The following is a 72,089-nucleotide window of genomic DNA, read 5'->3' as shown; positions in this document are numbered from 1 at the left end:
CAAAACTGTGTAAAGCGAGTTGGACCTGTCTGACCGTGTTCTGTTTGTTTACCCTCAGGGCTCCAGTGGCAGCCAAGTGCCTCAAAACAAATATGCAGAGCTGCTGGCCATCATCGAAGAGCTTGGGAAGGAGATCAGGCCCACGTATGCTGGAAGTAAGAGTGCAATGGAGAGACTGAAAAGAGGTAAGTACATTTACTCAAGTGCAGTAGTTAGGTTAAGAACAAGTACATTAAGTTTGTAGCTCATTATTTCCATTGTATTCAACTTTACACTTCTACTTCACTACATCTCAGTACATATTGTACTTTATACTGCATTTGTCTGACAGCTTTAGTTACTTTTCATATGACAGTTTTTCATCCCCTTCCTGTTCATTGAAGACCTCGTATCTCCAGATGTGTTGATGTTGAATGTTTGTGATCAACTGAAGGATGAAGTGTTTCTTCATGTGTTGATACGAGGTTCTCAAAGGACAGAGATGCTACAAACATGTAATGATTTTATGCAGGGTTCTTACGGTCATGGAAAACCTGGAAAAGTCCTTGAATTTAAAAATGGTTATTTCCAGGCCTGGAAAAGTCCTTGAAAAAAATGTAATCCCATGTCAATTTTCATGTAACCACGGAGATTTCACAAAATGTTTGGTCATGGAAATTTGGTTTAAAGTCATGGAAAAGGCATGGAAATCCACTGGTCAAAATGTGTATGAACCCTGTTATAGAATATGATGCATTGATGTAGATATAACAAAGTTAACATGCAACATACACATTAATGCAGCAGGAATATTAATCAAGAAAAGATATTATAGTAAAACACATTTTACTGCTGGTAATACTTACATACTTTTACTTGTTCTGGAGTATTTTCACAGTGTGGTATTAGTATTTTTACTGAAGTAAACAATATACAAAATTGCACTGCATATGCAGATCAATTCAAGTGCACAACATACAGTGTTGTACAGTTTGTTAACCTAAATTGTGTTTGTCTCTCTTCAAAGGTATAATCCACGCCAGAGGGTTGGTGCGTGAATGCCTGGCGGAGACGGAGAGAAACGCGAGGTCCTAGCTACGAACACACATTCCTCCCTGCAAGAAGAACTAACCGCGTGTGTCTCATGAGAAAAAAAAACAAACTTGCATGGCATTTCCTTCAAAAAGAGGAAGTAAATGAACAAAGGATTGGGGAAAAAGCAAGCTCCTAGAGAGAGAGGGAGGGAGGGAGAAAAAAAAGAAAAGAAAAAACACAATTCATGACTCCTGAGGTTTCTGCAGGATTCATTTAAATCATGTTTGGGTTACTGGAATTCATACGAAAGGATATCATGTGTTTTTATGCCCCACTTTTGGGATCTTAGTTTTGACTTCATATTTAAAACATTGATTTATGCATGCGAACGGGCCCGGGGTTAAATCGTAGACAGTGCATGGCTTGTACAGGGGTAGATGGGAACGACTTGTTTTTGATAGTATTTTGGTCTGTTTTTCAGACCCTTATAACACATGACTGAGGGAGGGAGGGGCAGAGATGTGCCAAATGCATCGGTTCATTCGTGTTGAGGGTGGTTTTGGTATAAGAAAAAAGGAAAATGCTGTTACTTGCATCTTTGTATGTATTTATTACTCAGTGTAATAAATTGTATTTTCAACACAGTTGTCATCGTTTGATTCAGTGCATCCAGTTGTATTCTTACCTGTAAGTGAAAATAAGGAACGCTGCAGGATTGTTCTCCTTTCTCTGCAGACGTGGTTCATGTGATACTGAACTCCAAACTGCTCCAGATGTGCGGCCCAGCATCTTGCATGGTGGTGTGTGTGAAATCTCTACAACAATTATGATATTTACATCATGAAACAGAAGGGAAAATGCTGTCTGTGTGTGTGTGTGTGTGTGTGTGTGTGTGTGTGTGTGTGTAAAAATGAAAAAAGCTACCAAGCTGTGAACCATAAACGTCTTTGAGTGCCACTAAACAACAACGACGACGCTGCCAATTACTCAGCAGGGAATTCTATATCCAAAATCTCTCATCCACCGGCTGCAGACGAGGTTCTTCCTTCACACATCAAGTGAAACACCATTTGCTGAAGGCGTGTAAGCACATTTTCAAATCAGATTCATATACTAATCCTTTCAGCTCTAGTTTGTTGCGTGCGTGGTACTTTATGCTAACAAAACGTTGCAGTGTTTGCAAGACAACTCAAGGTGCTTTACATGATGAAGTTTAAAAAAGAGGGCAATTATAATTAAAAAGTGTACATAAAATTCTTTAGTTTTTAAAGTGTTGACAGTCGGTGCAAATAGGAGACAGAAGCTATTATAGCAGCTAAATCACACAAATAAATGAGGTAGGTGAGAGAAAAAAAGTAGAAGACCAAATTATATGAAATAACAAACATTTAAAAAAGAAAACTAGGACTAAAGATAGGACTGTTACTGAATATACACAGTGCAATGATAGTAATGTACTGCAATATAGGCTGTACATTAGATAATGCTAAAAGTGGTTACATCATTGTTATTACATGTTTAACAGAATTAGACGTTGAATGTATAACAATAATTTGTACATTTGCATATAGGAAAATTAGCAATACTACAGTGTAGACAATATTCTAGTAAGTAAGTAAAAGTCCTGCATAAAAAAATAGAAGGTAGAACAATGTGTCTGCAGGTTTTCTTCCGTCTCTGTTTTCGTCCCAACAGATGTGCACGCCTCTTCCTTCGCAACAGCCAATAGAAACACAGCGTGAAAGTGTCGACCAATCACGGCGCTGTATACCTGATCACAGTTTGGACCAATGGCGAAGCTCCGCTGCGGACGTTACAGCGGCCGGAGATCGCTGCAGTGCAGCAGCCAACCAGCAACCAGCTAGACGACCCGTCTACTCACACGGAAATATGGAGGAAACGAAGATACAAGTCAACGGGTACGTTTAACTATCGTTCTGTCCATCCGCGCCGCCTCTTTCTTCCACAAAAAGCATAGTTTACCCCCCCACCCCCCCTGTGTGTGCGCGTTGTGACGTCGCAACCAGTGATGAACCAACTCAGCTAGCTAGCTAGCTAGCTAACCAATTGCTTGTCAGTTGGAGCTGTTTTGTTAGAAAACCTGATTGACAGCCAACTTTAACGGGTCGGTGGCTGCCTGTCTGCCTGTCTGTCTGCCTGCCTGCCTGCCTGCCTGTCTGTCTGCCTGCCTGTCTGTCTTCCTGTCTGCCTGTCTGTCTGACACCGTAGCTGTTGAATGTTGACAGCAGATATTTCCTGTTAGACATGTGGCGTATTCTGGGTGCTTATTCTCAGCTGTAATAGCTGTGTAATAATCTTATTTTGACAGCTTGGATTCAACTTTATTGTCATTGCACATTGAGTTAAGGGTCTGAGACAACACAATATAGTTACGATCTAACCAGACGAGCAAATGTACATAATATTATACAGAATAAAATCGATAATAAATAGATATAGAATAAACAATAAGGGTTGATCTATACAGTATTATCACTGTGTATGAGTAATGTAAAGTATGAAGACAGTGCAGGTATAGTATACAATCTAATGTGTATAGTTTTATTTACAAGTAATGCTTATTATAGATTGTTGATACAGAATAAATAGCTGAAGGTATGATGAATATGGCATATAGACAGCAGTATGGAGTGTAGGAAGTGTAAGTAAGTGTGTGTGCAGTATTTTGGCAGCGTTGGTCAATACGTCCTCATCACATGACTGACTGCCTCTTGTTTCCCCTCTTCTCTTGGTTTCTAGCTGTCAGACTGACCCCCTCTGCATGGGCCCATAAACATGTCCACAGATGACAGTATCTCTGAGGATGTGTCCAGCTCGGGGGCTTTGAGCCATTGCCATGTCAGTCCTGACGGGGATGGGGGTAAGGAGAGTGAGACCTCTTTGGTGTCCTCTGAGGGGACATCAGCCTCGGGGCTGGCGGTCTCGGAGGACAGACACACAGCCTCCCAAACTGCAGGAGACACTGTGGAGAGCAGGCCCACGGACATCACACCAGCATGCAACAGGATCAGGTGCAGTCACTGTAAACACGCAACTGTTTATGGAAAATATAAAGAATGTCGTTGTTTTCTGTGCAGAGATACAATATGAAACTGTGACCGCCAAGCTCCAATATATAAATTGGGTTAAACAGAATTTTAAAGATAGGAATCTATTGCCTGTGAAATACCATTGTTATATATTTAACTTTTAGCGCAGGTTTAGACAGACATCAGTTTTGTGATACTTCTATTTATTTTTTACAATAGATATTAAACATTTATAATCCGATGGTACAGTATGTGAATTAATGTTATGTGATTTTCTTGCAGGAGTCTGTGTCTGAGCACAGACGAAGCATTTGAACAAGGGAAGATCCTCCCGTTCATCAACCCGAGCTCCCTTGAGACCTTCAGAGCTTTGGTGCAGGAGATCCAGAGCAGCGGAGATGCTGACCCTGAGATCTGGAAGGATTGTGAGGTGGGAAAAACACCACAGAGCCTGAATTGTTCTTGTAGAATGAGGAACTGTGAGTGTAAATGCTCGCTGCTGACGTTGGAAGTGCAGTTGGGGTTAGCTGCTGTGGCAGTTGTTCTTGTGCGCCGCAGCTGGCAGCCTCACGAGCTGTCACTTTTATTTGTTGTGTGCAACACACACACACACACACACACACACACACACACACACACACACACACACACACACACACACACAGTACCCTGCTGCAGTTGATCTTTTCAGACGCAGGATGTGATTTGTCGGGAACAGACAACTGTGATGACAACAGAAAACACCAAATACACTTCAGTGCATAGTTCATCAGGCTTGAGGCTTTTTGTTTTTACATACCTGGTCAAAGAACCATCTGATGATGAAAACACTTACGGTAGGTTATTGTATGGAAGATGACTAAAGACTTATTGTTGTTTGTGCCACAATCACAGTGGTGCACAGCCGCTTCGCCTCAGAAATACAAATAATCTTCACATACTCTCTCTCTGAGTGTGTGTATATGCACATAAAGGTAAATTATGTTCATATTCTCTAAATGACATTCACAATTCAGCCCTCCTCTCCCTTGCTCAGGGAGAGAGAGAGCAGCTCTGCACTCTCTATCTAGAGACTGGATGAAGAGCGGGGCCGTCAATAGTGGGAACGCAGTATGAATCAGGAGGACTAAAGGTTATTTTCTGATTTGATAAAGTAGAAAAAAAACGGCGGTTAACGTAATTGGACGGGGTTTAGATCTTTCACGCTAGATCTCCACTGGAGAACGCTGATTTCTTTGCCATGTACAGATCTGTAACTGGGAGGATGTCGGCCACGCACACACACACACACACACACACACACGGTTCTGTATCTGCTGCATCGCGTGTTCATACATGTTGGGCTGATGGTCCGCGTGGACCCACGTGGCGATGGGCAGATGAAGAACTTCACATGGAGACAACGCAGCACATTGTATCACTACAACAGTAAAATATCCCTCCAGACATGTTTACCGCACAAAGAAACTCTGCTTGGAATATTAATTTGTTTTATCTAAAAAATCTTAAGATTGCATCTCTTCCTTCTCTCCCTTGTTGAAAAATAATCTCTGAATATGTAATTACTGTCCATTTTAAAAGCTTCGAGTACGGGACACAAAATCCCTCCATTATTTCTGTGAGTGACTGTGCTGGCTCGTTGGGTGAGCTGTACGGTAGTGCATACTTCAATTTAGGATCGCCAGATGTTGTGTTTCCAGTTGGCCTCTGCAGTATAAAGATGAAAAGACAAAATAAGGAATGTCAGTGACTGACTAAAATTCACCCTGTTTCTGCCCCAGCTGCTTCACTGTGGGTTAACGTCTCGCTGTGAGTAATTGCAGTGCAAGTTTGCTTCTTCTTTTTTCTGCAACAGGGTCGATGGTTGCATCTGTTTCAGCTGGTTGAAAAGCAATACCAAGAGCAAATACTCGCTCAGCAAGAACAATACCAGTGCCAAATACAGGTAAGACTCCATGTAGTTCTGTCTTATCATGACGAGAGAATAAGTGTTTAACCGGTGAAACAATGTTGTGTTTTTCCAGTTGATTCAGGATGAAATTAAAGCCCTGGTTCAGCTCCAGAACCGCCAGTCCAGCATCTATCCACACACAGAGTTCTCTCCAACTTTGGTGACCAAAACTACCCCAAACACAAAGGACTATATTTTCCCGCTCATCTCCAGTGGCTGCAGGGTCCCCATGAATGCGGCCAGTGACAATGACAGCCTGGCAGCTCCGGCCCTCATCCCGTTTAGCTCCCCTTATCCTCCGGCCCAGAGACCAGAGACCAGCGACCACGCGGAGGAGCGGGCGACCACGGTGCTCAGCAGCGGGTACGGGACTCTGTCTGCTTGGGAAACGGGTCTGGAAGTAGCTGGGTCTCCGGGGGAGGATGAGGAAGGTTTTCAAGGCAGGGAGAAGCATCACTGGTCGCCTCACCTCCAGGAAGACACAGAGACAAATGTGATTCGGAGTCAGCAGGATTTCTTGCATGTGAATACTCTTGGAGTGGATGAAATGAACCCATTAGACTACCAGCAGAGAACCTTTGGGTAAGTCAGATTTTTTTTTTTTAAGACACACAAACTAATTAACTCCTTATGCAGCTCTTGTTTTTAAAATAATTGATTTCAGTTTCCCGGCAAAAAGGCCTTCAATTACATTACATTTAATTTACGCTTGCGACTTACAATAAGTGCATTCAACCATAAGGAAAAACTCGGAACAAGAAAAGTACAATTTCTTGAAAGCAAAGGTGATATAAGTAAGTGCTACTGAAGGGCTTTAAATGGTCTTTAAAAGGTTTTTGTTGATTTGTTGTGACATTTAATTTGAGCAGAAAATGTCAGTTTCCAGTACTGTTGTTCCAGGCCTGTATATCGACTTAAATTAATCAATTAAAATTTTAAATTAATTTAATTGGTTAATCAATCCATTTATTCTCTGCTGCACATCCGACTAAAGGTTCTGTTTGATGAGTTATTAAACCTTCAATAACTGTTTTGTTTTTGGGCTACTTTGGGGGCAGCTGAGTTTAAGTTATGAAACATTACTTATTTACACAACTAGCATATACAGAGGAACATTAACAACAACAAGTCCAATATTCTCTCTTTTAGCTCTGTTTTTGTTCCCCACCAACACCCGAGAGAAGTATCTGTCTCTTTAGCTGCTAAATGCTGCGCCATGTCAATAAATTCATGGATTTGGTCGATCACTAGAGGCCTAAACGACCGACTGGTTTTCATTGTTATCTTTCATACTTTGGCAGGTTTGACCACATTCTGTATGGTATTAAAAACGTCTTGGTCTACGTTGGTCTAACCCTGTAAAGAAGAACACTTTGTCTGAGAAATTATATTTCTACTTATTTGTTTTTATTATTTTAGTAGAAGCGATATAAAAGAAGAGATATATAAAAAAGACACACACACAGTGTCGAAGAGATATAAAGTAGAAGAGATATAAAGAAAAATATCCTTTTCTGGCCAAGACAGATGGCAGCACAAAGAAACATAACAATTTTAAAATAAACAGAATTATAAGCTATCGAAAAACAATCTTAGATTTCACAACATCTACAGCCAATAAAAAATCCATCAAATGAGAGCGGTTCCTGAAGATTCCGGTGACTTTGCAACGGAGCCGCATATTAAAACTCCTTTCCCCAGTTTATTACGCACTAAAAAGGGACGGTTAGCAGGAATCAGGTGCGACTCCAACGCCGACGACCTCCCGTACTTACTCACCCTCGCCTGTTCTGTTGGCAGCACCAGCCAGCTTTTGACCTCCTGGGCCCAGAGGCAGAAACTCAGGCCCAAGAAGAGCAAAGCGGGACAAGCTTCATCCCAAATCCCCGAGTACGAGGAGCCGCCGCTCGGCATCGGAGAATCCCACAAGCAAACCCCCGCGGACAGCTTAGACCTCCAAGACCAGGTACAAACCCACCAAGTGGGACCAGGTTGCAGTGTTTAATCACTGAGAAACTTTGTTGTGGTCGTCCCCGATTCTATTCCCGCTCTGCTGAGTCTAATCCACTCTCCTCTATCGGGTTTCAGCAGCGACCGGTCGGGCCGTCCAGCTCGTTCCCCCTGAGGAGGAGCGACAGCCTGATGTCCGAGGCCTCAGGTAACAAACACAGAGCAGCGAGGCTTGAACCGCGAGAAGAAATCCCTTTGTGACTGTGACACATTGAACAATACAGGATGTCACACGCCGCTTTGAAAGATGTTGCAGCTACCACACGTGACAGTAAGGTGGCGCTGTGGCATCACCGAGGGATTTGTTATGAGACACACAACCAAATTAACTTTTTTCATTTCCTGAAACATTTCACACACACGTGTGTGTTAGTTTTTACAAACCTTGACAGCTGAACTGTCACTCCAGGCTGAGAGAGTGACGGTATGTCACGTCTTAAAGTTAATGTATTTCCATATTTATCATTGTCTGATGTACCCTGCTTTATTTCGTGCATTTAAAGGATACGTCTGGTAATGTTTTATATTCTTCTTACACTCAACAAATCCCATGAAAAGACCACAACCACCAATGTATATTAGATCATGTCTAATAATCTCAGCACCATACTGAAATCTTTATATATATATATATCAGTATTTGTCTTCAGGGAAACTCTCATTCCTCCCTCTTCCCCTCCAGCAGTACATGTCCATGTCCATATGTCTCTCACTCAAATAAAAACGGTGTACATTAGAAACTGGGGAGCTTGCATTTCTACTATTGCCAGTAAGAAGAGAGAAGGAGCATGAAACGTTACAAGAATCATACAAAATCTGCTCGCGTTCGTGTTGTAAAATCAATAGAATTAATCCCAAATTTGTAGGTCTACTTCCAAAATTACCCCATAAATAAATCATCAAACGTAGCTGGTATTGGGTTCAGTACATCTTGTATCCTTCCTGTGTTTCAAAACAAAACATGACCCCCGATAAAGAGGGGATTTTAGTCTCGGCTTCCGTGCTGAATGTTTTCTCACGAGATGAGATATATACTTTTCAAGAAGATGAAATGACGTTCTCCTCTCCGTCGTAGGCCTCACCTACTGGCGTCTGAATGAGAGTGAGCTGTATCACCCGCTACCGGACAGCTTCGACAGCGGCGCTTACCATCTTCTGCAAGAGGTGTCCTTGAGTCTTGTGAGTAACGACTAAAGCTTGCAATGGCGACTGCGACTGGTCTGATTGTGGGATGTGTTATGAGTACAAAAACAAACGCCTGTAAGAGGATCCTCTCCTCCTGAATGTCTGATCTCCGTCTCTTGTAGACTCCGTCTCAGGACTCTCGTCTGTCTCTCAGAGAGATCTATCAGAACAAGCAAAGAACAGACTGTAAACGCTCCGACTGGGAAGGCTCTGTTCCCTCCAGTCCTTTGTCTCCACAGGTAGGTTGCACTTTTCATTAGTGATCAGTTTATTCCGTGGCTAAACGTCTAACCCAGTCATTCTCAAAGATGTGTGAAGACAATAATGGAGTGTCTTCAACCTGCATTCTCTCTCCTGACCACCAGGGGGCGACTCCTCTGGTTGGAAAGAAGTCTATATAAAAGACTCTACTTCTCTCTTGATTTATTCCCTCAGTAAACATTGTAAACATGAGTTTATGTCTCAATCTCTAGTTTCAAGTCTTCTTCAATACAGCATGATGTTCATTTAGTAAATGATGGTCATTTAGAGTCAAACAGACAATAAAGCAGGGGATGCTTTAGGGCGGTTTGATAAATGTGATTTATCAAACGTTTATCTCATCTAAAGGACTTGTTTACCCGTTGAAGATAATATAAGGTGATTCAGAAACGGCAGTAAAAATGGTCATGAACGTTCATTTAAATGTGCTCCACGGTAGTTTGTCTCTAACCGTGTTGTTGTTGCTTTGTTAGGTGTCGACTTTGGACCCAGCCGCGAACCAGCGGCAGTCGGATCGAACCTCCGGCTTCACGTCGCCCTCTCGCTTCAGCAGCCCGTCGTTCGCCGCTCAACCGCACCACTACCCCGCAGCGGGGACCCCCGTGACCCCCGACAGCATGGTGGAGGGCAGTCCCAACCCTGGAGGTACGGACTGCCTCTCCGACGCCTCCAGCGCTTCGGCCGCCGGACCGTCTCCTTCTAACGGGCAAAGCTTGTGGGGGAACGCCCCGTTTTCCCTTCAGGGTACGACCCAACCCTGCTCCCACACATCCAGCCAGCATCGCGGAGCCAGCGGCCCCTTAGCCAGCGAGGAGGAGGAGGGCAGTCGCACCCACACCAGCACCCTGAAGCCTCACTCCGCCTCCAGTGCAGCGATGCTTTCTGCAGCCGGTCCACACATGCAGAGAGCCGCGTCACTGGAGGATCCTGTCGTCCTGTCTCTGTGAGTGTGACACACACAGGTTGCTCTATTTTATTGTCAAATGTATTATTGTTGAATCGGATACAATTATATTTAACTCTCTGAAACACGCCGGTGGGATTGAAAAGCATGTTTTCTTTGAACGATCACCAAAACTACACCTTTGATCAGCCAGAAGCTGCAAAATAACAGCAGTATTGTCAAAAAAAGCAGCCAAAAGAAAGCTTAAAATGTGTATATTTCAATAAGAAATCGTATTCTACATGTCTAATTTAAAATCTCATCCCACCTAAAACACAGAGCTTGTAGAGCCTCCATGTAACATTGGAAACATGTTGGATATATAGACTCCATTGTTTAAGAGGAATTCAACTTCTTTTAAAACATTTTTATGGTTTATGTCATTATAACTTGGTTATTCTGCACACTATTGTGTTTTTGAGTTCGCTCTACTTCTAGCCCAGATTGTTCTGTTTCCATAAAGGTGCAGAACTTTTCTATTGCAGTCAAATTCAAGGTCACAGAGCAAAAATAATTGTGGTTCTGAAGGTTAAAACATTTGCAAAAAACTCTGTTTTAAGACCGGATTTAAAGAAAATACTTTGACTGCTTGAGGTTCCTCAGTTGAGCAATCTGGACTGAGGAAGGCCGGATCAGACCCTGAGACCCCGCTCGAGGATCTTCAGCGTCTTTCAGGCTCGTAGGAAGCAGTAACTGAAAGACGGAAAGAAGCAGGATCCTGAAAACAAAGCTTTAGAAAAGAAGTAGTTCACGTCTTTATCACTTTGTGTTGCTGAGTCCCACAGTTTCATTCATCTTCCTCTTCTTTTGTTCTCTCCTCAGACTGAGGCAGAACCTGAGAGAGAAGCACTCTCGACACGTGGCTGATCTGAAGGCGTATTACGAGTCTGAGATTCAAAGCCTGCGAGACAAACTGAACCTCAGAGATCTGCCCCGGGATCTAGAGAAGAGCAACCAGGCCGTCACAGAGAGGTCAGCCTTCATTTCTTCATTCAGAAACTGCACCTAGAAATCGCTCTTCTTTCTCTATTCATATTTATATGATAAACAGAGTTTTTGGAGAAAAGAAACATAGAAAAAAAGGGCTACTTACTATTTCTCTGTCACCGTTACGTTGTGAAATCGACATTTACGTCATGAATGAAGATTGAATAATAAGTTAAAGCCACAAAAAAAGAAACAAACTGAGATATTAACTCGTATTTAAGAATATAATTGATGCAAATGTAAAGTTTAGAGACCCCACGTTCCCCAGCATGACATTATACTTCAGCTATGCGTCGTTTAATTAGTATTATTGTGATTTCTGTTCATGCACAGGTGCAAGCACCTGGAGAAAGCTCTGGCTGAGACCACCGGGCGCATTCAAGAACTCGAGGCAACAAACGGCGTGTTGGAGAGAAAACTGGTAGCATTCCTCAGATTCCTTTTTACATTATTTGTCATATTGTCGCAAATGGCATCCGTTACGTTTCTGTAGATGTCGATGGAGAGATAAACATATTCTGTTATTTTAAATGACCTGTTTTACAGCAAGGAAGTCCAGGAGTCAGAAAGTAAATTAAATTCATAATGGTCCTCAAAATTCTGAGAATAAAATCACAAATTTACAACTTTAATCTCAGAGAATATTAAAGTTTTTTTCTCGTAAATGTACCACTGTAATTCTCTTAATATAACACTGTTAGAACCTGGACATAAACAAAGTCAGAAGAGTTTTCTCTCAATCACTTTTAATACTTCTCTCTTATTTGCCTGACGTTAGGCAGAATGGCCGGACCGATACGCCGTCGCCGGTGCTGCTGTGACATCCTTGCAGCAGCGACTAGAAGAAGGCAAGCGCTCGGGCAAAGAGAAGGACGCCCTGGCAGCACGTCTGAAGACCCACGTTCGGCAGCTGGAGGAGGCGCTGCAGAAAACCTGCAGGGAGGCGGACGAGAGGGAGGCGAGGAGGGACAGCGAGCACAAGATGCTGCAGGAAGTGAGTGAGATGATGCAATATAACCTCTAACCTCTAAAGCAGTGTTTTGCAACCTTTTTTTTTTTGAGCCGTGGCACATTAAAAATCCCAACAACCCAAAAAGTTGCAAAATGTCACATTGTAGCATAATACAGCATATATGGTAGGTTATTATTGCGCTACCTACTGGCATGGAAGAGTATTTCATAACTAGGCCAGCCACTATATTGCAGGCTCAGACGCTCAACAATGGCAAATTATTTGCGCCAACTAAATAATATTTTTTTGCACCGATTACGTGAAATTGGACATTTTCCCACGGCACACTGGTTGAAAATCACTACTCTAAAGTTTTTAGAACTGGAACCTTGCTTTTATCACTATACATTTTTTTTTTTTTATATTCAATGAATAGCTGTGCTGGTGTTTCTTCATCTTGAGGATTTATTTGTTCAAAGAGTTTCTTCCATTAAAGGATGCACCAATCAGATGACTTGTATGAATAGCTGCTGAGAAGACGTGACATAACATAACTTATTTTCTGCTTTTCACAGAGAACATTCATAAAGCCAGATATAGGAGAACGCCTCATGCATCTTGTTGACGACAAACTTTTAACGAGTTTGGTTTCTTACCGACAGTAGAAGTAGAAGAACCAGCACGTATTTTAAATAATCAATATCAGTTTAACTGAACGCTATATTTATAATATTTTCACCTCTTTATCTTGGTGTCTGACCAACTGAAGCCTTTTGTCTATGATCTCCATTGACAAAACCAGTAATTGTAATACAGGAGTCGCTGGTCTCCAGCTGCCTCTATCGGTTTGTTTGTGTTATTGTGTGAATCTGAGCGGACCTTTTTAAAACGCCACAGTCGCACAACAACAACACAAACTAACTAGCGATGGAGGCGGCAGTAGACAAACCGCTCCTGTGTTCTGTGAGGTGAGATTAGTGCTTTTGTGGAAGGAGTCTGGTGGCTTTGAGGAGGGCAAAGAAAAAACACAAGATCGATGCCGGTGTTTTACACGCAGCGAGGAATGTAAGCACTGGTGTCGGACCGGTGCTCCGTATTGGGAGATACTCTGACCAGTAGAGAAAAAGTTGATCGGTGAAATTATTTTCCCCCCATTTTCCATAACTCTCTGTCATCAACTCTGAGGTTCTTTATAATGAGGTCTCTGTTGTTTTGTTTCCTCAGCTGCTCGGACAATATGACTCTCTGGTAAAGGAGCATGAGGGGCTGAAGGTAATGAATCTCTAACTGGAACTGATACATACATAAACTGTATATCTATCTATCTATCTATCTATCTATCTATCTATCTATCTATCTATCTATCTATCTATCTATCTATCTATCTATCTATCTATCTATCTATCTATCTATCTATCTATCTATCTATCTATCTATCTATCTATCTATCTATCTATCTATCTATCTATCTATCTATCTATCTATCTATCTATCTATCTATCTATCTATCTATCTATCTATCTATCTATCTATCTATCTATCTATCTATCTATCTATCTATCTATCTATCTATCTATCTATCTATCTATCTATCTATCTATCTATCTATCTATCTATCTATCTATCTATCTATCTATCTATCTATCTATCTATCTATCTATCTATCTATCTATCTATCTATCTATCTATCTATCTATCTATCTATCTATCTATCTATCTATCTATCTATCTATCTATCTATCTATCTATCTATCTATCTATCTATCTATCTATCTATCTATCTATCTATCTATCTATCTATCTATCTATCTATCTATCTATCTATCTATCTATCTATCTATCTATCTATCTATCTATCTATCTATCTATCTATCTATCTATCTATCTATCTATCTATCTATCTATCTATCTATCTATCTATCTATCTATCTATCTATCTATCTATCTATCTATCTATCTATCTATCTATCTATCTATCTATCTATCTATCTATCTATCTATCTATCTATCTATCTATCTATCTATCTATCTATCTATCTATCTATCTATCTATCTATCTATCTATCTATCTATCTATCTATCTATCTATCTATCTATCTATCTATCTATCTATCTATCTATCTATCTATCTATCTATCTATCTATCTATCTATCTATCTATCTATCTATCTATCTATCTATCTATCTATCTATCTATCTATCTATCTATCTATCTATCTATCTATCTATCTATCTATCTATCTATCTATCTATCTATCTATCTATCTATCTATCTATCTATCTATCTATCTATCTATCTATCTATCTATCTATCTATCTATCTATCTATCTATCTATCTATCTATCTATCTATCTATCTATCTATCTATCTATCTATCTATCTATCTATCTATCTATCTATCTATCTATCTATCTATCTATCATCGTCATTTAAACATGTCTTCATTCCTCCTTTTGTATCCACAGAACAACCTGCTGTCGACAGAGAACAAGCTCTTCGATGCCACCGATCAGATCTCAGAACTGAAGAGGTGAGTGGATTGATTGTAGAGTGTAGCAGATTATTATTATTATTATTATTTCATGCTCAACCCAACTCTCATTTCCAGTTTTTGTTATTCTAGAAAATATCCGATTATGAAAGTGACGCAGTCGGTTTCATGCTATACTTTTTCTGTTATCCGATGACTGCACGTCTATTCAAGAAATAAAAGTGTCTCAATCAAGGATCACAGAATGCATCTGTTAGCGCTTCGTGACCCTCAATAAAATCACTTTTTTATTTTTTATACCCACAGCTATTTGAAGGTCCCTGCCTTAAATAGTTCAACGTCGTGGGAAATACGCTTATTCGCTTTTGTTGCTGAGATTTAAATGAGAGAATTAATTAATTAATGTTCGTTTTTTTTAAACCAGGACATAATGTTTCGTTCTATTTTATTTTTATTTTTAACGGTTATGGTATTTATTTAGGTTCAGTTTTACCACCATAGTTAAACTGCTTATTTACGTTTTAGTTTAAATTTTAGTTTGTGATAATAATAATAAGAAACTATGCCTTCCAGCACCTCAAAAGCTCTCTAACTAACACGTTATGTCTTGTTTGTGTAACAAAAACAAAAGTGTAAAAACAACACGTTGAGGCGTCACAAGGGCGTTTGGTATTGATCTTCTCAGCAAGACAAAAACACAAGTGTATTTCCAGAAATACTTTTAATTTAAACATTGCTACCATTGATCCAGTGACGATGTTTCTAAGTAACATCGAACACACGACGAGAACGTAAAGAGATGTGACTTCACCGCTGTAGCTCCAGGCCCGTCACGTCGTCACGGACCGGCTGCAGCGATTTCTGTAAAAGAGCTGCAGTGAAGGCTGGATGATAACGGGGAGATGGAGAGGATTAATCAATCGGGCCCTAATTATCGTCTCCGCGCTGTCGAAAAGAATAGATAATGGTGTTCGTTGGCTGACGCTGCGCAGCAACTTTCCATTGAGCTTTCAGCTCCGCCTGCAAATTGGCACCAATGGAGACAGCGCCATGGACTCTGCATCGAGCCGATGCCGCGAGGTCACGGACAGATAGCAGACTGCAGCTCGCACAACATCAATACGTGTGTCATAGGAGCGCTTCAGCACTGAAACGCATCACCTGGAGGAAGCACCAAGGGGAAAAAAGACAACGGAGAGGTTCAGTGACCTGTAAGTGGTCCTTTTTTTAAAAAGAGGGAAGAGGAGACGAGGAAAGAAGTCCCTACAACGTACAGGCACACTAGAATGAATAGTAACTTCTTGAATGCATGGAGGATGTGATGTAAATCCTAAGAACAGATGAAAAAGCCTTCGGACAGCACAAGCCGACGTTAGAGCTGCAGAATGAGGAAATACTTTAAGATATGCAGGAACATTTCTGGCTTCGGGGTCGGATGGAGTCACACGCCGGAGTGCAAGAAGCCGTTAAAGATTGTTACCAAACTAAAACAGGAGACAAGAAGTGGAGCCAGATCATGACCGCGGAGATAATTTATAATAAAGCAGAGGAGATAAAGTGTCAGCTGTGGGTTTATATTACTTCTGTCTCCACAGAGCGTCTTTTTCCGAGAGAAACGGTCGAATTGTTTCTACTGAGCGCTCCATCCGAGTGCTTCAAGTCGAACATTTCTGAATTGTTCAGAAAAGCGCTGATGGAAAAAAACAACAACAGAAGAGAGGCTTGTTTTTGTCCGTGTCTGTCTTCCTGGTTTTTAATGTTTCAGACAGACATAACCGAGACCGAGAGAGCGTCCTCTTTGCTCTAAAGCTGTCAGACTGTTCGGTGACAAGCTCGTCAATACAAAGTGTGAAGCGGGCAAACTACTAGGTAGTAGACCAAAAAGATGATAAAAAGCAAAGGAGCGATGCTGGTCTGTGACACAGCGGAGGTGAGAGTCATAGAAACATTACATGAAAGACAAAAGACGCTCTGTGGACACCAACCCTTCCTCAGGATGCATCTTTACCCTTCTACGTCAGACGTAACGCACTTTAAAATATGTGTTACAATGCTCAGTTTTTGTCTTCCGCCTTCAGAGTTGTCTCCAAACTGGAGTCTCAGGTGAAGCAGCTGGAGCACGAGAACCAGGCCAGGGCTCGTTATTCTTCCCACAGCAACACACAACCGTCCGGCGCCGGGTGAGTGACGCTGCTTCTCTCCTCCACTTCACCTCCATGCCACATTACATAACCTGGTTTTACTTGCTTTGTTTTTAGTGTTATTGCTTTTACTGATTCTGTTTTTACACAGTACCTTTTTTAAATCTGTATTATTATTCTTATTTCCGCAAAACCGAAAGGTGGGGACATTTTTCCGTCCACTGACCGGTTTGTGCTGCAGACACAGATGTCTTAAGTTTACGTTTCCTCTTCGCGCGTCCACAGTCTCTTCCACCATCCTGACCTGCTGATGTCGCCCAGCAAATGCACAGCAGAGCCGGACGTCACGCGCAGGAAGTCCTCCTGCGGCCAGCTGAACAGCGGCAGAAAATCCCAATTCCCTCAAACTAACCAATCGAGTATCCACCGGAAGTCAAAGTATTCATTAAACGATCAATCGTCAGGAACTGGAAGCCCTGTGGACTCAGCTGGTGGGATCTGGAGGTATGTTCCTATTGTTGTGGAGGGTTTCAGAAGCAGCTTTGGAAGTGTTTTATAATTGGTAAACAAAACCAATAGTGCAAAGAAATAAATACTGAATGGCTGTGCATGGACCGAATGATTGTGTTCAGTATGTGTTCGTGAAGATGGCTTCGTACTGTGTTCATATTGACGGTGACAGATCATGCGTTCTTGACGTTTTCTCAACCAAATGAAGATCTTCATGGGTTTTAACGGACATCCTGTTCTGCAGGTGTGCGTCTCCCCCGGAGTGTGAACAAGCGCCGCCTCCGCAGCGACACCAGGAGCAGAGCCAGCGGGACGCCGCTCGGAGGGAGGGGTCCTGCTCCCTGACGCCCATGATGAGGGCCCTGATCCAGCTGGAGGAGACCAGAGCCACGGAGAGCCGGGCCCCCTGTAAGAACAGCTCCACCACCCACAGTATGAGTCGCACTCGGGCTACATCCACACTGACCATATCGCTATGTTTACGCCAAGCGGCCTCACTACTCCGGCGCATTAGAACTCCTAAGAAGGAGGCGTTTTACTCTGGACGGGCAGAAACTTAGACCTACGCCCGCGTTCGCCTCCTGATTGGTTCTTAGCGGTCGCGGCTTATTAGTCACGCGAGCCCAAAACAAAAGAAACACCCCGACTCCACTACCAGTTGTTCGTTTCAACATGCAGGGTTCATACGGTCATGGAAAAGTCATAGAATTTTAAAATAATTATTTCCAGGCCTGGAAAAGTCATGTAAACGTGTTATATTCATGTGTTCATGACGTTCATTTACGCTGAGTTTGAAATAATTAATATGCTTTTAAAAGAAAGACGCTCAGAATATAAGCAGGCATACATACAGGCATCTATATAAATGTTTATTCTTTTAATCAAACTATTGTCTCTCTTTCGTTTGTGTCATTTAAGGTTTACTGTATGCTTTGAATCCTCATTGTTAGTTTAAATACTACATTTTCTCACTTTTTCATGTTTACACCGAGATTTCACAAAATGTTTGGTCATGGAAATTTGGTTTAAAGTCATGGAAATCCACTGGTCAGAATGTGTATGAACCCTGAACATGAATAACCAACTACATTATTTAAATAATAAATATTATTGTATTTAGAAAAGGGGAGCCAAAGGTTTAAAGGTCACAACTTCTGAGGCAAATTAAACAAAATAGGACACAATTGGTACGAAGCCGCCGTCGTGACGCGGAGCAGATCGGACCGGCGGCTCCCTGCAGCTCCAGCAGGGAAAGAAGGGAACAATGGCTGCAATCAGTTTAAAAGTATGTGACTGTGATGTGAAGCGACAATCAGGACACTGGTCCAGGTGGTCGATCACGGCAAAGCCTCACGCGTTTCATAGTATGAATCAGGAAAACAAAAAAATAACTCTGGCTGACTGTATTTATTATTATAAACTATCTTTCATCTGAAACGAGCTGATACTTATACAGGATGTTGATATACTTATAAAGTACAAAAGTATCAGAAATGATCCTCACAGATGGAAAAAGTATATTGAACTTCTTGGGTCTGCAACTAAGGAAATTCAATTACTTTCTTAAATATTCAAATGTCAGAATATTTGTATTAAAACAGAAAACGGTGAGTAAGGCTCATTACACTTTCTTGACGCCCAAAGTGATGCGTTTTAAAATGTATTGTTTTGTCTAACTAACAGTCCAAAACATAAAGAAATCAAATGTATTATCACGTAAGACAAAGAAAAACTTTGAGGCTCTGATTATATCTTATTTACATTTTACGGTTTACTTATTTATTATAGCTTTACTGTTTGATAACTTACTTATTATTCTCATACTATCGTCTTTTCTGCTGTAATACTGTAACGTCTCCGCTGTGGGACTAAACGGATAATTCTATCTTTTCTTAGAATAAAAAAAAAAATATTTATTTGATTTCCTGTTGATTGATTACTTGACTGATTGTAATCAGGCCGATCAAACAGCCTGATTGCTAACTTCTACGTGTGATTTTTCTACTCGGCTCACACAACCACTCGGCCGTCTCGCTTGAATCGGACCTCGTCACGTCTGTGTTGCTTTCTCTCCGCAGGGGTCGGCAATCAGAGGACCACAGTCGGGTTTGTGGAGCGGAGACACAAAGAGGGGATTCAGGAGCGAGGCGGGCTTCAGGCGGGCTGGGAGGCGGTCAAACCTGCAGGAGTGGCGGCCAGAGCTGAGCGAGGAGGAAGAGGAGGAAGAGGAGGAGGCACAGCGAAAAGAGCTGCTGCTCTGCTGAGAGCTCAGAGGAGTCTGTCTCCGGAGGGCCACAGGTCCTCGTCTCTGCCGCCTCCAGAACATCGGAGCAGAGCCTCGACTACGCCCAGTACGTCCTCTCAGGGAAACGTCTCCCTGAACCGCGTTTACAAGCGCAAATATACTTCATTCAGACGCTCTCCCTCTTTTGCGGATTGTGAGAGAAAGAGAGAAGGAGAAAACAACACAAAAAATAGTTTTAAAATACAGGCATCTTTATACATTCCTGTGTTTATAAAAAGTAGTTGTATACATTTGCGCGCATTATACGTTGAGCTGATGGAAAAGAGACACAAATAAAACGACAGCCGCAACGCAGCCAGATGAATGAAATGCCTTTATCTGAAGAAAAAGGCTAATTTAAACTGATTATTGATTATTGTCCACAGATCACTTGTGACCGGATGAAACTAATGAAATGAACCGAAATTCATTTTCTGGTTCTGCAGATTTTTTTATTTAATTTTTACATGCTATATCTCACATTTAATTATGTATTAAAATAAAACTCTTGAGCCAAGAATCTCGACCGATGAAATGAATTGCCAGCCCAATAAATTAATTTGAGGTTCACTCAAACTCACTGGAGAGTGTAGTTTTTAATTAATGTTGTGTTGTGTTAAAGTTTTAATTAATGTTGTGCTTTTTTTTCTCCTCTTCCATCCAGCAAAGAGAGGAACTTTACTCATGCCCATGTCTGCGAAGTCCAGCCCCAAACGCTCCCCCACTGAGAACTACTCCACTGCGTTTGGGCACCTGATGCCAAGAGAGGAACACCTGCGCAAAACGTGAGCGACACTACATTTTGGGACTTCGATGAGAAGATCGACACCACTTTCATGTCCGGGAGTTCAGGAGGCGTAAATAATGGTAGCATTAATACTAGTGACGGCGAGATGAAGCTTCCTGAAGCATTGAAGCTTTCCATCCAATTGGTTCGCTAATGGGCCGAAGCTTCATGGAGCTTCATCTGCTCTACTGCGCCACCAAGTGGACACTACATGTAAAACAGGCAGAGTGATCATAACGACACCATGGCTTTGGTGTGTGAAGCTTTAAATTGAATAAATTATGTTTGTGACGCCAATACATCAATTATTAACTTATTAATATTGTGTATATCTTTTTGATATAATGGCGGGGTCAAAATCAAAACAAATTGGGAGGGTTGTGATGTGACTGTGGGTCAGTGGTTAGAATATCCGACTTTCAGTCAGAGGATCGGTGTTTTGAGCCTCAGCTCCGTTAGTCCATGTTGATGTGTCCAATTTTTTAAGTAACAATAAGAACTTTTCCACAGTGCTGGGCTTTTTGAGACTATTTCGCCTGCTTTATAAAACACCCTTTCACAGACACACATGAAGCTGGGTACAGAAATAAAGGGGGGAAATCCATCGAGTTTCGCTGCCCCTTATATTTCAAATCGCACGGCAAACACACAAACCATTTTCTGAATCAGTCACGTGGTACGGCCGGCTCGCGAGGCTTCGAACGTCACCGCATACGTCATCGACACAAGCCTCGATACGCGCTTCACCAAAATCTACCTGGATTACTCGACACGCGCATCGAAGCCTCGACACGAAAAGACACATCACTAATTCATACACATCGGACAGATGACACTCTTGGAACGGAATATGTGCAACACAGTTGTACATTTTGGGTTAATTAAACACTGTCTGCTGCAAGTTATTATATATTTATTATATACTCATGAACAGCTTAGGGCGCCTGTGTGAAGCCTTTTCCCCACTGGACAAACTCAACATCACAATTTGTAACGTCGCCCCGGTATGTTCCAACAGTCACCAGCTCTGGTTTGAGAGTTTGAAAGAGCGACTGCAGTAACAGACGTAAAAAAATAAGTAGCCACCGTGACATTGACACGACACGCCAGGAACAACAGCAGAAAGCATTGCTCTTCTACGACTAGAGTATATCTCCTATTTTTAAATAGGTTTTCTGTGGTTTGAAAACACGCTTATTTAAAGGTAGACAATGGGTATTGGAGCGACAGCAGCTTCCTACACAAGACTTCTATCCACATTAATAACTAAATCTCATTGTGTGGCGTCTACAGGACCGATGGACAAGACGACCAGAGACGCCATTCGTTGCACGGCGGCGGCGGTTCCCGGAAGAGACTCCAGTTTACGTCAGCAGACAGAGAAGACGGTAATTAATATATATATATATATATATATATATATATATATATATATAAAAAATATTTTATATATATAATAAATATTTTATTGATGAGTATGCACAATATGATATACAAGGATCAGAGAACACCTATTTTCATTTTTTGTGTGTTTGTGTTGATCTGTTTACAATAGTGAGGAAGAAAATAACAGGAAAGTAAAGCAAACAAACAAAGTAAAGTAAAAAAAATAAAGAAGAATAATGAATAGATAGATATTTAAAGTAACATGTCTGGTCTTCTCTTGTGGTTTGACCAGATACATTTTTTGTATTTCTGCAACAGACCTGTTTAATTAATACTTGAGAACTCAAGTATCCTGATTATATTGCAGCATCGTGATAATATCGTATTGTGATAATATCGTATTGTGATAATATCGTACCGTGACTCAAGTATCGTGATAACATCATATCGTGACTCAAGTATCGCGATAATATCATATCGTGACTCAAGTATCGCGATAATATCGTATCGTAACTCAAGTATTGTGATAATATCACATTGTGATAATATCGTATCGTGATAATACCGTATCGTGACTCAAGTATCGTGATAATACCGTATCGTGACTCAAGTACCGTGATAATATCATATCGTGACTCAAGTATCGTGATAATATCGTGACTCAAGTATCGTGATAATAGCATATCGTGACTCAAGTATTGTGATAATATCATATCGTGACCCAAGTATCGTGATGATATCATATCGTGACTCAAGTATCGTGATAATATCGTGACTCAAGTATCGTGATAATATTGTATCGTAACTCAAGTATTGTGATAATATCACATTGTGATAATATCGTATCGTGATAATATCGTACCGTGACTCAAGTATCGCGATAATATCACATCGTGACTCAAGTATCGTGATAATACCGTATCGTGACTCAAGTATCGTGATAATATCATATCGTGACTCAAGTATCGTGATAATATCGTATCGTGACTCAAGTATCGCGATAATATCATATCGTGACTCAAGTATCGCGATAATATCATATCGTGACTCAAGTATCGTGATAATATATCGTGACTCAAGTATCGTGATAATATCGTGACTTAAGTATCGTGATAATATCATATCGTGACTCAAGTATCGTGATAATATCGTGACTCAAGTATCGTGATAATATTGTATCGTAACTCAAGTATTGTGATAATATCACATTGTGATAATATCGTATCGTGATAATACCGTATCGTGACTCAAGTATCGTGATAATATCATATCGTGACTCAAGTATCGTGATAATATCATATTGTGACCCAAGTATCGTGATAATATCATATCGTGACCCAAGTATCGTGATAATATCATATCGTGACCCAAGTATCGTGATAATATCATATCGTGACCCAAGTATCGTGATAATATCATATCGTGACTCAAGTATCGTGATAATATCAATATCGTGATTCAAGTATCGTGATAATATCGTATCGTAATTCAAGTATCGTGATAATATCATATCGTGACTCAAGTATCGTGATAATATCGTGACTCAAGTATTGTGATAATATCGTATCGTGACTCAAGTATCGTGATTATATCACATTGTGATAATATCGTATCGTGATAATATCGTATCCCGACTCAAGTATTGTGATAATATCGTATCGTGACTCAAGTAACTATGTCTGCTCTGACATCAGACTCTCTGCCTTCCTCTCCCTCAAGATCTCCAGCAGACCGAGTCGAACCCGCCAGAGGGAAACGGCGTGAAGCCGCGGGAGGGAAACCCCCAGCTGGGCCGGGAGTCCTGCGACGACTCGTCTCCGCTCCTCCCGGACGCCGGACTCCACTCGCTGGCCGAGGCCGAGAAGCTGTTTGACGAGCTGACGCAGGAGAAACTGCAGGTATTTATTTATTTATTTATATTTTAAAATCTGTGTGAGACGGGCTGAGCTCATCACATCACACTCTGCGACGTTTCCTCCCGTCAGCCAGGACATTTTGTATTAACTCAGCAAATTTGCTGAAAAGTACTCTTGTTTAAAGACGACAACTTTATTACATTCGTTTTTGATTCTATGAAAATAGTTTTGATTTACAAGTTGAGATTCGTTTTTCCACCACTAATCTAGTCTAATCTAATTAAATACATTATTTTGAAATACTTGTTTATTCTGTCTGTACATATATAATAGCGCTATTGTGGATTATTTGTACTGTTTTATTACTGTTTACTTATATTTATTACTTGTTTCTTATTTTACTACTATCTCTTGCTGCTATAATCCTGCAATTTCCCCACTGCAGGACTAATAAAGGATTATTTTATTTTAACGCATAATTCCAAATAAAACCTCGCTGGCTGCAACTCGGTGAGCTTCCAAAGTATTAAAATGTCCACTGACGGCCTCATATTCTTTATTATACGGCAACACGCAGATGTTTACTAGTGTCACATTACTAGAGTGAAGCAATTCTCAAGTTTTGTTATTTTTGAGTCTTTTGTGCCAAAGATTTAATTTGATAAATGAATTAGTTAAAAGCCAATACGTAGACAAGATAAGACATGTTTCCTCTTAAAATAACCTTGTTTGTGTTGAATGAGTGCATTTAAGTTTCCGTTAAAACAGTTCACTCATCATTATTGTGGTGATTAATTACAATAATAAATAAGGTGATTCTTAATTACAAAAGTCCTGGTTTTGACATCTTCCCGCTGACTGAAGCTCTGCCTCGTATCTAAACAGTACTCTAGTCAAACAATCTCCCACCCAACCTCTTGTGTAACAAAGACTTCATTGTTTTTATTGCACCGCTAAATTACTTCTATTTTTAGGAAGTCCTGATCAGACAAAGACTCGTCAGAAGAGTCAAAGTGTTTCAGTCACATGCCGGTTGTTGCATCAATATCATTATTTTTCTTAATGAATGATTACCTGTGTGTGTGTGTGTGTCTGTGTCTGTGTGTGCGTGCGCGTGTGCGTGTTCCAGATTGAGGCCGCTCTGAGCCGGATGCCCAGAGCAGGTGGGAGAGTGACTCTGCAGAGCAGGTTAGATGAGGTAAGACTCCAGGTATCGATCATCTTCATATCGTTTTCCCGTGTTTGCTTGTTCTGTAATCGGAGCTGAAGGGTTTGTATTTTAATCAGTGAAGAAATTGTTGTTCCAGCTTCTCAAATTGCTGCTTTTCTTTGTTTTATATCATTGCAAATTCATTAAATTAGTTTATTTTAGTCTTGGTCAGAAAAAAAGAAAGAAAAAGTTCTGGCAAATTATGACATTTTTTCACATTTTTTCCTTTCTTTTATACATTAATCAAGTTTTTAGAACTTTAGAAAATCTTCACATTTGAAACTTTGAGAATGTTTGTTTGACTTTTTATTTTGTATTTCTCTTTTCTTTGTCGCAACAATTGTTGTTATTAGTTCACGCCTCTGCACCCGCTGTGCATCCCTAATGAGTGGATCGATCGCGTTAGCTGGCGGTTGACTCCCCGCTCTCGTTTCCTCCTCAGGTGGCCTTAGAGAACCGTCTGGAGAGACTGAATCGTGAGCTGGGATCCATCCGCATGACCCTGAAGAGATTCCACGTCCTCCGCTCCTCTGCCAACACATAGCAACGTCTGTCTTTCTACATCGCGGCAAGACGATGCTACAACTGAGTGTCTTGGTTTTTATACACTGATCCACCGATTGTCTCCGTGTGCCATGAGTCCATATGTACAGAAACTCCTCCACGATATCTTTTTATACGTATTGCTCTGGGATATTTTTGTATACGCCTGAAAGATATTATAGTATATTTTTTAGTAATGCACAGATTTGTAAGAGGTCGTTTACTTTTTTTAGTCGCAGAAATATTTATATGATATGTTTTACTTGCCATATTCAGGTGTAGATTTTGTTTTTGAAATCTGCTATGTGAATGATCAAAAAGGTTTTCCAGCAGAGACATTCATCCACTTTGGAAAACATCACTGCCATTTTTGTTCTCGTGTTCATGGACATTTTTTACATCAAGTATTTATTTGATGTTTCTGTATGTATTTTACATGTTTATTTATTTTACAAGTATTGGTTTTTGGACCAAATTTATCAAACTTGAAGAAAATATTTAGTTTACTTGAATAAATCGCCTTTTTTTTCTTTGTTGTTTACTTTTCATTACTACCTGCCACTGTCTTTTCTTTGTGTTTCATATACAGCATTGGGCGATCTGGATCAGAGCCACTTGTAATATCCAAACCAGCACACTTTTTTAAAACACACACACACACACACACACACACACACACACACACACACACACACACACACACACACACACACACACACACACTTACACTTACTTTCCTCAGTTGGTTGTATCTCCTCTGGCGATGCTTGTGCATGGAATTTATTGCACTTCTTCCTTTTGCCATGCAGTTTTTTTTCTTTCTACCAGACATGAACTTCACTGGAACTATAATGTTGTTGTTGCACAATAAATTAAACTTTTTAAAAAAAAAGTAATAAGTATTCTTCATCTTTATTATTATGACTGACTTGTTTATTATTCCACTGGTCACTAATAATGAACTAGGGTCAAGTGAGACGCAGGGCTGTGATTTGTCACCGGAAGTGCACGAGTTTCACCGAAGCGGCACGAAATGACGCGATGACGCGCCGGAGCGCGAGCCGGAAACGGTCATATTTTTTCGCGGCATAAAGAAGCTAGAGTTTATTACATTGACGACGGGAGATTAAAATAACAAATAATGTTGAGATAAAGGTGAGAACATTTTATTTATGGTGAGTTATGAGTTCAGTCAGACGAACAGAAACGGCCCAACGGTTAACGTTACTAGCTAACGTTAACAAACCTTTTAAAATGGTTCAATTAAATATCGGAAATATGTCATAAACTGTAATTGATGGGGGGGGGGGGGGGGGGCACTATCTAGCTAACGGCTAGATTAAGGGGCTTAAACCACAACTATAATGTATTAGTTGGTTTAATACTTATATTAATAATGTGAATCTGCAAAATCATAGTAAAGTAGAAAACTGGAAATATTCTAATTGACTTTTGGTACTTTAAATATATTTTTGTACTTTTAATTACACTATTAAAGGCGGGATTTTTACTTGTGACAGATTTTTTTTTCTTCACTGTGGTAATAAAAGAGAATTAAAGTAAAAGAGTATTTTTACAGTATTTTACCGCAGACGCCTGTTCGCTGATAGATGGCGCTGTCTTCCTCCTGTCCGGCAGAGGGATGTCCTGGCTCGTGATGTAACCGGTAACCTGGATATCGGCCACCGGCCACAGCACACCGAAGCTGAATCAACGGGACAGGACAGCCGTGTTTCTTTCTAGGATGATGGAGGGAGGAGCGATGAGCTCCGTGCACAGCAGCGGGAGCGACTAGGCCGACACGCCGGGGAATGAACGCTGCGTGTGGGGGGATTCACCTCTCACTGACGGCAATGTGGCGTTCAGCCTTTATGTGGAGATAAAGACTGCAGATCAACTCAGAGCTGCAGGTGAGTCGCCGATGATATATATATATATATATATATATATATATATATATATATATATATATATATATATATATATATATATATATATCGTAACAACACAAATGATCTCAACAGATTTCTCATTAATTACCGATAATCTAGATTCTACACGATGCAAATGTTCATTAATCCCCACCGTTATTATTTCGTGGCAGTGTTTGAATGAGCTGCAGTGCTCCTGGCATCCATCATTGTAGCGTTTATTTTTTTCACCAGAACAGCTGATCGATATTATCTATATGTCTGATTCTGGTTGTTTAAAGATAATAATTGTGTGTTTGTGTGCTGTGCAGATATTGAGTCTCGTATATCACAATTCATAGGTGGTGTAAACCTCTCAGAATCACAATGACATGTTCTCCCAATGATACAAAATGTGCTATATCTCCATGTTACACACCAAAATATACTGCACAATGTATGCGTGTGCATTAAATGGATGTAATTCAATGTGCATGGCTGGATTAACCTCCTGTGCACTATGTATACACCCTGTCCACCATTAAGTAATAACATAATGTGGAATAATTCACCATAATTCACAACTAGATTTTGACACTGGATTGAAGTAGTATCAAACCACCAACTAGATTAATAACCTACAGCCGTGTACGCGACTGTGAAGCTGCTTTGCGTGAACCAAACACTCTCCGTGCCTTTTCATTTAAAAACAATGAGCCTAATCTATAATCACAAAACCCCAAAAGACATCTTCAGATTTCTGGTTTTGGTCTAATCAACAGTACAACATGTGAATAAATTCAATTGACAAACATAGAGGACAACAAACAGCAACAAATATTCACATTTGAGAAGCTGGAAGCAAGAATAAACAAAGAAAATACCTCATCAAAATAGTTTCAGATTAATTATCTGACGATTGACTAATCAATAATAGTTTCAGCTCTAAAAGTGAGCCCCCCCTGCAACTGTGGGTCTTTTATTATTTATTATGATTACCTGAAGTAATATTGGTTTTGCCCCCCTTTCTCGGTTTTCTCATCTTCTTTTTGTTTAGTTTTTTAAATCGCAACCGTTTCAAGATTTATTTGACTTGTTTACTCTCTGTGGTAAAAGTTGACCCGTCCTTGCTACAAATGTCCTGCACATACTGCTAACAATGCAGGCCTCCACAGAGCTATTCTTAGACACTGAAGGTGAAAACAGTAAAAGAGCTGCTGCTGCATGTGTGAATCGCACCAAGCCCGTAACTTATTCAGACGGATGCTGCAGTGGAGCGAGCCAAAACTTTCTAGGAAGAACAATTTTAAACCTGGAGAGCGTTTTTCAGGCTGGCTAGCGCCAAATCACTCTAAATAATCAGTGTCAGTGGCTGGCTGCGGTAAAGTAAAGCAAAGAAAATTTATTAATCTAACTGTAGGTATCAAAAATATGTGTTGGCAGTTTTTTGGGGGGATTTCTTTCAAGATCAAATACTGCTTTTCAATGTATGAAACAAGACCACATTCATGCTAACAAGCTGATGTTTTGCAGGCGCAATGTTTACAATGTTCACCATCATAGTTTAGTGTATAAGTATGCTAACATTTGCCGATTAGCTGTAAAACCAAGTATGACTAAGGCTGATGGTAGTCCTGATGATGGCATAAACAGAGTTATGGGGGTTCAACGTCTGGGGATTCTGAATGTCTGCACCAAATTCCACGACAGTCCATTTTAATATTTAGATCGTTTCTCACACATGAGGGTTTGCTGTTTTTGTCTTGGTCGTATATATATATATATATATATACATATATATCTTTGATATATTATCTCTTATATCTTTGATATATTAATATATCAAAGATATTAATCAAGCAAAGATATATATATATATATATATATATATATATATATATATATATATATATATATATATATATATATATATATCTTTGCTTGATTAATATCTTTGATTATTTTAAGGTACGATAAGTAATCAGAAAACATCACCTTGAGTTTTGGGATGAGATTGACATTCATAGCCATGTTCTCATACATAAACAATGGATGTGATCTCAGTTTTAAACGTGGTTAATGTTATGTTATGACGAACACAATATCCCGTCACAATATCTACGGCCGCGAGAGATCGCTGCCGAACAACAAACATAAATATTTGTTCTTTAGTCATGCTAGCGGCGGATCTCTAGTGATCACGAGGTCGGTCGATCAAATTTTATAGCAATAGTTGTCAGTCTCGTGATGGTGCTAGATGAAAAGTCCGGGAATCACCAAAGTCCTTATTGTTCGTCCGTTGGGCATCGGGAATGGCTCTACAAAAAATTCACGATAATCCAAACAAAAGTTGTTTAGATATTTCAGTCTGGATGGAAAAGCGGTGGCCGACCTTTTTCCACAGAGCCGAGCCGCTAGCGTGGCAAAACAAGTCTGTGGGTTCTCCAAAGATTTCACCTTAAGTCTGTCGTATTGGCAGCTTGGACCATCAGATCCACTGCGTAATGTACTGGTGCCGTTTCCTCCCATTTCAGGTTCAGTGTGCATGATTTTAATGTGTGTGGTTGGGAGTGAAAGAAGATGGAGCCTCACAGGATCTGATTATCGGGCCAAAATGATTAGGTTTACTTTAATGAATGCTGTTAGGAAGTGGCCACCGCAGAAAGAATGAGTCATGGTATTGATTGCCGGCCCCTCCTTTAGTTGCTCCCTCTCCCTCACCTCCTCTCTATACCCCCCACAACCCCCCCTTCTCGCTCTCTTTTTGCCCATCCAGCCTTCATTTTTCTTTCATCTTAAAATTCATCTTTTTCCATCTCATGAGACATGTCAGATTCTTTTCTGCAAAGATACGTCAGACAGGGTTTTGAGGAGAGGTGGCATGCAGCCAGGGCGAGCGTTGCATACCAATAACGGCATGACTCCCTCGGCGGTACAGTCTGGATAAAAGGGAGGGAGGAGGAGAGGAAGAGGAGGAGGAGGAGGAGGAGGAGGGTGGTGGTGGCGGCGAGCTGAGGAGGAGAGGAGGGGGTCTTGTCACGAGATGCCACGTCATCGCAGTGTGTGGAATCTATTTTTAGCAGCGTAAACAGAGGGATTCCAGCCCACTGATCATGGCTTCACAGCCAGGGCTGAGTGGTGGGAGGCTGGAGACGCTCTGTGGTGTTGCGCTGGGATGTGAATGAACAACGCTTGTATTTAGTCCCCGACTGTCTGCCTTCGCCGCCATGGCCTGCCGGGGAGAAACACTGCGCCACAAATAGACCGACGACCGTCTGTCGCTTTCTCCGCCTCGCTCTGCTTCACATGCGGGCGCATATGCGCTGCGTCTCTCGTATGGAGCATTGATGCGGTCCTACCAAATGGTGGGAAGGAACCATAATCAGTAATGCAAATGAGAACGTGATTTGTAAGGCATTCTGAGGCACACAGAATAAACACGGCAGACGCATGACATCAAATAATCGGTCATATAAATGGTACACCCTACTAGTTATATCTCTGTGTCGAGCTTGATGCGTTCAAGTTGCAAATCTGTATTGCATGTATTCTTTTGCACATTTTTGCATAACATTTGCACACTCCTCAGTCCATATTTTTGCATATTTGATCCTCATCATTTTTTAACACTGTACAGCTCTTTTAATTTTTTTTAAACATGTATTTTACATATTTTTTTATATTGTAAACAGTCTGGAGAATAATTCAAGTAAGTCTTTCAAATAAATCACATCTTGTGATACACATTTATGTCATCTAAAGTGATAACAACAAGCACGTACTTCCTCAGATTAATCAGAAAAATCTGATTATTTTGCACTAAAGCTCTTAATTACATGAGAAAATAATCTGTTATTTTCATACAGTGTCCTTTTTAAAGTCTGAACTGCAAATTCGTTTCAAGTAATTCCTAAAATAATATTTCTCATAATTCTAGTGCAGCAATTTGTTATTTATTGTGTCAAGCTACAGACACTGATTAAAGTAATTAAAACTCCATCAAAGAAGCTAGAAATACTTCAAACTTTAAATGTCAGTGTTCCACTTCTCTGCATTACTGTTTTTTACTGCAGTAAAGTTCTTTGAATATGTCTTCCACGTCATGCAAACACAACGCGCTGTATATAGACTCACATTGTCGGGGCCAGTCAGATGGGGTCCTTGCGATAACGTTTTAAATATAGATCCACACCGACACGATGTCCCCGGTTGCTCCGGTGTGGATCGTTCCGAGAGTCTAAAGCCGCCACGCTTCGGCCACGTTTGCGGCGCTCGTGCGGTGTGCTTGAGCACTCACTCTAATTAACGATCCCTGGGCTTTGTTCGGGTCCAGCGAGGCGTTGTGTCCTCATCAAATATTCAGACGCACACACGTGTTGAGTGGTATGGATGAGGAGGAGCCACCTGCTGACCTGACACCTATAGCGTCACTCTGTTAGTTAAAAGTCATCTCTGTTTCCTCAGAGATCGATTCATCGATCTAGAAAAGGCTTAATTTGTCAGTCCAAAACCTAAATATTCACCTTTAAAATGATGCAAAACAAAGAGAAGCAAGACCTTTCCATTTTTGAGAGGCTGAAAATATCATTTTCTGCAATTTTTGCATCAAGAATTACAACAAAATATTTGATTATTGTTCTGTAGGTCGAATTATCAACCGGTCGACTAATTGTTGCGGCGCTAATAAATAGCATTAAACACAAAGTGCAGCTGAGGCTGATGGGGATGTCATTAGTTTTGCAGGAATTTAGTCGTGAACCATCGGACAAATAAAACATCGGCTGCGATGATGGTGCTCGACGCAAAGTTAAGGCATCCCCAAAGTTACTACAATTGATCCTGTGGTTTCATTTGAAGCTACAAATATCAACTTCAGAGGATAGATAAAGTGAGTAGGATTCATCCTCTGGGTACAACAAATGCCTGTGCCAATTTTGTAGATATTGATATCAGACATTTCGGGCTGCAGCTGTCCTGTAACGTCTGTTTGAGGATTTTTGTGTGCGAGTGATGCAACAGAAACCCACTCTATTATAGTCGTGACGTCACGAATGTGAGTAATCCAGAGCACGCATCTGTAGTCTTAATAGATGCTTAATCTCTGTGACAAATGAAAGTGGACCGAGTGTCACTGCAGCCGGAGAGCGTGTCCCGTGTCCCCCACGTCACACCGGCTGTATATTAGCCGGCCTCGGAGGCCTGGAGCCGGGCCAAACGGTAATGGTATTGGCCCGAAGAGTGGAACTTCCCCTCCTTTTATTATTGGGCCTTCAATCTTCCCAGCTGTCTTCCTCTGCTTTCCTACTGTTTCCTTGTCTATATATCATTACCGGCAACCTCTTCCTCTTCTGTCTCCCTCCACCTGCTGACCCTCTTGTTCCCGTGTGACGGTATGTGTGTGTTTAATGTTCAGGTGTCACATCTCAAATTTAAAAACCCTCACCCAGCCGTCTCATTTCTTCTCTCTGGGCCTTTGTTTATTCCAGCGAACGTGGAGGCGGGATTATAAATGGAGAAGAAATGATGTGCCGGTAAAGTTAATCAAGAGTTGTTGAAAGAGGCGGCAGTCTGTGGTCTCTGATCTCGGCAGCCGGCGGCTTTCCTCTCTTGAAACGCCTCATGGAGGTGATTTGATGGGATAGTTCGCTGTTTTGGAAAATACTCTCATGTGCTTCCTTGCAAAGAGACGGATGAGACGATCAAGAGTCCGTTAAATGCGACGCTGCAGCCGAGACAGTCGGCGAGCTCCTTGGGAAAGGACTTTGTGTTTGAGTAAAACGTGATCCAACAGCAGGTGCTTTACCTCCGTATTGGTTATCATTTAAGGCTCGTTAAGGCTGCATCGCCAAAGGTGACAACGGAGGCATTCATCACCTGCTAATTGGTTTGTGCTTATTTGATTCATTGCACATTCATTTGGAAATAATACACACCACTAAAACCTCAATATCAACTCAAATCAAAAAGGGCCTCATTACCTGTTGCTTGTCAGAATGCACATGTTGCATGTTCCTACATATGAAACTGTTTTATGCAGATGATACGGTCTTGTCTGCATTCGACTCGTCTTCAATTTAATCCGTTTCGAGATCACAATCTGTCTTTGACGTTCGTCAGACAATAAGCTCGAACCGAATGCTTTCAAGACAAAATGAAGGCATTCATTTATTTATCAATAATCCATAATCTCCTGGCCATCCGTACACTTATTAATAAGAGGGCTTAAATTGTCCAATCGTATTAAATACCTTTGGATTTGACTGGAGAGTAGTCGTTTAAACAGTCACACAAACTAAAGGTATTATCTGAATAAAGCATGTTTGTGTCTTAAAACGGGAACATTATTGTAGAGTCTCAAAACAACAACAACAACAACAACAATGCAATATACCGCTGTGTTTTGGAGTTTCATTACAGGAGATGCATATTGTCCTCGTCACTGTGCACTCAATGGAAAAATAGCAACAAGAAGAGAACTTTATTCTTATTCATCAAAGCCTCTTCTCACATTTAAAACCACTGTTCAACAGAGCAGATCACGCAGGATTTTGGACATTGAACGCCTCATCTCATTGGTCGATTTTAAAGCTTCTGACCTCAGATCCAGTGATGTTTTGTCACGTCTGCCTGTGTTATTTGTCGGGCTATGTTTGCATTTCTGTCTCTCTGCTGTACCTGGGTCTGAAAAGAGAGATTAAATAAATATACATGTCGACATAATGTTGCGTTTAACGTTTGTTTCCGCTTCCTTTGAGTGAGCAAAAACATCCTGGAGCAAATTGTGAAATCACAGATTGATATGTGGAATAATAATAATTATTTTAATTTCTTTAAGAAATGCACTTTTATTAAGATGTATAATACATATCAGATGCATAGTGCCAGATGACTTGATCTTTAAAAAAGCCTTCATTAAAAAAAAGGTACAATCTGTCAATAGGTTCCACATAAAGTGGTCAAAATATAAAGCGATATATATGTGGAATTATTTTAAAAACTGTTTAAATCTCTTTAAAAGACTTTAAATCTCAGCTTGAAAAGGAAAAAAAAACTCTTTTTTGAATACCTAAATCAAGCAGCAGGAAACTGTCAAAATAAATTATCCTCGTCCCTGAAATGTGAGTTTTTAAGTGCGGCGGGCACCATTACAGATGCACGGAGTAACCGGAGGCCCAGATGAACGGAGTGAGAGGCGATTAGCCGACCCCCCCCCACCGCCTCCCCTCAGACGCTGATGCATCGCCGCCATTTACCCCAACGCAGGAAAAGCAGAGCAATTCGCGAAGCATCACAACTAACCCCTGCTAGCAGCCCCACCACCATCACGCTGCTCTCGCCCTCCCCTCCACCTCCACCGCCGCCCTGAGCTAAAAATAGCTCGTCCTCTCGCATCACCCAGCCATCGCGTCACGGCCGCGTTCACTCTCATCTGCTGCCGACGCCTCTTTTTTTTTTTTTATGTTGTGATGCTTTGACGGCGTCAGATGAGCACATTAAGCTGTGGGTGAACATGTTTGGCAGCCGTTCGGGAAAAGAGATTTCTAAGCGAGGTGGTGGTTTTCCTCATGTGTGGTTCATTTTATTCCACTCCTGTTGCAGTTTCTGTGTATCTCAAACTGGATTGAGGAAGGAAATTGTTTCGAAACATGACTACTGTTATTTATAGAACGTGAGTGTAACGTTTTTCACAACACACTCTGTTTCATGGAGCCAAGTGTTAGTTGTTAAGCTCTGAATTTGTGTTGCTGTGCGTGTGCCTCGTTAAATTTACATCAGCAGGATATCGTTGAGTCTCATTTCGACTGTTTCTCATTCACAGGAAGGAGGAGTGGAAGGAAACCGTCGCTGGAGATGGACTGCAGGTCAGTGACAACATCTCATATCGGCCGTTCTGATAAACAAAACAAATTCCGTCAGCTTATCAGTGGTGGAGGAAGTATTCAGATACCGAAAGACAAGTAGCAGTGGTTCTCCAAAGGGTCACAAGGTGGTCAAAATGTTCTAGTCTGGTGCCTTTTTACATTTAAAGATTTAATGACGAAGGAAAGAAACTCTGCTCCACAAATTTGCATACTTATTTTGGTATTTTTCTCAATTTTGAAGCCTTTTAGGGCCTTAAACAGTGAAAGTGTACAGGGCCCAACCTAGACACTGCTTTTTTTTAAATGAGTCACAAGTCAAAAAGATTTAAAACTGCTTTAATCTTAAACAATATGTTATATTGTATAAGCTTACCATTAGATCTTTTTGTATGAAATGGCTTAAGATGGACAAACTCGAGTGCTTGAAAATGATACTGAAGCACATAAATGCACTTAAACTTTCCACCGCTGCACAATTAGATAATTTCTGAACTATATAACCTCACCACTCGGTGTGACAATAAAATAGAAAACTGTAGAAATCCGCTGGGAATACAAACAAAACGCATGCAGCAGCCAGCGTGACGTCCCGTCAGTAACATCACAGGAGTCGACGATATGAACAGGATGAGTAACAGGAGAGTGTCTGGTGTGGAAAGATGCGTTTGACAAGATCACAAATTAACAGCTGTAATAGTAGCAGATGTGCAGAGGTTGATTCTGTTAAGGTGTGTTCTGCTGATGCTCAGATAAAGTGTGTGTGTGTGTGTTGGGGCGGAGTACCCATCAACGAGTCACTTCATTCTGAGGATGTACGTCCCTGCAGCCCGCAGATTAAAAACCAGCGGCCGACACCGAGGAGGAGGAGGATGCTGCTGCACAAAGCTCTTCCTCGTTCTCGGCCTCGCTGCGACGGAACATTTTAAATCTCGGTGCAAGTTCGTCTTTTCCCGATCCGTTGTCGTCTTCGGGTTCATCCTCTTGACGCGGACTCGCAGAGTCTCCCGCCGGAGAATGCGTTTGAATCGTCCTTAAAGGTGAAGCGGCAGCGATCTCCATCCCCCACAGAACGCACGTCTGGCTGCAGGTGGGATCTTTTTAAAGCTCAAACCCACTGAGACCCGTCGGCTGGATGTAATTAAGGAGACGTTTATAAAGCAGACTTGTGAGTCACAGAGTTTATCCTACGCTCGCAGCGCTCACTCGGTGCACATCGGGTCTCATTCAAAGAAAATAGTTCCAGATTCTGACTCTCGTGTACGTTTACAGCTACAGAGCGAAGCAGCTGATTAAAAAAAAAAAAGGTTTTTCTTTAATTGTTTGACATTTTAAAGGAATGCTCTTGTTCACTTTCTTGACGAGAGTTCGATGAGATTGAATACCACTCTCCTATCTGTCCGTTAAAGGCACTATGTGAGCTCGGAGGTCATGCACACCATTGTTTTTGTCACGAGAACTTTCACACAGAACTTAATACTACGACAAATCCTACTAAAAAAGCGAGGAACAAGGGTTATGTTTCCGAGCTTTCGCACCAGGAATAACGTTATTTGGAGTTGAGACAACAACATGGAGGCTCAATAGTCCGGACCAAGACGGCAAACTTTATCCCTTCGTTTAACCTCAACAGAGGCAGCTCAGACCAGTGACCTTCCATACCTTTCACACCTTTCACAATAAAAGCGACGTATACAATTATATGCAAGTATCTTGCTTTGTTTGTGTCGTATATTTGTCACGGCGACAACAAAGCGAATAAGCATATGCAAAGTAAAATACATTTTAACGTGACTAGATGCCATGTTTAGCCTGTGCAGTTGTCTTGATGCCGAATCTTAAACATTGCATTGAAGTCATTTAAGTGTAGATCGTGCAGAGGTGACGACAGTATGCAAAGCACTGAGCGGAAGGTCAAAAGAAAAGAGCCGTGTTCGCACCACACGGCCGGCTCGTTCAAATTCCACGGTCGACGACGCAGGTGAGAAAAAGCAGGAAAGACAGCGTGGTCACGACGCCATGCAAATAGATGCATAACCAATCGGAGCAGCTGAAGGGATCCATGCGCACGTTCTCCACTGCAGCTCACTTTCAAACACGACGTCTTTTAGTATCACTTTTAAAAATAATCGCGACTGAGATAAGTTATTGTTGCACCGAGTTAAATAAAGTAGTTTGAAGTATTCTTGATCGTCGCTTCCTCTAGAAAAATCCGACTGAGACAGTTTGTCGTAAAATCAATTAGTTTACATAGTTTTTAATGCAAAAAAAAATTACAATATTTCTCTAATTCAAGGTTCCTAAATGTAATAATTTGCTCTAGAATATACATATATATATATATATATATATATATATATATATATATATTTATATTTCACATATATATATTTATATCACAAGTAAGATCAATCAAGTAAATAATGGGTAGATAAATAGATGCAGACAACAACCAAACATTTTTTTTTATAGCTGATTCAGACAGAAACATTCTCTATATAATGTGCATAAACTTTTTAGGTTTGTAGATGATCTATGATATAAGTTAAAATCTATTAATAACATATTTATATTAATGGTAAATGCTGCTCTGTGTATGTGAAATTTGTCTCTTAAGAGAATAACATTTACAAGAATACTCTTAATTTAATGTTGCTCTTATTCTCTTCCTCCTTATTGAAAACAAATCCCTGTATATTTGTCCAAACCTAACTTGATGAGGGGAAAAGCTTCCGTGGAGAAGCGATTCTGGCCTCAGCGGTGGAGAATGATGAACACCGAAAAAAGGCAATCAATCCGATGGGCTGTGCCGCCGACTCGCTGCATCACAATAAACTCCACCAATGGGGCTTCAGCCTCATGCGTCTCCATGGTAACAGAGCTTCCTAAGTCCTGAGGAGGTGGAGACAGAGAGGAGGAGGGGGATAAACAGTACAGAGGTGGACGGGGGAAGAAGAAGAAGAGGAAGAAGAAGAGGAGGAGGAGGAAATGAGAATCGATACCTTCTCTTATTTCACAGTAAGGGTTAAAAAAAAGCGATCAAAAGGGGGGGGGGCAGCCGGCGGTGCATTGGCTGACGACTGACGGCAGAGGAAGGAGCGGCGTGCAGGGATGGGGTGGAAGGATGCCGGGGCTGCTGGTCTCTGGGACCAGGATCTGCAATAGCCCCTAAAGCCTCTGCTCTGTGGATCCGTTGGGCGGCAGCGCTTTAGGTGTTTCCTTCCGCGAGGTAAACTGCTTTCTTTCACCTGCACGTTTATAAAAAAACCAGCAGCAGTTTTGCTGTTATGGAAACACAGGTAAATTAGAGGATGGCAACATGGACGCCTGCCTGTTGTGGACTGTGGCTCACACACGAATCCAGACTGGTGTGGACGGGGAGAAGAGGAGGTGGAGGCTCTGCAGGTGGCTGCAGTCTGTACGGCTTTGTGCGTTTTCCTGCAAAGGGGGGAAAGATATATACGTGAATGAGACAAGCGGTGGATTTAATGTGTGGCATTTATTTGTAAGGATTAGAGTGATGAAATGTGTTGTTGCAGCGAAGCAACACATGTGCAACGGTCATGTTGGGCGGTTGTGATGGGCTGCACGTTCTCCGGGTAGTGGATGCTGACGGGAGGAAGCCAAATCAATCAGGAGGCACAGAGGAGGCGAGGAACTAACGTCTGAATCGGATCATCTTCTGCGTTGATCGTTGATTGTAAATATGTTTTGGGTGATGAGTGCGGTTCGACCACAGCTGCTGCTGATCACCACCGTCACGTCATCCAGCCAATTAGAATGAGAGATTTGAAGAATGCAACCAGAACGCATGCACGGTACAGCACTTGACTTTTGGGGATTTCACAAAAACCTGGAGGAATTGCTCTCGGTGTGTTTGTCGTTCTCAACCCGTCCGCGTCTTCTGATTCCTTTTCTTCAGATGTGAAGAATGCTGTGGTGTGTTTTAAAGTCTGTGTGTGTGTGTGTGTGTGTTATTATTAAAAGCAGAAACGACTCATGTAGCTCTACGAACCGCTGACGAGTCGAATCGTAAGAACTCTGCGATGCATCCACGTCTCGCTCCTCAATATGCTCAAACGTCAAATTAATGAGCGACAGTTACAGATGTTTCATAAACTGTGTATATCTTCTCTGTCCTCGTGATATTGATAACTCATTGGGAATGCGTTTCTGTTCTGAGGAACTTTATAGTAGCTGTGATTTTCATAATGAAACATGACCAACACATTCAACGTGTTTCCATGCATCGTTTTGTTTTAATGCTCTCATCTAATGCTATTTGTTTTACTTTTCTTCGTGGTAATATTATTATATGTTTTTTTTTTAAGTGCAAATGAGATTTATGCCTGTTGATTTCTCACAAAAAACAAGCTCTAACTTTGTACTCGTTTAAGACCAAAAACTGAGATAAAACAGACACAAAAGCGACCCCATATGAATAATTATGTTGCTCCGTACCTGCTGAATTTGTAAGTAGGCAACTGTGCCCATAATAATTCAAAAAGTGACAATAAGTCAGTGTTAAGTTTACAGCTTGTTTCCACTGACCCCATGTGGTCAAAAACAATCTGTTATTGGGGAAAGGAGTCGACCTGCCTCCTCAAATAGTCCTGTACACTATGACATGTGGTGGTTTTGATCGTGGTCCATGACTACTACTCATTATATGAATCATTTCTGTCATATGCATGTAATGTGCTGTAACTCTGTTACGTTGTTCATTCTGTACACACGACAGGAAAGGGATCCTCCTCTGTTGCTCTCCTGCAGGTTTCTTCCTTTTTCCCCCGTGAAAGTTTTGTTTCTTCTATTTTTTGGGGGGGAGTTCTTCCTGAACCGATGTGAGGTCCCGGGACAGGGATGTTGTATGTGTACAGGCAAATTTGTGATTTTGGGCTACACAAAATAAATTGCATTGAAAAGCGTGAGTAATAATAACTTCTGCGTCTGCAGAATGTGATCTTTTTAGCGCAGCGGTAGCTGCAGAAAAGCTTGAGAAGGACAGAGGGGTGAGTAAATATCCAGCTCCAGAGACGAGTGCTCTCAGCTCTCAGCGTTCAGTCTGAGACGTCCACAATGTGCTTCTCCGGGGTTTTGAGCTCAGTCTGAGCAGCAAAGTCTCCCTCCGGGAACGAGCTGCTGGCAGGCGGTGCTGTGTTTAATGGACCGGATCTGTTGTCGTCCGAGTTGAATGCCTCTTTGTCAAATTTGGTGCAATTTAGCTGAAGGCTTTCTCCGTCTGCCGTCACGCAGGACTGAGATTGGGCGGAAGCTGGCAGCCAGTCGGCCTCTCAGTGGGGCAGACGAGACGCTCACGCTCTCTGACTGTGATTTTCGACTTTGAGCTCAATTAGGAGGCTCTTTTTAAATTTAACCAGCGGACTTACAGGGTTCTTTGAAATCTCCCAGCGGCGGCACGAAGACAATCTCCTATTGGATTTCGTTGAAAATGTTTTCACAGCGGCGCGGCAAATTTTGAGCGGTTTTCCATAGAGGCCGATCTTCCCGTATGATTGGCTTGCATGTGTTTATCGCTAATGCCATGAGGGCGAGGCGCAAACTTCATCAGTTGAATGGATTAGAGTGGATGGAGGTACACGGGGAAGGCAGAAAGCTCATTTCCCACATGCTGCAGTTTGGTTGCTTCATGGGAAATTGGCCAAAAGCCCGAGGGAACTTTGTTTAGGTTTGACGCATCGCTGGTCATTCCCAAAGTAGTGAGAGGGAACGGAGCCATGTTCAGAAAGAGTTATGAAAGGAGATGAAAGGCATTACATCACGTGTTTTCAAAACTAATTGAAGTATGTGGTTGTCTGCCATTATTTTAATGTTCTACTTTCAGGGTTGAGTGCTCGGTTTATTATAGTGAAGGAAAAGCTTATTGTGGCTTATGTTGTTACTGCGTATCCATTATTGATAAATCCTAAAATGCACACACGCTAATGTTCCACTGGATAACATTAAGTGACCAAGTGGAAACATTGTGGTGTACTATAATCAAGGTTCTTTATTTTTATCGTCTAATTTTTGTTGTTTAGAAAGTAGGCGTGTCTTATTACATGTGGGCGTGTCTTGTTGAAGGTAGGCGTGTCTTATTGGAGGTAGGCGTGTCTTATTAAAGGTAGGCGTGTCTGATTGAAGATGGCCGTGTCTGATTGAAATTGGGCGTGTCTTATTGGAGGTGGGCGTGTCTGACTGAAGATGGGCGTGTCTTATTTAATATAGGCATGTCTTATTGAAGGTAGACATGTCTAATTGGAGGTGGGCGTGTCTGATTGTAGATGGGCGTGTCTTATTGGCTATGGGCGTGTCTTATTGGCTATGGGCGTGTCTGATTGGATATGGGCGTATCTTGTTGAAGAAGGGGCGTGTCTCTCTGCTCCGATCCCTGTTTTTTTCAACAGGCAGGTGTTCGGGTGATTTTCACTCAACGTTAGTGATAGAGGTTGAAAACATTTTGGGTGTGTTTTAACATTGAAGGGAGACTTTTATTTCACCGGACAAGACTCACATGTCCCAGGAACGGGTGGACGAAAGAACAAGTTCATAGCTCCATTATTTATATTTTTAATCATATTTTATTGACGATTCCCACATTTTTCACTCAATTTTGAGCCTTTTTTTAGGGTCCCACCATGATACCTGTTTTTCATATATGAGAAGTTTTATAGGGTAAAATAAAAGAAGAGTACTTAAATTTGCTTTGTATTGTTGTATTCTAATATATTTTGATGAGAAGTATTTTTTATCAGGTACATTATATCAGGTGAAACATACCCGACGTTAGTGATTGTGTTCCTATTTGTAACTTTAGTGTTCTAGGGTTAAAGAAACGAAAACAGTGAGCCGAAAATGGGCAAAAGTTGCCGCTTTGGCCAGACTTTTCCCTGCTCTGTAGTATCTAGTGCTGTTGTCACTATTGATTAATTTTCCAATTAGTTTCTCGACCCACAAGAGTCCAAGTTTTGTCCGACCAACAGTCTTTATTTCTAGTACCGTTCCTTTTCCAGTCAGTCCTCATTATTCTCCGGTTAATGTTTAATCCGTTTTTTCAGCTGATGTGCTGACTCACAGCTCACTTAGCTGACGGAGACACAAAAAAAGTCTCAATCTTCTCGCGGGGCTCCGTCTATCTGTTTGTGTGTCGGTTCTCATCTGTCTCTGTCTCACATTCTGCTTTACGGGGATTAGTGTGTCTCTATAAATAGCAGTTCTTCTTCTGTCGGTCAAGGACTTGTTCTTCACGGGATTCAGTGAGAAATGCCGCTGTAATGATATCAGAGCACAAACCACCGGTCGTATGTTACGGCCTCTGGATTTGAATCTTCTCTCGTGGCGCTGCAGTTTTATTATCTGTAGCTATTGCTTAAATAAGTGCATCATGGATTAAAGAGCCTCGCTGGGATTCGGAGGTCGAGATGATTCTTGATTCTTGACGGTAGATTCTACCTTGAACCTGAGGCCGAATAACCTTTTATATTATGACATTTTTAACGATGCTGTTGAGATATTTTACACATGGATACTCTACTATTCAAGACTTCAACAATTAATAATTGCTCCAAACTATTCCATCATTCCAAACATCGTAACAAGCAGTGGTCAGTTTTTAAAGAAAAAGAAAGTTGCGGTACTACTGATTCACAAGAATTATATTTCTAGGTTTTCCACTGTGATTTAAACCAGACTAATAAATAAATATACATACTTTAATTAAGTAATACAATAAACATGAACAAAGTCGTATATCACAAGACAAATGCCACATGATTTATGAGTGTGATGTTTTTGACTATATTAAAATGAAGTGAATATTGTTTAATATTATTAAGGTGATGAATAAACCTCTCTTGACTTATTTTTGAAGGTATAGTGAGTATAACCAAATTAATATTTTGACTTGATGGTGTCAAATAAAACATTAAAGTTATTCCAATTCCAATCGCCAGAGCCCAGAGCAGGTGAAATTAAACATTTTAATAAATATGAAATAGCTAATGAAGCATGTTGTTGGCAGGAAGAGCCTTGCAGCTACTTTCATACTGTACTTCCTGACCTCCACGGTTCATCTGCTGCAGCAGCTTGACCAAGCATGCATAACCTGATCATGCACAGATGGACAGACGGTGGGACACAACCTGCACACACACACACACGCACACGCACACGCACACGCTTTCCAGTTGACACGTCGGCTCCTCCCCTTTTCTCTCTCATGTTAACAGCATCAGATTGACAGTCCTAAATCTGAGATTAAGGAGCCGTTGTCATGTGACTTCTGAACCCGTCTGTCTGTCTGCCTGCTTGTTGATCTGTGACGGATCACACTTTCACTACTGTTTGGATGGATGTTGGAAGTAATATTTCACTAAAATAAAAGTACAGACGTAATATCAGCAAAGTATCAAAAGTACTCATAATGCAGAAAATAGTTTATTCAAACGAGTGAAACAAAATGTGATAATGCAGTAAAGATATTTGTGTTGTGAATTTTCAATGCCCTCTATTTTAATGATCTATAAATACGCGTCTCTGGCTTGAAACAATAAATAATAGCAGCATTAGAATTATAGAAAATTAAACTTGATTTTAGGAAGTCAGTTTCGCATTCATAGGTTGGAAAATTTTTACATCACCGGCAGATTATTTCTCCTTTTTTCATTTTATTATTTTAAAGAAAATAGTACTTGAAGTAGTTAGAGACTAGCTAGTGAGTGTGGTGGAGACCAAAAACAGAGCTAAAAGAAAGAGACTACTGGATTCCCATTCGTCAGGTGGCTCGACCACAAAGACTCCTCATGAATATGCTGCTGTGGCACAACTGAATGTGGAAATAAGAAACTTTTTCACAAACAAATTAACCTAAAAGGTGACAAATCTGTCATGCGTTCACAACTCGATTCTGCTGCCCCCAAGTGGCCAAAGATCAGCTCAGAACCAAAATGATTTGTGCACATAACAATGCATCATATATTACAAACGTATTTTATAATCTGTAAAATAACCAGTAACTTCAGCTGTCAAATGAATGAAGTGCAGTGAAAAGCACAATATTTCCCTAGAATGTAGTGCAGTAGAAGTATAAAGTAAAAGGGAAAATTGTAATACTTGAAAATACCTGCATTCAAAAGCAACATTGACCACAACTTGGCTGAATCTTCATTGTGTGCCGACACAGTTGGGATTTAGGTTGCTGGGGGATTTCAGGCATGATGCTAGGTCAGTGGATTACCTTGTAATAGATCTGTAGGAGGGCTGGAGCACACAGGGAATGTTGGCTTGTGTACGAGGGGGGAGTGGGAGAGGGGGGGTTAATCCTTGAGACAAACATGCTAACTCCTCCTCTGCTTTGTAAGTAATGCTGGAAGCTAAAAATCTACATATTCTTAAACCTGTTCTGGTGCATTCGTCCCACTGAAAGCCTGTCTTCTTGTCTCCTCAGGCGTGAATAACAATGACTCCCATCCTCGCCGTTTGAACATGCTGCTCGGGTAGCGGAGCGTCGACCCGCTTTACACTCCGGACACACGAACACGCGGCGGCGGCGGCAAGACTCGAGCACAACCATGCTGATCAAGGAGTATCGCATCCCCATGCCGATGAGCGTGGAGGAGTACCGCATCGCTCAGCTCTACATGATCCAGGTGAGTGGGCTTTCCCTCAGTTACAGGTACAGGTACAACTGGAAGTATCTTCCTAATAATTTTGTGCAAATCCCCACTCACACACACATAAGTTAAATATATATATATATATATATGTATACCTCCCAAAAGAACACCCACTGAAAGAAAGATGAGGAAGAAGGGATTTTGTTCAGCAAATAAATGCAGAAAATTAAAAACAAACAAACTTCAAATTTGCTTCTTAGCCATAAATCAAAGAGAAGAAAGAAGTATTTGTGAATAAAAAATACTATAGGAATATAGGAAATGAGTTTGTTATTATGTGCATATTATCACTTGATTGAATCATTTGGATTATTCAGTTTGTTGTTGTTGGAAATTAAGCCACAATCATTTGTTGTTTGGCTTCATGTTTTTGAGACTTTGTCACTGAGCATGTGCAGTAATTAATAACATATTTTAACCTACAATAGCTATAATTAATACGCAGTTCTTTATAATCCTTTCTCCTTTTGAAATACCCCAGGAAGAGGCGTCCCTCTCCCTGGACGATCGGACATGCGATAGATGTCGTGTGTTCAGAATAGATAAATAAAATACAATTATAGTACAAAGAATCAGCGTGACAAAATAATAGATGGACTTTAAAACCTTTATGAAGAATATGAAACCAAACCCAGACACGCACACACACACACACACACTCTACCAGACCCCTTCTCCTCTGCCTCCCGCTCAGCGTCACAGCTGAGTGCCGGTTACCCTGGCAACTGGTGACATCATCTGCAGCATGGCATCATTTGTTTGTGACTTGGGCGGAACGAGAGAGAGATGGAGAGATGGACTGACGTGATGGGGTTACCATGATAACGTTGCGTCCACAGTTCACAAAATAGCACAAAAAAAGCTGATTGCTCAATTATAAAAAATGTATCGACACTATTCTCTCCATCATTTTGTCCACTTCACATCTCCGTGTGTGGATTCTCACGGCGTCTTCTGTTGTTGTTGTTGGTTTTTTTCACCACTGAACCGACGGTTTGATGCATGACTTGAAAGGCGAGCGCAGCATTTGAAAAATGGCAGAATGGCTAATGTATTTGTTGTGTGAAGCCGGTGATAACGTTTGATGCATGAGGGTCCTGTGTTGCTCCGGTGTGTGTGTGTGTGTGTGTGTGTGTGTGTGTGTGTGTGTGTGTGTGTGTGTGTGTGTGTGTGTGTGTGTGTGTGTGTGTGTGTGTGTGTGTGTGTGTGTGTGTGTGTGTGTGTGTGTGTGTGTGCGTGCGCGCGCGCCTGAGGAGGGGAGTTGTGTACCCCTGGTTTATGCTAACCTTGCGGTGTCACATAAATTATTCAGGGCCGGCTCAGAACCGAGACCCTCAGCAGAGCCAGACCATTATAATTCCACAGAGTGTCTGCACAAAGCTCGTCGCACTTCTCAAATTGTACACGGATCTGTTTTTCTACGACTGCTTCTTCTCGTTTTTTCCGCTGTTCTTTCCTTCTTTTTAGCTTTCTGCATATTGGCCAAAGCTCTTTTTTCACTCATTTCTTTCCCTTGAACTGTTGTTGGTTGTTTCAAACTGGATAAATCTTTTCATCACTGCTTTGTATTACATTCAAGGTCTTTTTAATTTAATAGAATGAATGATTGATTCCTAGAAATGATACAAATTAAAGGAAAGAACAGCTTAATTGAAACCCAAATAAATAAATGTATTACTAATTAGTTTCTTATTGATAATATTGTTGTTTATATATGTTGAATTATATGTTTCATATGTTCGACAAATGTCACATGTTTGCATGTTGAGCTGACCTGCTGTGCACCGGACTCTTGAGCTTTCCCGAACAATGAATTACAGTTGATTAATTGTTATTGAACACTCTTTTCCCCCTATAATTAGAAGCAAATTACATACTTATTTCCAGGAAACGTATGAGTAAATGTTTGGGGAGATTATTCAGAAAACACGGACCTCTAAACTTAAGTGTTGCCACGAGTTATTTCTTTATATTCAGTCTTTCCTCACCTGCATATTTAGTTCCGGTTCTTATCTGAGACGTGTGGGGAGCTACTTCAGCACCACGGACAGCGCCATGGATTTATCATATATAGTGAACCCCTTTTTAAGGGTGTGTGTGTGTGTGTGTGTGTGTGTGTGTGTGAAGTAACGTTATAGCTGTGAACGTACATGTAGCATTACAGTGTGTGTACAGTTTAGCCTATTTGTCGGTAAAAGACGCTGCAGCTCTTCGAGGGTTAAAGTTCAAAGACAAAATAACGACCTATCAAATCATACTCTGCTTTATGGTCTGTTTGACTCTAAATGACCATAATTTACTAAATGAACATCATGCTGTATTGAAGAAGACTTGAAACTAGAGATTGAGACATAAACTCATGTTTACAATGTTTACTGAGGGAATACATCAAGAGAGAAGTAGAGTTGTTTATATAGACTTCTATACAACTAGAGGAGTCGCCCCCTGGTGGTCAGGAGAGAGAATGCAGCTTTAACACATGAAGCATAGACTTCTATACAACCAGAGGAGTCACCCCCTGGTGGTCAGGAGAGAGAATGCAGGTTGAAGACGCATTGGCTTCACTCTTTGGATCCGTAAGTTGCTGACTCATGTTTTTAAGTGAAACTATTGGAAGGATTGCTGTAAAAAAAATCTGTGACATTCATGTCCTTTAGTTTCTTTGATTTATTTGTCATTGTGATCATGTTTGCATGCTAACGTTAGCAATTAGCTCCAAGTCCGGCCTGAGAGAGCTGCTGTACACGCTTAGTCTTGCTGGCTTCTTTCATTCCTCAACAAGTGTGTTTTTGTTTGTGTGTGTGTTCCTCTGATTTTGATGACAGCCAAACACCAGAAAACAGACACCTCAGCAGCAGACGCAGCACCCTCTGTTGTTGGCACGTGACAGTTGTTTTTTAATAAAGCAGCGCAGAGGGAATTGAAGGTCTTACTAAAACTGCTGACTGCATCTTTAGCTTTAGCTTCTCAGTCTTGGTTGTATGCAAGATAATATATTATACTATCTACACAACGAAGACCTGTAATAGCAGTTGCTTTCCTAAAGATTCATAAACCTCAAAGTCCCTGGAGAAATGCTGTACAGTCAGATCCTCTCTCCTGTACTGCAGCAGACATGAGGAGGGTAATTTAAGGCCCTTAGCTCCTCACCTAAATTACATTACCTGCTAGATTACAGCAATTTTCCAGCTGTTTGCCTCCTCTGACCTTCATTACTGATATCACCTCCCTAAAGTCTTCAGGAGAGGCGGCGCCGTGTTCAATCTGAGCTCTCATTCTTGACCCCAAGCACCCCACTCTTGCTGTTAATAATGATCGCGATGATTTGTATTCGCGTTGTGCCATAACTCGACCCGCAGCGCATTACAATGGAAGGAATGAAACCGCTTTTCAATCATCGGCGTGGCGGCAGAATACAGTTTATCAACCGTGCGGTCATCTCTCTGCCTCAGCGGTAAGATTGAAGTTTGGCGGCCTGTGCGAGCAAAGATTTAAGATTTAATTAGTTGATTTAAACTACAGTGCATTAGGTCATTTATGTTTTCGGGCACCAGTTTGCAATAAAAAGCTGCATAATGTGGATGTATTGAAATATAACTAAGGTTATGTTAGAAATATGAGGAATAATTCAACAGTCGAAGCCTGTAAGACATATTCGAGTGCTATGATTTACATGACTGTATATCAGGCTGGTCTCAGGCAATCTGTATGTTAATGAAACAAAGCAAAGAAGCACTAATCAAACTTATTGATGAGAAGAAATGTGCTGCTGCAGACTTGCATAAAGAAGGATGACCGAAAAATGCAGCTGATGTGTAAACAGATTGACTTATCTGGTTCAATAAAGGTAAAACAAATAAAGATATTTAAGGCCTGACAATTAATTAATTGATCAATTGACTGTATAATGGCTATAAACCCCCCAAAATGATAACATTTCCCGGCAAAAATATCTAACTTTCAAAGAAAAGCAGCGTATGTTGTCCGCTGTAAACGGAGAAGGTTGAGGAGATCTTTTCTTATTATTTGTAGACGGACTAATCGATTAATTGACGCCTCATTTCACCACCAGTTGATCGCTTCGCCATGAACTTAAAGGTAAAAAAAAAAATGTGGCTGCCGTATCAGATTCTGCAGGAGGCTAATATATATTTACCAGCCATGGTGGACCCAGTTGGTGCCATAAGGAGATGTCGTGTGTTTATAAACGGAGGCTGTAATCCACGTCTCCCTCTGTGAAGCAACAGGCTTAATTCACAGCTCAGTGTTACAGGATCTGCCGGGTTGAAACATCTGCTGCCTTTTATCAGAGGAGGAAAACTCTGATTGTACCTCCTAAAATAGATTCTTTTAAGTCCTGAACTCATGTGTAAAAATCAAAACAGTTAGTTTGGATTATTTATCACAGAAGGAGAGGAGAGATGAATAAGAGGCAAAGAGAGCTGAGGAGGAATAAAGAGGATGTGACTGAAATAATGAAAAGAAAAGCAGTTTCTTCAACTTTTTCTGTGCGGCAGCGCTTTTTTCTCTCTCTTTCTTTCCAGCTCATCACTTTGCCTCTGCTGCCTCATCCATCCAGCTCTGTGAGCGCTTTCACATGGCTGGACGAGAGTCGGATGAGAGACGGCAGTGAGGGTCTCAGGGGTTTAATTTAAAGCTGACGGAAAGGAGGGAGGCCGGGGCTGGATGAGGTTGGATGCTTCGAGCATTGGCTCAGTTTTTGCAGAGTTTGACCTCTAAATCAGAGTGAGAAATTATAGAAATGTTGCTTTGTTCATCTTCAGTAGGCCGCGTGTTGCTCCGCCTGCCATTGGCTTTACTCACAAAGTTTACAAAGCAAATGGAGAGCAGAGGAGGAGAAACTCCTTTTGTGGCGTCCAGCTTCCCTCAGTCATCTCGTTGGCCGGCGTGCTCATTAGCCACCATGCTCGTTAGCCGGCGTGCTCGTTGCCGTGCTCGTTGCCGTGCTCGTTGCCGTGCTCGTTGCCGTGCTCGTTGCCGTGCTCGTTAGCTGCCGTGCTCGTTAGCCGGCTCACGTTTGAGCAGATAATCACACGCTTTAATCAATTCATCAATTCATTCCGGTTATGGAACACTTCAAAGGTCTTGTTTTGCTCTTCATCTGCACATCAACCCTCTAATGCCAAAATGCTCTCATAAAAGATTGTCATCTTAGTGTTTTTCGCTAAATTAGTTTTTCATTATCTGCTGCTGTCAGTATGAACTGTATATAAATACAGTATATAGACATCTTTTATGTCTTTACAGAGTATATTATATTTATATTATATATTTATAGAGTATATTATGTACATGTCATCCATCCAATCAGTTCACAGAGCGCTTTACTCGTATATAGACATCTTATTTCTCATTTTATTGTTGGTCATTGGTGCTTTTTTCTTTCTTTATATTTATATATATATATATATATTTAGATGATGTTTATATTTAGACCTATTTGTTCACGATTTGTGTGAAAATGATTGTGTACATATTGGTCTTTATCTGTTCAGTTTTTTTTTTTTTTAGAAAGATGTAAAATTTCTTTTGTGTGCACACATACTTGGCCAATAATGATTCTGGTTCTGAAAAATACAATATTAATAAAAAAAAAGAAGAAAGAAAATAGTCGTTGCTTTCCAAACAAACCCATTTAAATGTTTTGTTTTTTAAGTCTTACTCAATCATCAAAGCTTGAATTTTTAAATGTAATTTGAAGTACAAGCATTTTCTTTTTTCTTTATTTTTGGGGATGAAACCAAACCTCCGCCAGTGAAAGAATATAACAAACAATTTTTGATGAATCCTCCCTCTGTATTGTCGCCCGGTTGCAGAAAAAGAGCCGAGAGGAGAGCTGTGGCGAGGGCAGCGGGGTGGAGATCCTGGAGAACAAGCCGTACGAGGACGGCCCCGGAGGATCGGGTCAGTACACGCACAAGGTCTACCACATCGGCAAACACATCCCGTCCTGGTTCTGTGCCATTCTGCCTCAAGCCGCCCTGCGCGTGGAGGAGGAGTCCTGGAACGCCTACCCCTACACACGAACCCGGTGAGGAAGGAGGACGATGAGTCATCACACACACACACACACACACACAACAAAAAGAGACACTAAAATCGTCCCTGGGCTAAACCATTTGTGAAACATTACATAAAGTGATTTTAGGCAGCTGGCCTTACTTTAAAATAGAAAGACTGAACTTCTTAGTACTAAAACTTTGTTGATGGTTTTCATTTTATGACTTCTAGATTCATAAATTGATAAAGTAAGGCTCACTTGATATTGCTGATGGGGCCTTTTCTTTAATTGGAACGATTTCAACTGAATAATCAATTTGTTATATCCTCTCCTCCAGATGACTTCATTATTTAATTGACCACATTTTCACAGCTTGGTGAATTCCTTCAAGTATTTATTTTTTCCCCCATAAACTGCCAAAGTGATGGAGGAAGCTGCTTCAGGGACACACATCTCTACTTCTTTTTGTTCACCAATACATTTGATCAAATTGATCACAAAAATGTATAATAATAATAAACCACAGTAAATACAAGCTGTAAAATTGCCTCGTGTAACAAATACAAAATTATACACAGGAGATAAAAAAATAAATAAAAAAATAAGTTACTTGTTAACTTGTTAACACATGTCGGACACATCAAGACACTTTTTTTAATGATTTGACAGAAAGCAAAAGGAAATTATGGGGACAACAAACGAGCGCTGACAAGAACTAACAGAGGGATAAAAACTAAATAAAAAAATGGAATAAAATAGAATAATAAAAACAGAAAGGCACATCCCTGCTTCTAAATATACGTTTCTCTTTTTGTTCCTCAGGTATACCTGTCCCTTTGTGGAGAAGTTCTCGATTGACATTGAGACGTATTACAAACCAGATACTGGAAATCAAGTGGACGTCTTCAACATGTCTTCTGCTGAAAAGAGGCAGCGGACTGTGGGTAAGTCACGCCCGCCGCTGCTGTTGTGACAACTCAACGATTTTAATTGTGAGCAGCATCAGGAGTCAAATCTTCTCGCCGGCGTGTGCAGTGAAGACGCAGACGGTGATGTAGAGGGAGGCGGGACGAGGCAGACTTTGTGTTGAGCCTCTGAATCCTAAAATCCACCGGGGTGCAGACACTCACCGCATGGAGTCAACACATAAAACTCTCACACACCTTTTCAGACCGGTGCTGTGACATCTGTGCTGCTCACGCCTGCTGCTCACATCTGCGTCAGTTTTAATGCTCATTTGTTTCCCCGCCCTTCGCAGACCCCATAGACATCGTGAAGGACTACATCACCCCTCACGAGTACCTGGTGGAGGAAGACCCGAAACTCTATCAGTCGGTCAAAACCAAACGGGGCCCGCTGTCGGACGACTGGATCGAGGAGATCAACCAGGATCCGGGCGAATGTCCCGTCATGTGCGCCTACAAGCTCTGCAAAGTGGAGTTCAGATACTGGGGCATGCAGTCCAAGATCGAGCGCTTCATACACGACGTGGGTAGGTATGGCACATGGTGTGTGTGTGTGTGTGTGTGTTGTTAGCGCGTACTAGTTATTGGATGCCTGGTGTAGCCTCCGGGAACAACTTCTCTCGTTCTCTGAATTTATTTTCCTTGATCACAAACAAAGTAACAAGCGCTGCAATCTTGATAGCAGGGAGTCGTCCAAAAACACCCCAAACAGCCGGAAGTTCGGCTCTTTAATACACGGTTCTCCGTCATGAACATCTAACATTTAATTGTCTCTAACCCGTCTAGAAGGAGGAGAATCGAGTCCTCATCTTTTCTCACAAGGCTGTAACGTGCTCACAGGACGTTTCTCACAGACAGTATTTGTTAAACTGACCTCGCACAACCTGAACATAACTCATAGACATAATAATGGTGAAATGAAGAATATCTACAGAATATAACGATTTATATTATCAGTGTTCAAGAGTGTTTGCGCTCTTTAAAACGAGTCACCTCTTTCCGTTTCTCTCTATATAAGAGGCCAGTCGGACTGTTACCCCTAAAATGTATATATAGTAGTATATATCCAGCAAAAGTCTGATTTCATTTTGAAAGTTTAAAGATAAGCATGGAGATTTGGGGATAATTTAAAAAATAATACAGTGATGGAAAAACTGTAATAACTCTAAAAAGTCAAGGATACAAATTTTAAGTCAGGAAATAATAGTATTGAGAGTAAAAAAAAGACAATGCACATATGGGGGAAAATATAATCTGAAAAGTGGAGAGAAATTCTGAAAAGTTGGAAATAACCTTGAAAAGTCAGGGAGTAAAACCTAGAAAACTAAAAGTAATAAAACATATGCTTGAAAACATTTAAATAATCCTAAAAAGCAAAAATAAATAAAAGGAATTTTATGTTGTAATGTTTTTCTTTCTTTTGATTTGTCTGCAGTTGGAAAATATTTCCCTCTTGTGTTTTTCTGTGTTTTTTAAAGAAAATAATACAAAAGTAAATTGAAAATGACAATCTTGAAAACTTTGGAATTACTAACAAAATATAACCATATATATTTTATAACCATAAAAAGATACAAGTATACTTTTGAATACTTCTTCCACCACCGGTACTGAGTATCACTTTAAATGAGAGTAAACAATTACTCTGACAAACAGATTTAGTAATCTTGACAACCTCAATGACATTACCTGATTTAACAAAATACTATTTATATCTAAAAATATAAAAACAAAAAGACTGGAGAAATCCCGGTATCCTCTCAACGAGACCGAACAGTTGAAAGAAGATTTTATTTCAACTGAACCCAATAAGCACCAGCTGCTTTTGAAACCAGGCAGAACCCAATTCATAACAAAGACAATATGTTAGAACTCGTATGTGATAATTAGGTGAGTAGAGCTGATATTATGAAGAAGGATAAGCTCTGTTGAAGCGTGTGTGTGGAGGTGGCGGTGGCACATTGTGTGGTTGAAGATGTGTCGGGTCGACCGCAGAGCGAGAAGCCCATGAAGACGGAGCAGCTGCTGCTTCATTAGCCTGGAAGTAAACGCTGTGAGGAAGCGAGCGCAGGGCCGCAGAGTGTAAACAGTCCTAAATCACAGCAGGGAAACAGAAACATCGGCAGGAAATTAATCCAGTCTGCTGCGTTATCTCACGGAGCCAGACTTCCTCTATAAGGTCTCTTTGGTATTTAGTTTACCTGTCCTCTCACTATTCCTCTCACTATTCCTTTTCACTATTCCTCTTATTCCTCTCACTATTCCTCTCACTATTCTTTTTAACTATTCCTCTCACTATTCCTTTTCACTATTCCTCTTATTCCTCTCACTATTCTTTTTAACTATTCCTCTCACTATTCCTTTTCACTCTTACTATTCCTCTCACTATTCCTCTCACTATTCCTCTCACTATTCCTCTTATTATTCCTCTCACTATTTCTCTCACTATTCCTTTTCACTATTCCTCTTATTCCTCTCACTATTCCTCTTATTATCCCTCTCACTATTCTTTTTCACTATTCCTCTCACTATTCCTTTTCACTCTTACTATTCCTCTCACTATTCCTCTTATTATTCCTTTTCACTGTTCCTCTCACTATTCCTCTCACTATTCCTCTTATTATTCCTCTCACTATTCCTCTCACTATTCCTTTTCACTATTCTTCTCACTATTCCTTTTCACTATTCCTCTCACTATTCCTCTTACTATTCCTTTTCACTATTCCTTTTCACTATTCCTCTTACTATTCCTCTTACTATTCATCTGCGTTGGTGCAATTACAGAACAGAAGTCTGGGCCACATTTCTGATTCATTAATCTTTGAAGTTATTTTGTTTGTCTGGTTGAGGAGCCCAGACGTTTGCGCGTCTCTTCTTGTCTGAAACTGAACCGACACCTTTGCTCGGGACCTTTACCTGACATTTTTAACTGTGAAACTCTGACAAGACATTCTGTTCTTGCCAGCCATAACTATATATTCTTAAGGTTAACCCACTTAAATTGATTTATGTCACGGAAATATGATTTTTTTCCTCGCTGGAATGCCAATAAATCCTCGTTGCTGTGCTTCGCAGGCCTGCGTAAAGTGATGGTTCGAGCCCACCGGCAGGCGTGGTGCTGGCAGGACGAGTGGTACGGCCTGACCATCGAGGACATCCGGCAGCTGGAGCTGGAGACCCAGGTGGCTTTGGCCAAGAAAATGGCCCAGTACGGGGGAACCGAGACCAGCGGCTCCTCCGCCGGCCAGGACCAGGGACCGGGATCCGAGGCCCTGGGATCGGCTGCTGAGGCGGAAGGAGGCGGAGGAGGAAAGCTGGGAGACTCGCTGGAGACGCGAGGGGAGCTCACCAAGCAGTGGTCCACGTCCTCCAGATCCTCCAACCGGTCGTCCAAGAGAGGCGGTGAGGACCGCTTTGGGCTTTTCGGGTGTTTTATTTATTCAATCATTACAATACAATACAATATTCTATATAATGTACAAAACAGAAAGACTGAAAAGGTATAGGTAGAAGCAAAAATGCTTATATATTCCTATCCTAAATTATTATTATCAATTAAATCAGATAATTAATTTGAAATAAAGAAAACATAAAATAAAATAAATATATGCATATATATATCCATATACATACATTTCATTCACACTTGTAACCCTCAAAAATTGTTTTATAAATAATTTTAGCGTTGTTCAATAATTGAACTCCTACAATAGAAATACATCTTCTTTTTAGCTTTTTGTACAATAAACTTACAAACATCTTTCAAATCATATTTACACATGTATTGAAAACCTTCATGTCAGACGCCTTTATGACGGGGAACTAAAGCCGGTATCTTCGCTCTCTTCAAAGACACCGGACTCCTTTGACAAAGCAGTTGTTTTTCCGCACAGATTTGAGGAGTTTCTGCTGCTCGGTTTGTTCGTGTTGTAGTTTGAATCTAAACTGACTCTTTAAAACAGTGGTTCTCAAGCTTTTTCCCGAGGACCCCCTGACCAAGGCAAAGCATTTTTGGTTGAAAAAGTATGTAACACACAGCGCTGTGGCATCAGTGTCTGATTTAATATGGAATATATACAAGTCAGTTCATGAACTTACACTGAATATTTATTAAATAACAATTTGTAAAGGATTTTTTAACGGATGCTCATTTTAAATATATATTTTTTTAAATCTCATTTAATCTCAAACCCCCATTTGAGAACCACTGCTGTAAAACACCAAAGTCACACAACAACAACACAAACAGACAAACCGATAGACCAGCAACTCCCGTGAGGTAAAATCCCTGCTTTTGTCAAAGGAGCCTGGTGTCTTTGACGAGAGCGTAGCCACCATGCAAACTACCCCTTTGACGTCCCGGCCTCCTGCTGTGTTTTGTTGCGTGTGCTCACAGGGAGTCCCTCTCACCAGAGCATCTCGGAGTGGAGGATGCAGAGCATCGCCCGAGACTCGGAGGACAGCACAGACGACGAGTTCTTCGACGCTCACGGTAAAATCATCGCTCTCTGCGTGAAGCAGCACGTCAGCCAGCGGCTTTATTCTGTATTTTAAACATGCACTTTTTGTGTCACAGAGCTATAAATTACATTTCAGTAATGCCTCAGTTCTATTATCTATGCAGCACCTCAAGGTTTACATTCTCAACCCTCCTGTGTTTGCTTTATGTTCTCATGGAGCCCCGTAATTTACTTTTATTTTCCTAAAGAACAATAAATAGAGGAAGTATCAGAATAGAGGTGAATAGGGTTGACCCCCAAATAGTCTAATCTTGGATCTACGGAGCTTGATGCTAGATAATTCATAATTAACAACATTTCAAAATCAGATAATCGGAGCCCTCGCATGAGAGCGCCTCACTATCGGAGGCGAGATATATTTTGAATTCATGAACGATTCTCTGAAGTCAGCTGGGGGAGGCTGTGTAGAAACAGCTGTTCTCTGCGCACACAGCAGCTGTTTGCAGCCTGCGTCCTCCTCGTCGCCTCCCTTCTCTCTGTCCTGGACCTAAAGTTATATTGACAAGCTGTGTCTTTCTGTCTACTACTGTCCCGCCTGTTTTATCGAAAACAACAGCAAAGCCATAGTAGCATGTTTTCTGTTGTTTTTTACTAGATTTTCTATAAAGCTTAAACAAAGGGGGGGGAAAGGACAACATTTGACGATCAGTCGAGTATATGCAAGACTTTACAAATGTAAATTATTAGTTAGAGGGGAAATTGTAAAAACAATAACGGTCTTGCCCTTCAACATAGCTGCCAGAAAGAAAGCCAAGTAATTGTATCTATAAATCAGATTTAAAAACAACAACAAAACAAGGAATACATTTTTCCACATTTTTTTATTGCAGGTTCATATTGACTCTGGTCTGTGTTATGAGATATATGATTGTTCTGACCTGCGGAGGAGGAGTGCCGTATATGAATTGTATTACCTTCGTTTCTTCGCAGAGGACTTTTCCGACAACGAGGAGATGTTTTCCAAGGAGATCACCAAGTGGAGCTCCAACGATCTGATGGACAAGATGGAAACGATGGAGGTGGACGAAGCACAAGGCGAGTGAACAAGCCAGCTGTATGCTCGCATTCAAGCCTGTACTGAGGAATAGGATCAAATAAATCATCCTTTCTTCTCTAAATTAATTCATGTTTTCACAGAAATTATGTATCAGGAGTCGGGCGGGGAGTACGCTGTGATGAGTAATGAGGAGAGGCAGATGGAGGTACAGTTTCTTAACTTTTTTCTAATTTCATTCATCTCTCTCTCTCTCTCTCACACTTTCTCTCTCTCTCTCTCTCTCTCTCTCTCTCTCTCTCTCTCTCTCTCTCTCACACACTAACACCCTTAATGAAAAAGCTTGCAGATAACACTCCTCCTCCTAAATTAGCTTTCAGTCATCCTGCCAGTGTCGTGAAATTGGGATCCGCTCTCTGCTGCAGCCATCAGCTGAGTTTCATCTCCCCAGAGACCGACCACTTGAACCATTAACTTCGGGCCCGAAGGCTGTGGGGATTTGTAGAAATGCAAAAAGGAAATCGATCCGACAGAAAACTAAATGAAAGTCAGGAAAGGCTGCATTCCTCCTCCTCACTCTTTCTTGGCCAGAGGAAGTTAATGATCACAACCAAGAAATAGCCCGTTTGCTTACCTCACCCTGTATTGCTAAGGGACATCTCCAGATTACTTTCTTTAGTCTGACCAACAGTTAAAAACCCAGTTTCAGTTCGCAATGATTTAAAAGAGAGAAACATTTGTTTTGCATCTTTTCCTCCTCTGCCCTTTTAATCCACTCTCTCCTTCCTCCCTATTAACACTGTTTCCTTCCTGTCCCTCTTCTCTCCTCTTTCCTGCAGGATTGTTCGTCTCAGCAGTGTCTCCAGTCGGCCAAAACGCACGTCCTCGTTCTGGTGCTGCACGGAGGCAACATTCTGGACACTGGCTCGGGTAAAGCTGCTACAAAATCCTGCAACTTTACTATAAAAGACCCACTTGCTCACATCGATTCTAAATTCCAACTCCCCCGGCATCGAACCTGCGAAGAATTATCACCCTGAATTTGCAGTTTTCTTCGGCTTTAAAGCGTTAAAGCATCTTTCAGCTCATTGTTTTGGTTTGCCGGTGAACACTTTACTATATCGCTTCAATCACAGATTTCACAGCGTTGTTTTCCAGCAGCAGCTATTTTCTGGGAAGAAGGGATATTTCCCTCGGGAGTTGGCGGAGACCAAAAAAAAAACTGCCTTTGATTAACACTCTGGGGTCATTTTCGTGATTTTACATCATTTTTAAATTTCTCCTTTTAAAGTCACTTGCATATGATACATACATACAAAAATTACAGAAGAATCTCAGCTATCTATATAATGAGGCACCATTGTCCCAAGGCACAAGTGTAAAGAGAAAATATGACTAAAGCTGAAAAATTTAATCTTGATTTTGGAAATGTTTCATATTTGTTGTGAAAACATAACTTTACTCATGTGGTTTAGCGGTTTTGGTGATGGAAATTGGTTTACCAAAGGTCTTAGGTTCACAAAAGCAGTGGAATATATGAATAAAATGGTAGACACATGTAGATAAATGTCAAAAACCAAATGTATTATTATATGGTGGGGATGATGAGCTGTGGCTGGCTTTGAGGCCTGCTATGGTGATGTGTTAGCGGGCAGACGAACAGGGAGACTGTTGCAGCTGCATGTTGTCCTCTGGACCCTCGCAGCTCTGAATCCACTCTGTAAAATACATTAATACAAGTCAGTATGAGTTCACTGAAATAAAGTTAACGGTGATAGAGACAACAGTTGATTACCCACCGTTCATAGCTGTAGTCAACTATCTCCGTTAGCTCTCGTTAGCTCGCGCCGTGTTAGCAGCACCTAACGTGACATAAATACTACTGTAGTAGCGATTAACGGAGATACAACGCTACTAGTCGTACTAAGTTCACTGTAAGAAAGTTAACGGTGATCGGGACAACAGTTGAGTATGCACCGTTCAGTCGTAGACACGGAAGAGACATCCAAAACGGGGCTATCTAGTGACGTGCTAACGCTACGCTATCGTCAACAAACACACGTTAGTTACGGTCTTACAAACACATAATGGAGGTCCAACACTACTGGTCGTACTAAGTTCACTGTAAGAAAGTTAACGGTGACAGAGGCAACAATTGAGTATGCACCGTTCAGTCGTAGACACGAAAGATACATCCAACACGGCACTATGTAGTGACGTGCTAACGCTACGGAGCTATCGTCAACAAACACACGTTACTTACGGTTTTACAAACACATAATGGAGGTCCAACACGACTAGTCGTACTAAGTTCACTGTAAGAAAGTTAACGGTGATAGGGGCAACAATTGATTACTCACCGTTCAGTCTCACAGTAACGCTGTAGCCAGCTATCTGGCCCGTTAGCTCCGGCTAGCTCCTTGTTAGCGAATCCTTCAGGCACTGGAGCTGCACCGTCTGTCCCCTCCAATATAGCTTTGCTCAGGACTCTTTGCTTGGCATCTTCTGACTCACATTGAAGCTTTGCACAAGTCGTAAGACACGTCCATGTACAGATGCTCAGACGCGGAAGTGGAAACCATATCCGCCAGATTTGAAACCATATCTCTGTGACGTATTATTGTGATGATATAATTTTATTAAAAACTTAAACACCTGCCTGCCCGCATCGACGCGGGCCCCGCCCCCAAAGGGTTAAGAGAGTCTTAACGGTACTTGCAGTTTGTTGAGCAATGCAACGTGTTTTGTTTTTTTGCAGGTGAACAGAACAACAAGCAGGGAGACCTGAACACGCTGAGTGGCGCCTTTGAGACGGTGATGGGGGTTCATTACCCGGCAGCGTTGGGCCGCATCGCCATCCGGATGGTGCCCTGTCCCGCCGTGTGTGTCGATGCATTCTCACTAGTCTCCAAGTGAGTCGTTACTCTTTCGTATTCAACAGCATTTAAACAACCTGCTGTGCACAGATATCAAACACAGACACACGAGGACAGATAACAACGCCTCCCCCTCTCTGCTCTGCAGTCTCAGCCCCTACAGCTACGACGAGGGCTGCCTGTCCAGCAGCCAGGACCACATCCCTCTGGCGGCTCTGCCTCTTTTGGCTACCTCCGCGCCGCAGTACCAAGACGCCGTCGCGACAGTCATTTTACGAGCCAATCAGGTGTACAGCGACTTCGTCAAGTCTCCGGAGGGAGCGTCTTTTAACGGCCAGGTCAGTGTGTAAACCTGGAGGTTCATACCGTCTTAGGTTTGCTCATTCGTGTCCAGATGAAGCAGATTCACGTGTGTTCACGTGTGTTTGCGTCCCCGTAACGCAGGTGTGTGTCATTGGGGACTGTGTCGGAGGAATCCTGGGGTTCGATGCTCTGTGCAGCAGCTCGGTGACGGTGTCAGAAAGCCAAAACAGCAGCAGACGGGGCAGCGCCATCAGCGTGCAGGTAACGGTCTCAACTCCCTGACCATTCTGATTCCACATTTCACGGCAAACCAGTCGAGAGTCGTTGAGATCTTTCCGCCTCCGTCTCCCAGGACACAGACCTTCTCTCGCCGGGTATCATCATAAACAGCGTCTCTCCTTCCTCGCCGTCCCTGGAAGGAAGCCGGCATCTCAGCCGCAGCAACATCGACATCCCCCGCAGCTCGGGGCCCGACGACCCCAAGAGACAACTTCCACGCAAGCGCAGCGACTCCTCCACATACGAGCTGGACACCATCAAACATCACCAGGCCTTCCTGTCCAGGTGAGGCCACGCAAACTCTCCCACAGACATTTATATTAGTTTGAGTGTAAAAAAACAACAACCACAAGACCTTTTAGTCTAGTTTTGGGGTAATTTGTATGTCTTCTAAGCTGTTTGAGGCTCGCCAAGCATGATCATCATCATTATCACAGCTCATTCAGCGGCTGCATTCATCCACCTGTCCACTAAAGTCCCTTCCACTATCTGAGGTTAGCTTCAGAGGAGAAGCTCAAATATCAGACAAAGTACTGATATTTATTTTGCAAGAAGAGGAAGATTAAGATGCTTGAACTGTGAACTCATTCCTTTTTAATAGCAACACAAAGTTTAGTGTTTATTAAGATCCCAGTGGGCTTTTCTATCCACTCAGTTAACTTGTTGACAATAGAAACACACATTCACACTACTCATCAAACACATTGCAATGTACTGTACAGGAAGATGCAGCTGAAAGTCACCTTAAAGTGACATCTACATAAGTATTTTTATTGTATGTTCAAAGATACAGCTGAACCATTGGACCCCCGTCATAGGCTGAACCATCACACCATTAAACCACGTAACTGGGGGGAATTTGATGGTTGATATTGTCTGTGATTAATTAAAAATATGTTTCTTCTTGACATTTTGTCTAATTCTCAGAGGATTGTAGAGGAATTTAGTTCATAAATTGTCCCAAAAAACATCAACAAATCAATTTAAGGCGTTTCGTCAAAGTTCTTGTCGACGTTTCCTTTTAATTTTGTTGCAGTAATGAAAACTAAGTCGTCAATTATTATATTTTCCTTTTTGCTTCTTGTGTTTGAATGTGTTCAGCCTTCACTCCAGCGTGCTCCACGGGGAGCCCGGGTCGCGGCGCTCCAGCGGCAGCACGATGCTCGAGGGAGGCTCTCTGGGGAAGTTTGACTTTGAGGTGACGGACTTCTTCATGTTCGGCTCTCCTCTGGGGCTGGTGCTGGCGCTGAGGAAGACGGTGGTGCCCTCGTTAGATGGTGAGGAAGGTTTGCTCCTCTTGCTGTGCTGCTGACGGTGTTCCTCATGTGTCCAATATCTCTCCATCTGCCAGATGAGCAGGATGTGGTTATGTGCAACTTCTTTTCCTGTGTGAGATACTCGTCTCCTGGCAGGTGTCAAGGGTCAACGGTCATGTTTCTGATCTCAAAGTTGTGGCTACGAATCTGACTGTATTGTGTGTCCTTTGGGGTTTAGAGGAGAGAGGTTACTGACCTGCAGCTGGCGGGTCAACATCTGGACTAATTTACATCCAAATATGATTGTAGCTGCTTTTTGTTTCTTAGTTTTCTCACGGTTTTGATTCTTTGTCACATACAAAATGACTACCAACGAAAAAACACAACAAAACAAAAGTAATGTGAAGCTGCAGGTTATTATGGCATCAAAAGTTATCAAATGAAGTTATAATATTCTTACTAGAAGTTATGATTTCACAGAGGTTTAAAGCTGGAACTTATTTTTTTCTTAGTGAGAGTTTGAGCTGCTGGTTTCCTGTCTTTATGCTAAGCTAACGGCTTTTGGCTGTTATTTCATATTTAACGTACAGATATGAGAGTGAAATAATGATCTTCTGCAAAACAAGTTGAACCTCATCCTTTGAATACTGAGTCAACAGCAGCGGAAAATCTTGCTCACCTCCAGTGGTTTAATTTCTCACCTGGTTAGTTTCCTCCTGATAACTCGTTCCATGCATCAGCCCACAGTTTCCTCTTCTTCAGCTCTCGTCGTGTTCCCTCCCCCTCTCCAGTGTCCGCTCTGCGTCCGGCCTGTCAGCAGGTTTACAACCTGTTTCATCCAGCCGACCCGTCGGCCTCCCGCCTCGAGCCTCTCCTGGACAAGCGGTTCCACCTGCTGCCTCCCTTCAGTGTTCCTCGTTACCAGCGCTTCCCGCTGGGCGACGGCCACTCGGCACTCTTGGGTGAGTCTCGGGTGCCTCCATACACGAGGCATTTCACTGCTTTACCGTTTCTACACGTAGGTGAGTCTTTTGTGTCTCTTTCTTTCGTCCTCTCTTTACCTGGCCTCCTAGTTGAGACCGTGCAGAGTAACCCCCAGCTGCTGATGGAGTCTGTTGGTGCCATTTCCCACCGCTACCAGGACAGCACCGTCAACGAGACCTCCATCCCCGTGCCGGTCCTCAACTGGCAGCTCCACACAGACAGTGCGTGTCTTTTAACTGTTGCTTACTTCGTCTCTTTTATCCCTTGATTTTCGGCTTTATTACAATTCATTATTCAGAATAAATTATTCTGGTTTTAACCATTATTTGTATCCGTTTTATAAAGACTGTTCTTACCCAGTTAAAGAAATAGCTAGAGCTATTGGCTCCAGGAAGTCCGTGGACGTAAGTCTGTATTCCATTAAACAAACAAGATAAACAATATTAATTAATGAGCTTTAAAGTTGCCGATAGGTGGATTTTGTTGCCTTGTTTCCCTTTTTTTTATGCTAAGCTATGTAACCCAGTTTAGTTCAAACAAATCGTCACGTTAGCCAAACTTATTAAAAAGAGAAAACAAAGGCCGGCTGTGAAATGATTCCCATTTTTTCAGTTTAAACATCTGACAATGAACCGAATGTACTTTAGTGCAAACCCAATTTTCCTGTGCCGTTACGGATAATTGGTGACAATTCAGATGCTCTTGCGTTCGGTTTTTACTTCCAAATAAACTGTTGACTTGTTTACAGCCTGATTGTCTGGTGCTTCTGTCAGACTTTGTTGTAGCTTCTGCCAAATACTTTGCTGTTAACCGCTCTCATAAAAGAGTTTGACCTCATTACATTAGCAAAGTGGCTGCTCACCAGCTTTAGACTCAGGAGTGTGTCTTTATGATAAAGGTGGTGATTAATAGGCCGCAATCACAATTCCAGTTTTTTTTTTTAGGGGCTCACGACCTTGACAAGAAAGATGTGTGTTTGCAAAGTTTTCATACGTTGTTAAAAACTTGCTTTGTAACTTTATTTTTGAAAGGTGCATTTTAAAAAACAGTTATTATTTTAAACAGAAAACATTTCATGGAAATAAGGACCAAATTGTATTTAAAATGACTCATAACTCCTCTCTTCTTCCTCTGCAGCGGATTCTCTTCACTCACACATGTTTGTGGACGGCCAGTTCCCATCGCCCACCTCACCGGGGGTCCCTCACCTCCGCTACAACCGCAGGTCCAGCGAGGCCAGCCTAGCCAGCCAGGTGTCGGGCTTAGCTGACTCTTACACCGCCTCCAACATCGCCACGAGTGAGTTGACCTCTGACCTCAAGTTTTGGCTCCACGAGCTGACAGTTTGCATGCTGACGTTCTCGTTTCCTCCCTCCAAAAACGTGAAGCCGGCCTCACTAAAAGGCCCAGCCTGCTGTGCAAGCTGGCTCTTCCCTACAATAGATTTGCCTCTCGGAGCTTGTCCCTGCGCTCACGAAAGACAATCCATCAGGTGTTCCCCAAACCCAACGGCGTGGAGTCTGAGCGGGGCTCGGACGTTAGATCTGACGCGACCTCCGATCTCACCGATGTCACCTCTGACATCGCAGACTTCAGCTCGGCCCCCCCGTCGCCCGGGCTGCTGAAGAACATAGAGAAAGGTACCCTGGGAGCTGCAGTGAGAGGCCGCGAGGGAAGGATGCTGAACTCCATCCTCTTCCCTTCCTCCTCTGGTGTCTTCCTCTCTCAGATAGTTCTCCTCAGTAGTCCTGTTTCCCAAAAACGCCAAAACGATACCCGCAATTTTTCTCTCAAGCTCAGTTTCACGAGAACCACTTCTATGTTCTCTTTTGCAAAACCACCAAGATATATAAACGGTGACAAGGTTCTCACAGAGTCTGAGCTGCTGTTTTCTTGCGAGTGTGCGTTTGAAACCTCTCTACGACTCTTCACTGTGCGTTTCCCTTCACAGTTTGGAGTCTAGTGTCTCCTAGTGAAACCCTTGGAATCCTCCAACTTCCTCCAGTTCATGATAACAAGCGTTCCCCTCTGCATGGGCAGAATGTAGACGTGGACTGGTGCGCACCACGAACAGAGATCGATGTACCGGATGCACTGATTCCTAAACTCCGTCTCTCTCTGTTCCCTCGCGGCTGCAGTTGCTTCTCGGTGGTGGGGCAGCAAGAGGATGGACTACGCGCTGTACTGCCCTGACGCCCTGACGGCGTTTCCCACGGTGGCTCTGCCGCATCTCTTCCACGCCTCCTACTGGGAGTCGACAGACGTCGTCTCCTTCTTACTCAGACAGGTTATTTCTGCCATTATTTCATCTTCGAAAAGAAAGTGTATTTTCCTCTACGGGGATCCACCACTTTGGTCCAGACTAAAATATCTCAACAACTATTGTATGGCTTGCCACCTCTGGCGCCACCAGCAGGTTGACACTTGTGTTTTTTAATAAAATAGCTCGGCTAATAACTATTGGACCGATTGCCATTAACTTTGGTTCATGTCCCTCTCACTTTGGGGATTTTTGGACTTTTCATGTAGCACTATTATTCAATATATAGTGGGGCATATTTTCTATCACAGATACTTCCCCATCAGCCTCAGCTAAACTATGTTTAATGCTAATTAGCACAAAATAAATACAACAGTCATTTAAATGCTTTTTGTTGTTTTTAAAGTATTTGCATGTTTTTCATTGCTGTCATGAACCAGAATATGCAGATGAAGATGTCAAGAAAGCAAGCAGGGAAAGTGCTGACTTTATTTAGCTCAGTCTAAAACTTGAACTACTTTGCAGAATGCTGCAGCATCATATTCGCTTTGGCTGAACTCTCGAGTGCTGAATAGAGCAGAAGCTGTATGACGATCAGGACGACAATTTTTTTTAACAACAATGAATAATCTTCCCCAGGTGATGAGACATGAGAACTCCAGTATTTTGGAGCTGGACGGTAAAGAAGTCTCGGAATTCACTCCGTCCAAACCTCGAGAGAAGTGGCTCCGCAAGAGGACTCATGTTAAAATCAGGGTAAGACCTGTTGCCTCACCAGCTGTTATATCTCACTCCATCGTTATAAATTATGTTTTACTTCCATCTTTACTTCAAGGACAAACCTTTTGCTGCATTATCTAAAGAAGTAGTGTCTCCAGTCTTCAGAGTACTGTATTTATACTCCTCTTCCACTCAGGGGGAAACATTGTGCTTTTTACTTCACTGGCTTTATTAAGTCCCGTGCCTTAAACTCCGACTGGCCAATCATAGCGTAGCGTCGGCTTTTCCTGTCAGTTTTGATCAATTTGGATTTTGGCGGCTACATAGGAGGCGAGAAGAAAAGAGAACGAATCAAACCGAAACTGTAGAAGCGAGTGGAGATGCCACCTTTGAACTAATCAGAGTGAACGTTAACCGGAACAACACAAAGGAGGAGGCGGTTCGTCTTCTGACGGCCTGTTTCGTCTTCGTCTGTGTTTCAGAACGTGACGGCGAACCACCGAGTGAACGACGGCGTGTTCACGGAGGACGGAGCCCAGATGGTGACGGGACGTTTCATGTACGGACCCCTGGACATGGTCACCCTCACCGGAGAGAAAGTACGTACGGCATCAACGGAATCATAATTGTGTCCTTGAGGTCAAATGGTGTTGAAATGGTGTATTTGGGCATCTGTAACCCATAGGGATGAGTCTTCGTCCTGCAACCACATTTAAATTGCTACAATACCGTAACCCTTGTGCGACATAACCGTTAAATTGAATTAATTACGTAAACGGCGTAACGTTTCACTAAAGCTAGTTAATAAGTCACACTCCAATACACATCTCCGTAACCCTTCGCGCTCGTTGGAGTCTAACAAAGGAATCCTTATAAACCCCCAATTGGTACCTGCAAAGTCTTTTTCTGGCGCACGTTTTCCTCCCTGGTCCGCCCACATTTCTAAAACTACATACAGCAAGTGCGGAAGCTGATGAACAGTTCGGTACCCAGCATGCCCAAATCGGCTAATGTTTTGCCATAAAATAAGTAATCTTTCCATTTTTTTAACCGAACGACACAGTTTTTTGACTGAAACTCCTTCCTAACATGCCAATGTTTTGTTTTATATGATTTTTGTTGCTGATTCCGATTCTTTCCAAAAAGGTGTCTTATATGTGGGCTGTTGTTAAGGCCCTGAGGTCTATCGAGCTAATTTGGTTAAAAATACTAAGGAGTGGTCAAATGCAGAGACTAGATTTCCCCACTGTGGGACTAATAAAGGATTATTTCTTTCTTTCTTTCCTGTAGGTGGACATCCACATCATGACGCAGCCTCCCTCTGGAGAGTGGGTGTTCTTCAACACGGAGCTCACCAACAGCAGCGGGCGAGTCTCTTATCTGCTCCCTGAGGGCAAAAAGCTGGGTATCGGGGTCTATCCTGTCAAAATGGTGGTCAGGTATGCAAAGTCATTTTTATTTAATGTAAAAAAAAAAAAGAAAGTACTTTCATCCTCCTTTCATAAAAACGTCCATCTTCCCATCTCAGGGGCGACCACACGGTGGCAGACAGCTATCTCTCTGTCGTGCCGCGAGGAACAGAGTTTGTCGTCTTCAGTATTGACGGCTCGTTTGCTGCCAGCGTGTCGATAATGGGCAGCGACCCAAAGGTTCGAGCCGGAGCTGTGGATGTGGTGAGGTAGGGATCGTACACATTTATTCTGCATTAATACGTAGATACGTTTTCGAGGGGCATTTATTATACTGTCAACTGTAAAATGTCCTCATTGTTTGGTCTTTTTTTACAGCTAAACCTTTAAAAAGGATGCTCCATGCATTGTTCATATTTGTATTTGTTTCAAAATGAAGCAATCGCAGTTAACTTCCAGTGACTTTACAGAAAAATGGATTAAATTAGTATTTATTCGGTAAGCGGTGTTGCTCATAGTGATCATGGATCCCCAACTCTGCAGTTCTCTTCAGCTCTACGCAGCTTTAGAGCGACTTCCAGCTCATTTTACTGTTTCGGTTCAGTCTCAACACTCGTGGGTTCGTTTTCAGCCGCAGCGGGCAGCTGTTTTTAGTGAAACAGCTCTAAAAACACACAGTTCACGACCTGTTCAGCCCCAGACCAGCGGGTGAACACACTGGAGCATTTAGAAGAGTTTCCTTCAGTATTGGACATCACGCTGCACTCCATTGACATTGGTGTTGTTTTTTTGCAGATACTGGCAGGACTTGGGCTACTTGATAGTATACGTAACGGGCCGTCCCGACATGCAGAAGCAGCGCGTGGTGGCCTGGCTCTCTCAGCATAACTTCCCTCACGGCATCGTGTCCTTCTGCGACGGGCTGGTTCACGACCCGCTCCGGCACAAGGCCAACTTCCTCAAAAGCCTCATTAACGAGGTGAGTATGTGAGTTTGAGGCGAGCGCTTTCCGATTAAAAATCCCCGACGTCTCTAACGTCCGACCTCCCTTTTTGATAAGGCCCAGATGAGGATCTTCGCCGCCTACGGCTCCACCAAGGACATCTCTGTGTACTCGTCCATCGGCCTGCCTCCCTCACACATCTACATCGTGGGAAGGCCCACGAAGAAGCTGCAGCACCAGTGTCAGGTACGGAACAAATCCTGAGAGCAAAGGTATAGATTAGATAGAGATGTAGATATATTAGATATAGATTACACTTTGAATCTAACAGTCAAAGCACCGCAGTGTTTAGTTCAGTCCATCGATCATAACAGTGGTTCATCTTAATAAAGTTAGACCAATTTTGTAATCTTTTAAAATGTTCAACAATGTAAAAAAAAGTCCTGCATTATCCTGTGAGTGTTGATTAGAGATGACATCATCAGATAGTTAACACTGAAGCATCGACGTTAGACCTACTTCAACTACTTTATACTTTATATAATTAACAGAAAGAAACTTTTGGACTGTTTTAATTTGACTTTTTGCCTTTTCTGTGTAATATTAGATAATTGTAGCTCAAACTGTTGTTTTAAATGAAACCAGCTGAGAAGTTTAAATGAGAAATATTACTATTTTATAAGCTTATGTGTAATTAATGTAACATCTTGGAGGGGGGAAAGTAACTATAGCTGTAAATCAAGCTACTGTTCTTGATTAAAAGTCCTATTTTGTGGGCTGAGAAAAGGTTTTATAAATGATGTGTTTGAGCTCGGTCACTGCGAGCAGTCCCAGGTTAGTAAACATTATCTGATTGACTTGACGTCCCCTCCAGTTCATCGCGGACGGCTACGCTGCCCACCTGTCCCAGCTGGAGTACAACCAGAGGTCTCGCCCCGCCAAGTCCGCCAGCACCCGCATGGTCCTCCGCAAGGGCAGCTTCGCGCTCGGCGCAGCCGCCGGAGGAGAATTCCTCCGCAAGCGCAATCACATCTTTCGCACCATCTCCTCTCAGCAGCCCGGAGGGGCGGGGGCGACCTCCCCCAGCCAGCCGGGCCGGACCGAGCGAACCCAGAGCCAGTGCGAGGTGGAGCGGGACCGGGTGGTCGGGGCGGCGACCCAGAGGAGCATGAGCATAGCCGCGGGGTGCTGGGGTCGCAGCGGCAGCACCAAGGAGGGCAGCGGAGGGTTACTCGGCCCCAAATAAGGGTCAGAGTGGAGCTGTGCTGTTAAAGGACCCTCGGCTTGACCCACCATGATCTCTGGACTGGACACAGAGAGGAGGGCGGGAGGAGAGGAAGTGAATGGAGGGTTTGTATTTGAGGAATGAAAGGGATAGCTCTGGGTTTTAGCATGAACTCTTGATGCGATAGAGAGGGATCTGTCCAGGAGGAGTGGACTATTCAGGCCAAGTGGGATCCAGGGAACAAAAGACAATTCTGTAGCATGAGTCTTTTACAGTACTACTTTTATAGGATACATCATTAACTAATACGAGAAAATGACAAGGAAGGATTAAATGAAATATTGTAAGCCTTAAACTAATCTCGTGTATCGGGACCTCCCCACCTCCCCTCTCCGAACACACACGTTAACAACACACTGTCCAGGCGTTTCTCACACAACAACTCGACCCGGAAAACGACTGGCAATAAGTAAGCGCTGAAAAACGAGATTCAGTTCATCCAAAGTACACAATACACATATTTTCTCACTTACCTCTTGTGGTTTCTATCCATTCAGGAAGTTTGAGGTTTGTTTGTCAGAGATAATGATCACTGGAAGGACACGTTGAACTTTCACAAACGGCGTGAATCCGATCACTTTGGTCCAGGCTGAGATATCTCCTCAACTTTTGGGTGGATTTCCATGAAATTGCATAGAAACATTCATCGTCCGCAGACGGTGACGTCCGGTGACTTTTTGGATCCCCCTGGCTTCTCTTGTAGCACCGACATGAGATCAACATTTTTTTGGTTTCATGTGAAATATCTCCACTTAGCTGATGGATTGCCATGACATTTGGTCCAGATATTCATGGTGTCCAGAGGACGAGTCCTCCCTTAAATATTCTCAACATCTACCAGATGGATTAGCACAACTTTTTGTACAGACGTTCATGATTCCTAGTTGATGAATCCTACTGACTTTGGTGATCCCCAGACTGTTCCTATAGCGCCACCACGAGGTTGACCATTGTGGTTTTGGGTAAAATGTCTCAACAACTACATATACATGTCAACATTTTAATTTGTCCAATACCTTCTGCTGAACTAATAACATAACCATCAGCCTCAACTGTTAATTAGCTATTGTTAGCAAGATGGTAAACATTATACCTGCCAAACATAAGCATGTTGACATTGTCACTGAATGCATAACACACAACACATAAAACCCAAACTGTAAGTGAGAAAATTTGTCTTTTTTTGTGTAGTTTGGGTTAACTGATCCACAGATCATAAAATATATTGTATCAGAGGTGAAAGTCCTTCTTGTCTTAGTCACAGAACAACGTTGTTCCTCACTGATATGCTACATGTATTTAAATACCCAAGGCTAGTTTTCATTCCACAGTCTGTGTGAGACTCTGTAGTATTTTCCCTTTCAGTGTGGCCTCTGGGCCGTCCAAGGCCTTAATATCCAACAACACACTTGTTCCACAGACAGCAGACTAACAGGGCATGCGGCATTAAAGCAACAACTGAAACTCTGTCCAGTCCACAGCAACAATCCCTTTATATATTCATCTGCTTGCAATACCTCTGATCCACCAGTTGGTGGTTTCCTGTTCCCCACATGTGCTGCTGCTGCTGCCGGGACACACTTGTGTGGCGTTCCCTCAGCTTTTTGCTCTTTTGGACGGATGGAGGATAAATGTGTTTTTTCTGCTGAGGAGCCCGTTTCATGTTCGGGCTTGACTCTGTCGAGGGGCGAAGGCGGTGTTTCCACGTAGCTTTCACGCAGAGACCTGTTCATTTTTCTGTATTTTTACCAAAACGGACTGATGAACGGACCGGAAGTGATTCAGTGTTGATGTTGAAAAGACTGGATCGATCCCTTTCTGTGGAGAAAATCACTGGTGCCCTCGAGAGCAAACATCCCGTTGTTGTGTCTGTTTACTGAACTGTATATTTTCGTACAAAGGGGACGACGACGACAAAGAAGAAGAAGAAGAAGAAGAAGAAGAAGAAGAAGAAGAAGAAGCCACCTCACATCTCCAATCCAAAAACACAAACCTTGTGCACAGAATAGTTTATCCGTACTGATCATTAAAGGACAGGTTCACTCTTGTTCAACGTCTGTCTTAAAACTAAAGTCAAGTGCCCGAATGAAGAGTGAAACAGCGCTGGCTCGCTGTCTTCATTCCTTCTGTGGATGAGGTTCAGCTGAAGGTTCAGCTGTCTGAGTTAGTCAAATAAGTGTGTATATATATCTGTCAACTTTTTAGAATGAAATCGGACCAAAACAACATATTGGACAGATTTCAGTCTGGTTTCGGTGTCCCGCAAGG

The 72,089-nt window shown here is 41.9% G+C and overlaps 3 protein-coding genes across 5 annotated transcripts in view; all 3 read left to right on the top strand.

The window, feature by feature from the left end:
* The window catches only part of sbno1 (strawberry notch homolog 1), a gene marked incomplete at its 5' end in the record, with an annotated part of 21,927 nt that extends 20,334 nt beyond the window's left edge, over nt 1–1,593 (top strand). For both annotated transcript variants that reach the window (XM_079235104.1, XM_079235107.1), the window contains 2 exons: nt 59–185; nt 1,007–1,593. In XM_079235104.1, coding sequence (XP_079091230.1) covers nt 59–185; nt 1,007–1,074 — 195 coding nt within the window. In that variant the 3' untranslated portion in view covers nt 1,075–1,593. The remainder of the gene's footprint in view (nt 1–58; nt 186–1,006) is intronic.
* A 2,217-nt stretch (nt 1,594–3,810) lies between these two features.
* Nucleotides 3,811–26,393, top strand: mphosph9 (M-phase phosphoprotein 9; the record flags this gene model as incomplete). Its single annotated transcript, XM_079235580.1, has 23 exons — nt 3,811–4,046; nt 4,347–4,494; nt 5,920–6,009; nt 6,089–6,597; nt 7,816–7,981; nt 8,104–8,173; nt 9,101–9,204; nt 9,333–9,449; nt 9,945–10,414; nt 11,237–11,386; nt 11,735–11,822; nt 12,180–12,395; nt 13,578–13,625; nt 14,820–14,884; nt 16,924–17,025; nt 17,272–17,490; nt 17,741–17,928; nt 19,575–19,847; nt 20,445–20,565; nt 21,861–21,955; nt 23,673–23,851; nt 24,939–25,007; nt 25,462–26,393. The coding sequence occupies 23 exons, from the start codon at nt 3,811–3,813 to the stop codon at nt 25,561–25,563; spliced, it is 3,825 nt and encodes a 1,274-aa protein (XP_079091706.1). The 3' UTR covers nt 25,564–26,393.
* An 18,507-nt stretch (nt 26,394–44,900) lies between these two features.
* On the top strand, nt 44,901–69,782 carry LOC306751187 (membrane-associated phosphatidylinositol transfer protein 2-like; the record flags this gene model as incomplete). 2 transcript variants are annotated; one of them, XM_079234732.1, is made up of 26 exons in its annotated part: nt 44,901–44,978; nt 50,843–51,057; nt 51,850–51,971; nt 52,286–52,519; nt 55,068–55,394; nt 56,389–56,484; nt 57,443–57,547; nt 57,650–57,714; nt 58,346–58,436; nt 60,265–60,418; nt 60,531–60,720; nt 60,827–60,946; nt 61,038–61,249; nt 62,066–62,241; nt 63,012–63,182; nt 63,294–63,425; nt 64,342–64,503; nt 64,593–64,844; nt 65,343–65,491; nt 66,104–66,220; nt 66,667–66,783; nt 67,475–67,623; nt 67,713–67,862; nt 68,389–68,572; nt 68,654–68,782; nt 69,411–69,782. In XM_079234732.1, the coding sequence occupies 26 exons, from the start codon at nt 44,901–44,903 to the stop codon at nt 69,780–69,782; spliced, it is 4,269 nt and encodes a 1,422-aa protein (XP_079090858.1). The 2 variants fall into 2 exon arrangements, with proteins under 2 accessions (XP_079090858.1, XP_079090859.1); XM_079234733.1 differs by lacking the exon at nt 64,593–64,844.
* Nucleotides 69,783–72,089: the final 2,307 nt, after the last annotated feature.

The sequence above is a fragment of the Taurulus bubalis genome (genome assembly GCF_910589615.1).
Source record: "Taurulus bubalis genome assembly, chromosome: 19".
NCBI classification, from domain to species: Eukaryota; Metazoa; Chordata; class Actinopteri; order Perciformes; family Cottidae; genus Taurulus; species Taurulus bubalis.
Note: the sequence above shows the minus strand (reverse complement) of the source record. Positions and strands in the feature narration are given on the sequence as shown.